The 72089-nt window shown below is 31.2% G+C and overlaps 4 protein-coding genes and 1 long non-coding RNA gene across 8 annotated transcripts; 2 read left to right on the top strand and 3 right to left on the bottom strand.

Annotated features, from left to right (window-relative positions):
* Positions 1-8098: 8098 nt before the first annotated feature.
* LOC112754246 (uncharacterized) lies at positions 8099-9505 on the bottom strand. Its single transcript, XR_003178446.3, has 3 exons — positions 8769-9505; positions 8336-8481; positions 8099-8216 (listed from the first exon to the last, which is right to left on the bottom strand). It is a non-coding gene; the product is annotated as an uncharacterized lncRNA (long non-coding RNA).
* A 3906-nt stretch (positions 9506-13411) lies between these two features.
* Positions 13412-18467, top strand: LOC112756108 (uncharacterized). Its single transcript, XM_025804545.3, has 4 exons — positions 13412-13784; positions 14073-14124; positions 14413-14633; positions 15187-18467. Exons 2-4 carry the CDS (start codon positions 14107-14109, stop codon positions 15395-15397), a joined length of 450 nt encoding a protein of 149 aa, XP_025660330.1. The 5' UTR covers positions 13412-13784; positions 14073-14106; the 3' UTR covers positions 15398-18467.
* Positions 18468-49584: 31117 nt separating this feature from the next.
* LOC112756107 (probable ribosome biogenesis protein RLP24) lies at positions 49585-51644 on the top strand. The gene is made up of 5 exons (XM_025804544.3): positions 49585-49784; positions 50103-50211; positions 50705-50818; positions 50918-51054; positions 51147-51644. The coding sequence occupies exons 2-5, from the start codon at positions 50131-50133 to the stop codon at positions 51322-51324; spliced, it is 510 nt and encodes a 169-aa protein (XP_025660329.1). The 5' UTR covers positions 49585-49784; positions 50103-50130; the 3' UTR covers positions 51325-51644.
* Positions 51645-52304: 660 nt separating this feature from the next.
* On the bottom strand, positions 52305-59339 carry LOC112756106 (long chain base biosynthesis protein 1-like). Of its 4 annotated transcripts, none has more exons than XR_011862942.1 (13): positions 59104-59263; positions 58710-58954; positions 57678-57772; positions 57332-57420; positions 55678-55771; positions 55509-55581; positions 55306-55438; positions 54803-54977; positions 53823-53963; positions 53440-53715; positions 53217-53383; positions 52943-53070; positions 52305-52728 (listed from the first exon to the last, which is right to left on the bottom strand). XR_011862942.1 is itself a non-coding variant. In XM_025804542.3 (13 exons), the coding sequence occupies exons 2-13, from the start codon at positions 58813-58815 to the stop codon at positions 52552-52554; spliced, it is 1449 nt and encodes a 482-aa protein (XP_025660327.1). In that variant the 5' UTR covers positions 58816-58954; positions 59104-59339; the 3' UTR covers positions 52305-52551. The 4 variants fall into 4 exon arrangements, 2 of the variants coding, with proteins under 2 accessions (XP_025660327.1, XP_025660328.1); XR_011862943.1 differs by having other exon boundaries at positions 58710-58951; positions 59104-59229; XM_025804542.3 differs by having other exon boundaries at positions 53217-53358; positions 53620-53715; positions 59104-59339.
* A 7946-nt stretch (positions 59340-67285) lies between these two features.
* LOC140173789 (uncharacterized) lies at positions 67286-68164 on the bottom strand. The gene has a single exon (XM_072198375.1). It carries the CDS (start codon positions 68162-68164, stop codon positions 67286-67288), a length of 879 nt encoding a protein of 292 aa, XP_072054476.1.
* Between the last annotated feature and the right edge of the window lie 3925 nt (positions 68165-72089).

The raw sequence follows: 72089 nt of genomic DNA, 5'->3' as shown, positions 1-72089 counted from the left end.
CAAGAGATCATTTCTTTGGCATATCGACAATCCTTCCATCTTTGATTGTTTTAAAAACGCCGATTGCCGATGTGTCGAAGTTAGGAGCCACGATTTTCACTTGAGCCTTAAGGGCCTCCTCAGTCATCAAGATCGCGCCTTTCCCCTGCTTCACGATCTCTTAGTGCTTCCTTTTAAACTCTTCAGCCTGGGCCTGAGCAGTCTTAGCCGACGAGACGACCTCATCACGTTCTTTCTCTAAAGCAACCACCCAGCCCTGCGCAGCATTGAGCTGACTCTCCAAAGTCATCTCGCGCTCGGTTAGCCAGAAAACGGTGGCAACAGAGATTTTCAGCTTTTCCTCGTCGGATGCAGCCTTCTCCTCAGCAGCTTTGAGTTTCTCCTCCGCCTGGGACAACTGCTCCCGAAGTGTTTCAACTTCAACCTTAAACCCATTATTGGCCTTAACAGCGGATTCCAGCTTCCTCCGCAATGACTGCATTCCCGATAGTTCAAACTCGTCCTTCCTTGCTATAGCAGCGCCACGAAGAAGAGAACAGTACATCCACCTAGCCTGCCCAGGGAGGTCGGAGCCGTCGAAATAGCCCTCCGTGCCGGGAAGCAACTGGGAATCTATAAAGTTCCCGGCATCGAAGTTCCTTTCTATCACGGTAAGGACTCCCTCTAGGCTGGAAGACGACCTTTTCCTCTTCGGGTTACTCACGATTTTCACGTCATCCTCCTCGAACTGTGGACTAGAGCTCGAGTCCCCGCCAGCACCGACGGCCTCTTCTCGGAGGGGAGAGATGCGAGCGCCACCAGAACCTTCGACCTGCGCCTTGGCAGCGTTTGGGGGAGGCATGGCTTGGTTCTCGTTATGTTTGGGCGAAGCCTCCTGGTTCTCGTCAGCCCGCTCCTCATCGCTGTCGCTGGCAAGGAAAGTGTTGAATAGGTTCTCAAGGCCAGTCATCTCGGTAGACATCCCCACTACAACAAAAGTAACGAAATCGGTTAGTCGTTAGATCAGCATGACAAAATCAAGGCAACAAGTAATGTAAGTACAAGATAAAGCTACTCACAAATATAATTTCTAGCGGCCTCCCGGTCACCCATAAGGAGATGGGGATTCACATAGTTTTTCTCAAGAACGGCCAACAACACGTCGGCAATCTTTTTGTCCACGTCGGACATCCTTTTATACGTCACCTTAATAAAGGTGTTGGACCCCGTCCCAAAACTCCAATACATCGGGATGAGGTGTTGCCCTTTCAACGACAACCAGAAGGGATAACGACCTTTGACTGGACGCACCTTGAAATACTTGTCCTTAAACCCATGATAAGAGTCCTCGAACAAGCCAAAAATCCTCCGACCCTGGGCAGATCGAAGGACATGAATTCCTTCCTTGCTTTCCCCTCTTTGGAAGGATTCGTAAGGTAAAACAGAAAGAGAAAAAGGTCGACGGACACCGGAAGCTCCAAATACTCACACACCATCTCGAAACAGCGGATGGAAGCCCAACTGTTCGGATGCAACTGCGACGGCGCCACGGAAATCCGACCAAGTAGCGCCATTTGAAAGGAAGAGAAAGGGAGGCGGACCCCCAATTGGGTGAACATCGCCTTGTAGAACCAAATTCAATCGGGAACTCGGGGGGGGGGAATGGAGGTTGAGTTCGTATAACCGTTCGTGGGGGGCGGGAACGAAGACATCGTAGTTAGCCTCCTCGTCAGTCCCACCGCATAAGTATTCAGCTTGATGGAACTCTGTGAGCTCCGCCTCACCCATCTTATTTGGGGAGTCCTTCACATCGAAGGTCACCCAAGCATACCGGTCGTAACCCACGTTTGAGGTGGAGGCTCGCGAGACGATACGAGGCATACCTACAATGGGGGCACCACTCGGTTAGTCTACGAGGTCGGGAGTTCGAAAAAGGCCTAGAAACTACATTTAGCCTACTCAATAATTGAAATCAAGCATGGTTGAGGCAAATTCTAAGTAAAAGCCTAAAAAACCAATGCCCTGGAATGGTAACCCCCCTAGTGCACATACCTAACACTAATGCTATCCAGCATGCAAATCTGAGCAAAAGAACAGTATCCCTATAGGAGCGTTGATAATAAGGAAAATTGAACATAAAACAGAGAGCGAAGGATTAATGCTTACCTGGATTAGTTGTGATGGCTGAAAGGAAAGCAAGAAAGGGTTGATGCAGAAGGATGCAGGGATAGCAGCAGGAAATCCAAGAGAGAAAAAGATGGGAGTAGAAAGCAAGGAAATGAAATGAAAACGAAAACTGTTTATGGAGTTAAGAAATGGACGTAGGAAGCGCGAAAGGTGAAGGGTAAAGGAGTCTTTACTCGCGGGGTTTGAAACAACCCATTATGAGCATTAAATGCTCGACGCAAAGAATGAGGCGACGAAAGGTTATCCCTAGCAACGAACAGACACGCGCGCAGGAGGCACGTTCTCTCCACGAGCGGCCGACCTGGCGACGACACGCGACAGGACATAACGCGCCACCAATGGCGCCCACGACCATTGCTGTCGCGCTGGGGGCACTGTTACGGCCTGACCCAAATATCGCGCGGGCCGACCCGACCCACGGACCACCCGACCCGAACGGTTGGGTGCGGCACTCATCCCCCGACCCGGACACGCGTCCTTGATAGCTCTCTACTACAGCTGTCTTGGGAAGCTTCGAGGAAGGTGGGTCTGCCCTTGTGAGACCCACTTCTGAGACAATATATAAGGGGAGGGTCCTACCCCTCCCCCAAGGTACGTCACTAGCACATTTACACCTTTTCACCTGTACACTTAACTGACTTGGGCGTCGGAGTGTCTTTGTAAGTGACACCCCCCTCTCCACCCGAAGAGCTCGTGATATCGGATACTCCACAAACAACGCGCCAGGCCCTAAGAGCGACCGAAGCTCACAATCAGCATCCACGATCCGTCCCCGAACCGTCCGGTCTCCCGAAGAGCCGAACAATATTGTAAAAATTAATTTTCTAATTCCTAATTAACGACCTTAAACAACTACTACAAAAAGCATGTTAACATTACTAGCATGACTAAATTATGCATGGATGACACTAGCAATATACACGACTTCATCTAACCGATACAGATGATTCAGATCGTCCTCTATGTGTACAGATTTGAATTACCTGCGGATTTTTCTCCAAGATTTGGAGGGGGTGGTGAGGTGGGAATGTTGGTTTCTAAATCGAATGAATTGAATTCGAATTGTATATATAGGCACACATAGATAAATCGACCCTATTTGATTCGATTTACTAAAGACAATGAATGCTAGTAAATCGAAACTATTACATTCGATTTACTATTGGCTCTAAATCGATACCGTTTGATTCGATTTACTATGGGTAAAATTTAAATATATATCAGTTCATTGTAAATCAAATTCGACCAATTCAATTCACTATGAAGGAGGTTAAATCGAGTCTTTTTCATTTGATTTAGTAATAGATGTGATTATCAAGTAATTCGAATTTTATAGATTAGATTTACTACTAAAACCCCTAATTCGAATTTATTGAATTCGATTTACATAGAAATGTAAATGGAGACGACTACATAACATTTTTAGATTTAGGGAATTAAGGTAATTTTAAAATTGTTTTGATTTATAGAAGTGATTTACCCATAAATATACATAAATTTAATTCGAATCATGTTACATATTTAAAACAAAATTACTAACAAATTAGTTATTTATATAGAATATACATTAAAATATAAAATAAATATTAAAATCAATTAAACAAGACATATATATACATACAAATATAAAATAATTTATATGATTACTGATTTTTAGTGAGCACCTAATATTTTTATCCATATATATATATATATATATATATATATATATATATATATATGATTCTAGATGCTTCATTTGTCATTATTATCTGTCCGATGAGTTGTTTATGCACACACTCATCACTCACACCCTAAAAGTGCTTCAATTTAAGTGTGGCCTAACTTCATTTCTTCTTTCTATCCACTTTGTTGCCCTTTAAAACTTTGAATGTTGCTCACCAAATTTTAGTTAGGATCATACAACATGATGAGTATCCACTCACAAAAATTCTCAATCTCAAGAACTTTGTACAGTCTCTTATTGTTAATGTGCCTTCTTTCTATTATCCACACATCAGCACTACACAACACAAAAAACAAAGGCCACAGAAACAAAAGTGTTGCCAAATCAGTTCCAATTGTAGCAGCAACATCTCCAATTTCTCCACCTCTAGTGTTTGCAGATCAAAGGCTTCAATTAGTGTATCCTTTTTCTTAATTTATTCTTTTTTATTTAAAAGAAAAGTATACTTTTTATTCTTAAAGTTTGGTAAAAATTTTAAAAATATCCTTAAATTTTATTTTGTTTTAATTTTGTCCCAAAAGTTTTCGATTTGAATCAAATATACTTTCAACGGCTAAATTTTCAAAAAATTTAAGACTAATCTAACAATAATACATAAAAATTATGCTTGATTTACTTATACACGTTAAGTCTCTTACACACAACTTTTTTCTTCTTCTTCTTTTTTTTTTTTTAAACATCACAGTCTATTATGTCTATATCTATTACTAATTCATTAATTTGATTCAATATGAGTTCATTTATTATATAAGAATTCAATTGTAATCACTAATTGTTCCATTTATTAAAAATGAAATTAAAAGACATACTGGACTTAAAATTAAAGGTTTACATACTGATCATGGAAGAGAGTACTTAATGGCATTGTACATGGCTTCTCTTGCTCTTATACACACCAGTAAAATGGAAGGACAGAGAGAAAACATAAGCATGTCACTGAAATGGGACTCGCCAAGCTTTCCACTGCATCCTTACCATTATTACACTGGGATGATGCATTTTTAGCTGCAGCATATACTATAAACAGATTACCTTCCAAAGTTGTTAATCACATGTCACCTTATCAATTACTACATAAACAAAAACCAAATTACAATTTTTTAAAAACATTTGGGTGTGCTTGTTATCCTTGCCTTAAGCCGTATAATTCTACAAAGCTTGCATATAAATATTCTATAATGTTTCTTGGTTATGCTCCACATCATAAAGGGTATAATATATAAATGCTTAACTTCTAATGATAAAATTTTGATTTCAAGGCATGTTTTGTTTGATGAAACTAAATTTCCTTATCATGAATTATTCAAAGCAGATTCTCCATCTCCAACTTACAATCAATTTTCTCATACTGTTTTAACTTTTCCTAATTTTACTACTATATCATCTCATAATACAAGTCAAAATTCTACACCTACTGCTACCTCAACAAATGAGATAAGGGATCCTAACACTTAACCTACCTCATTTACACATAATTTGCCTTTTTCTATAATAGGAACAAAAAGGTGCAAGCTATGATAGGAACAAAACTTGATGGAGTAACATTGGTCAATGAGATTCATCAAAGCTCAAATGAAATTCCCATTATATCCGTAACATCAAGTTCAGAAATAAGACAAATTCCATTGCCAAGCTTCATACAAATAGTTTATGACATTACCTTGAACTTACAATGTATTGCAGTCATCATATGTGAATTCAATTGGAGAAAAGTGACAGCATTTTATGAACATGACAATGGATTCACCTCTTATGATTCAGATATATTAACAAAACTCTTATAATCTCTTAGCCATGTTAATTCTGATTGAAAACTATGTAGCTTTTCCTTCAATGGACCCCCCTTTAGATCCAAAAACAGCTATAGAACATGAATTTAAGAAGCTAAAGAGCAAGAGCTATAACAGGGTTTTCTTGATTCTACAATCGTCATTAGAGTTTGCAACTATTCTATTCGAGAAAGCGAATCAGATGGGATTGATGGAAAAAGGGTGAGTGTGGATCATCACAGATGACATTGCTAGCCATCTTGATTCAATGGATTATTCATCTGTTACCTTCAATATGCAAGGTGTTATTGGAATATCCTGAAGAAGAAACAGAAAATCCCTATCCAAGTCTCTCTGCTCTTAGAGCTTATGATGCCATTTGTATCATTGCACATGCTATAAGAAAATCACAATCACAAGGAAACTTTTCTATGGAAGAGTTCTCAAAGAATGTTGTAGCTACAAATCATGAGGGTCTAAGTGGTAAAATAAGCTTCAAAGATGGAAAATTGTTGGAACCATCAACGTTTAAGATTGTCAATGTTATTGGAAGAAGTTACAATGAGTTAGCATATTGGTCACCGGAATCCGGTTTCTCAGAGAACCTTGTCAACCAAATTAGTCCTTCTTCTACTTCTGATTTGGCCTCTGGTAGAGTTCTTGTGAATGTGAGTTATGATCAGAGGCTGAATCAAATACATATCACTGGTTTCTCAATACATATCTTTGAAGCAGTTATCAAGCATTTACCTTATCAGCTTCCTTATGATTTGGTGCCATTTTATGGATCCTACGATGACATAGTGGTACAAGTGAACAATAAGGTACAATCTTCACTAGTTCACTCCATAGTAATATAGGAAGAAAAATTTTATAGAATGACAAATTTTGTCTGATTTGTTTATCCAATTGTTGAGTTGTTTCTGGGTTCAAGACATATGGAATAACCCACCAATTTAATTATCAAGTTAGGCTGGATATATTGCATCCTTTGGTGCAACATTTTCATTTATAATGTTTTAAAAAGTATAATTGAAACATATTTAAAATATTAAAAATAAACTTAAAATAAATTAAATATGAATAATATTTTTAAAATTTTTAAAAAAATTTAGGAATAAAAATTATACTTTATCTTATAAAATTTTCATTCAAGTCCTGTTTTAAATGTCTCAAAATTAAATTTCTATCCAATTCAACAAGTTCCTTTTATTTTAAAAATTTTACAATCAAGTCCTTATATCATATACTTGTTGGTGAACACTATGGTAGCGTTTGTTTTGAGGTACTGAGACAGAGACTGAGAGACTGAGACTCAGTATCATGTTTGTTAGTTTAGAGACTGATACTAAAATTTCTGTCTCTGTCCCTAAAATTTCAATACCTCCAAAAAGTAGGGACACAGGGGACTAAAATTTTTAGAGATGGAGACTGAAACTTTAATAACATTTTATACGTAAAATATCCTCATTTCAATTAATTAATTCCAATTTTACCCTTTGTACAAATTAAATTAGAGTTTCATTCTTGTTTCAATTTCTGTTTCCCATTTTGCACCAAACATCTCTGTCTCTTAGTCTCTGTCTCTCAATGGATGGCCCCGCATGAGTACATGTAACTTCCTTAAATTTCTTTTAAAAAATAAGAGAAAAGGACAAATAGGTTCTGACCTTTTGTCCCACGGACATTTTCGTCCCTAACCATTGAAAAATACTTTTAAGACTCTGACCTTCACAAAATTTGGACGGATCAGTCCCTTCGTCCAAATGCCTCCGTCAGGGACTGATCCGTCCAAATTTTGTGAAGGTCAGGAATTTAAAAGTATTTTTCAATGGTCAGAAACAAAAATGTCCGCAAAATAAAAGGTTAGGAACCTATTTGTCCGTTACTCAAAAAATAATTAACCTAATTCATATCTTCTCACAAACATTTATAATACCAAAAAACACAATCTTTAGCATTATATTGTAACTCATATCCAAGCATGGTTTCCAAAATAGTGAAATACAACTAAAGGCCCTATTCATGATGATAATAAGCTAAGGTAGGAAAGTAGGAAACTAATGATTAATTAGGTCTTTAAATTCACTTAACATATCAAAGCTAATAAAGTAATTTAAACTTCAAAATCAGATAACAAAACCAAACAAGATGCTAAATAGTAGGTGGATATTATTTGGCCTGAAGTTGCACCCTTCTCTTATATTCAGCAGGATCCTGCATTTCAAAGCAACATTGTTAAACATTCTCTTTTTAAAAGTGGAATTTAATTTTAGGGAAAAATTTTAGGTTCATCGAGTTGAACCGAATGCATCATCGTACACTAAAGTAACCTAATGATAAACATTTGACCAGGCTCAAATCTATTCGATTAAATTACTTTAGTACACAATGCACTAAACTCAACTCGTCGCAACATAACATTGATGCAGAAGAAGAACCTTGACGAAAAGTTGGTTAGGTTTGAAATGTGCAGCATCAGCAGTATTAGATTGGTTGAGCAGATCCTGAATTCCCAAAAGGATTTGCGTCATTGTAATGGATGGTTTCCGACCCTTAAATTAAAAATGCATATTAAATGTTTAAGAATAAGGAAAAAGAAGCATAATCCAAACTAAGTCTATGTTATAACACTTAACATTAACATAATGTGCACATATTCTTGTAGACTTACATCACTAAGGTTGATAAGCACACTTCTCCACTAGAAAAGACATGAGGATGGCAAAACCCTTTTGGAAATTTGCATATCGGAGGTCTAATTGGGTAATTCTCACAAAATTGAAGAGTGATGGAATAGTCTCCTCCCTCCCAATCTGTCTGAATTTTGACAACAATATCAAAATTGGCAACACCAGCTAGTGTAATAAGGCTTTATTGTTATTGTTGTTGTTTTGTATTACAAGTATTTCTTGAGAGATAATTCCGTAACAAGATAGCTAAGTAACAATATTGCACAATTAGAAAACATTAATATTTCACCAAAAACAATAAGCATAAGAGATCATTTCAATACACAAAGGTAATCTCACAAGAATCGAATCAAACATCAAACATTAATAAAACATGAAACATGAACAAGATTAAGGCCAGTAACTAACACTTACTTCTTCCTTGCCAGGAATAAAGCATTTCCAGCACATCAAATTCACAGGCCCATCTGGTTTTGTTTTTGGCATTGCATGAATCCCCGTCAAAGGAAGAAATGATTAGAATCAGAAATAGTAGTAACATGAAATTATTCTACATTATGGATGATTCTTCCTCCACGATTTTCGCTCTTCCGCGAGTCGACCGTGGGCAGTTCCACCACCTGGCATTGAAATTATTCTACAAGACTACAAGATTGATTCTGGCTGGATTCAATTCCTACGCTCAAATTTGATCATCTTATTGATATATATAAATATGACACACACAAAAAATAAATAAATAAATAATAAAATCCTTTATAATTTACTTGACACCATTTTAATTCAAGTAATGCTAAATAGCACATTAATCCGAATGCAACTAAAAAAAATAACATTGGATACCAAATTAAAAAATAAAAAAAAAAGTCTTTTTATTTTCTAAAAAAACAGGGAGATCACCCCTTTTTACCACCTTTTTTAAGATTAAAAAACCAAACACTAATTACCAATTACCTCTTCTGTGAATATTGGAGTTACTACTCAGTCCCAACAAAATTATCCAAATCAAACTCAACTTGCAAGCTAAAATCATCAAGAAAAGGTCAACTAAGGGTTTTGAAACTTAGAAACACCATCTTTTGGAAAATAAAATAGTAAAATTTACCTTGTTTGGACTCTGATTTTTCTTTTCTCAAACAAAAATAAATACAAACTAAATCAAAAAGCGGCTAAAAAATTTTAATATGGAACAAAAAAGAGGTGAATTTTTGCTAAAAATTGAGCTTTTTCATGTATATACAGGTGGATGGATGTTGAAGATACAGCAGGCGCACAGGCAGGTTACTGACTTAGCATGCACGCAACGTGATGGACACGTGTCCCAATCTGGAGCAACACGCACCCTGCGTGTTGTCCACGTTGCGAACATTAAGCCAGCACACACCCTGCATGTCGACCATGTGTCAAATGCTGGTTGGATGGCATTGCAACACGTAATTTGTGAGGTGAGTCCTCTGCCTATAAAAATCGAAGCTCATTACCATTTTACTGCATTACGAGAGAGGTGTTTTTCTGCTCTGTTGGTGTGATGGAGGGCACCACAAATATAGTGGTTTACCACAATAGTGAGGTTATACGAAATACATATGAAGGGAGGTGAGATTTGTGTGAGTACATTTTTGTTTGTGAATCTGTGCATTATAACGTTCGCAGTATGGGCTCTGTCACAGCATAGAGAATGATATTTTAAAAAGGATAAGCAACATTCTCTACGGGAATCCGATTGTCATATTTAGTGGCCTGATACAGTTTGAGATTAAGTTTACAGGACAAAAAATTCCTATTAGCATGACACAGGATAACCGAAATACCAAGAATGATTAATTTTATTTATTTTTATTTCATTTATTCATTTTAACAAATACCAAAAAAATAAATTAATAACTTGTTGCAACAGAAAATAAAATAAATAATAATTACACAAAATTCAATGTTATTATTCATATTATATTATTTATTAATTTCAATAATTACATCATTTTAATAACTACAAGATAAAATGAAGTAAAATGAATATTAAAACACAATATAAATATAATTATGTATAATTCGAAAGCAAAGTATATTTTTTATATTTAGATTATTAATTTAATAGATACCAACTAGAATAAATAATAGTGTCCTAACAAAAAATAAAATAAATAATAATTACATAAAATTCAAATTCTTATGTATTCATATTTATATTATTTATCTATTTTAATAATTAAAACTAAAATAACATAATAACATTATATCAGAAAAATAAAAAATAATATTATATATAACAAAAATATAACATATTATACTATAATAATTAACAGAAATATAAAATATTGTATTAAAATAAAAAATAAAAAAATAATATTAAAAATTTATACATGCTAACAATAGAAAAACAAAAAAACAATATTTGAAAAATCACAAATTATTACTAATTATATTACTCATTTATATTGACAGAAATCATAGTACAACTAAATATTATAAATAATCAAATAAACAGTAATAAATTACTATTAATATTAACCAAATAAATACTAACAGATTAACAGAAAATAATAAATTTATATAATTAAGATGTCCCAAATAATTGATAACATAATCTTCCGCAGATGTATAATTACATACCATTTTAGACTTACTAATCTCACTCTCAACTAAAACTAACTTACTCTCAATTACACCACAAAATCTACCTCTCTACACATTTATAACTCTAATCCTTGCCTCATCCTCTCCAAACTCTCCAAAATCCAAGACACTCCAGCAATGAAATGAACTTCAACGAAGCCACTACACTCTCCAAACCTTTGCACCAACCTCCCCTTTTATACCCACCAACCTCCCCTTTTAAATCGTTGCACCAAGTTCAAAACGTTAATGAAGCCTCTTTCTATTGTATGCGCTGTCTCCTGCATGCAGACATTCACGAAAACCACTCAATAGGCACTCTGCGTGCTGTCACGTGGTACTTCCGTGTCTGGAGACATTGATCACGACACATCGGGAATCATCGAAAAACATGTATCAGCACCCTGCGTGTTGTTATGTAGTTCTCACATGATAAATTTCTGTTGCGAATCTCTATTAAAGTTGTCTCAAAAATCGATGCTAAATTTCTGCAAAAGTACCACTCTTCTTGCGTGTTGGACGAAGAAATGATACATGACAATTTTCTGTTGAAAATTTTTGATAAAACTGTTTCGAATTTTTAGAAAAATAACACAGAACGTGAGTGTTGTGTTAATATTTTTGGGATATTTATTTTCTAAGTAATTCAAACATCAATATTCAACAAAAATATCACTTTTTTTTTTCATATTTAAAATAATTTCTGTCAAGAAGCACGGTAGCTAAATAAGAAAAGTTCTATGGTGCTTATCGCAAAAACAAGCATGACAATATACTGACCTTATGTGTCAGTCACGGAAGATTGAAGGCAATTTCTTTTTAAATAAAAAAAATAAATTAAAGGAAAACTTTCTAAGTAAGTCAATGAGACATACATCACCTCAATTTTGTTAGAATTGATGCATCTATGGCATCATTATAGAATAAAAAATAGGATAAATTATTAGTTATATTTGAGTAAAAACTAAAACTAAAATAATTTTACTCATAAAAATATAAATTAATTTTATATTTATTAAAATATTTAATTATTATATTAATTTTATAATTTTATTAAATTTGTAATTATGTTATTATAATTTTTTAATTAAATTTTTATATTATTTTTAATTTTATAATTAAATTTTTATTATTGTAAAAATATTAAAATTAAGGAAATAATTTTTTACAAGTTAAAAATACTTACAATTAAAAATCTAATTAAATTTTTAAATACATATTTTTTAAAAAAATATTCTATTATTTTTTATATTTTTAACACGAAAAGAAATAATTATAAAGAAAATAACTAATATTACATAAATTAATAAATCTCGCCTAAATAACCTATTTTAATAAATAAAATATTTAATTTATTTATTTAAAAAAGTGTTTCCAGAATTCGTATTATTATGATACACTATTATTTTAATTAAAAAAGTAAAATTTATTAAAAGTTATATTAATATAATAAAATTATTAAAATAATATAATAAATAATTATTTTTTTACTAAAAAATCCTGTATATAGACGTGATAGACATATTTTAAAATTTGAGATTTTTTTTGTTATAATTTAATATTTTTTTTCGTTTAAAAAATGGGTTAAATTGAAAATTTTATGATGGATCTGATGTATAGTTTGTTTAGAATATTTTTCTTTAATTTAAAAAAAATTTTCAATCTTATTTTTGTGATAAGTATTAAACCAACCTTCATCAGCTCAACATAATAATAACATAAAAGATATTCAAGTCTAAATTTAATATTTTTTTCTATTTTTCTTGCTCATGCTTTTTTTTCCTTTGTTCTAAAATATGTGACTCACCTTTTCATTTAATAGTTGTCATATGGATTTAGTGAACTGTGCATTTTTTTATATATATATATACATCATTTATAATCATTAATCAACAATGAGAATACAATACACATTTCTGCATTCTTTTTGTTCTTGTTAGTAAGCACTAGGGTGTTCATGGTCGGGTGAAATTGGATTTGTTCTGATCTAAACTCGACCATAAATATACACGGAGTCTATTTTTTAGATCCTAATCTGATTCTAAACTCGATGAAACTTAAATTTTTTGGGCCACAACTATACTGAGTCTAAACCGTGTGAAAATAGGATCTTTAAAGTTTTAATAATAATTTATAAAAAAACTTATTTATGATACATTTATTTATAAAAAAAAAACTTGTTACTGAAAAGTTGATATCCATATTTCAACTAGAATTTGTCCATAAATTTTAATTTGATGTTTTTTTTATCTATTTTCTAATTCAATAAGTTTGATTAAAAATAAAACAATAAGTTTATAATTAATATAACATAATATTAAAATTAATTTAAAACATATATATATTTTTCTAGTTTTTTAAAGGTGCACATGAGTTGGGTGAAGCCGAATTTATATCGACCCGAATCCGATACAAAATAATGATCGAATTTTGTTGTGAGATTCTTACCCGATCTTAAACCAGTAAAATCACACTAAATTAGTTTCTGAGTGTTCCAATCAGGCAGAAACATTTGCACCTCTAGTAAGCACGTAGAACTTCCCGCTAAATAAACGTAAGCCACGCAGCTATATTGTCTTCAATCTTGTTCATTCCTCTCGCTTTTTTTGGTGAGAGCACGTAGCTATATTGGTGTGTTTTCAGACGTAGAGAGCTACAGAGGAAAGTGCAGGAAACTCAAATATCTGTTGAAGAGAGGAGGAGACGATGAGGAATTTGGAGAGGAGAGAAACAAAGTATATGCGGCTTCAGAGATGTAAAGTTGGAGTTGATGATTTTGAGCAATTAACAGTAATTGGTAAAGGTGCTTTTGGTGAGGTACATAATAAATATTTTAGATAGTTATATTATAAACTTTAGATTCCTTCATATATAGTATCTAATAATTTGTTAGGATGACTTAATTTTGTTTTGTTAACAGTTAAAGATTTTTGCAGTCATCCAATCATGCTTTACCATTTAATAGAAGTGTTTGACTCTAATTGTTTTAAAAGGAGATGAAATAATGAATATGATTTGTCAATAGTACAAATGCATCAAATTTAATCTCTTATTATAAATCTAGTTCCTTTGTGTTATGTTCTTAACTTTCTTTGAAAAATGTAGGTGAGGCTCCGTGAAGAAGTTGAAGAAGTCAGAAATGCTTAGCCGCGGACAGGTATTGCAGTGAAGTAAAATTCATAAATCATCAATTTTTTTTCATGATTTCCTCTGGCAGAGTTTGAGAGGTCATGCCAATAATGCTACTTTTATCCAAATCCAAACTTATGCAAGATATCAGTGTTGGTACTTGGAATATATTATTCATTTGAGGTTGTGCTTTGTGTGTTGGATGTCCTTTCTTTTTAAAAAAAAAATTTCAGTGCAAATAGATAAAATATTGTCATTACTTGTTACAGTTCATTGGACCTTTGGAATCAATTTATACGTTTCCATTCAAATTTAGGTTGAACATGTTCGATCAGAGAGGAACTTACTGGCAGAGGTTGACAGTAGATGCATAGTAAAACTCCATTACTTGTTCCAAGATGCAGATTTCTTATATCTCATCATGGAATATTTACCTGGTGGTGACATTATGACATTGTTGATGGATGTTGCTCGTTTCTGCATTGCTGAAAGAATTCTCACTATTCACTCAATGCATCAGTACAACTACGTCCACAGGTATGGCTATTGTGAAATTGTCCAAAGTTTAGGATAATCTATTTTGGAAACAAAATTTGTGCTTAGCCTTGGTGCACAAGCACATCATTTTGCGTTTGGTAAATTAAAAAGTCTAAGTGCTTGTGCTTGCGGCTTTTAAAAGTTAGGGGTGCTTTTGAAAGTACTTAAGACCCGTTTGGGAAACTCTAGAAGTAGATTTTTTTAACTTTTGACTTATGAAAAGTAGTAGTATTAATGTCTGGTGCAATTTTCAAAACCAAATTGTAACTTTTTAAGAAGCTATTTTGGAACTTATAGAGAAGTTTAAAAAAATGACTTCTCTCATAATACTTCTACTTTTCATTACATTTCTATAAAATAAGCACTTTTAGAGTTAAAAATCAAAACACAAAATAACTTATTTATAAATTACTTTTAACAGAGTCATTCATTGTTTAAGTTATTTTATCAAAAGGAGCTTAATTAAGTTGGTTACCCAAACTGGACGCGGGAGCTTTTTAAATTTAGCTTGTGCTTATTAAATTTTATTTATTCTAATGTATTCTTCTTGTAGGGACATAAAACCAAATAACCTGATATTGGATAAAAATGGCCATTTGAAGCTTTTGGACTTTGGATTATGTAACCCTCTTGATGATAAGTATTCAAGTATATTGGAAAATGAAGATTTTACCAGTCAAGAATCAACTAGTGAAACTGATGGATACTCTGGGTCCCCTTGGTTGATGCCTAAAGGAACAATAAATACAGCAGTGGAAACGTAATCGGCGAACACTCGTATGCCTTCCCCCCAAGGCCCCAACACACACATTTTAAGTTCCCTAGTTTGTATTGTTAGACCACCGGTTCACCGGTTTTCCGGTCGAACCGGTCATCCGGTTCTGATAACAATCTCCAAATATAAGCTGGTGCGTTCTCCATTTTCATACCTCTCGCAACTTTTGGTGAGAACACGGATCAAGCAACTTCTCTCTTCCGAGCCTACAAACTTTCTCTCGAAAGTTGTTTTCACCTTCATTTCAATTCAATATGTCTCCCTGCCACTTATGTCCGCATTGTCCGAAGAGATGTCGGCATTGTGTGAAGGCCCATTTCAATTCTAAACTGCTTGAGAGTTTAATGAACCAAGACCTTGGTGCTTGTCTTAAACCATAGAGGGACTTATCTAATTTACATACCTGATCTTTAGAACCTTGATGAAAACCTGGGGCGTATCTCATGTAAACAATTTCACTTAGATCCCCATTAAGAAACGCATTATTAAAATCAAACTGTCTGATTTTCCATTTACAAGTTAAGTCAATAGATAAAACAACTCTAATTGTAGTAGGTTTAATAATTGGAGCAAAGACTTGATGAAAGTCAATGCCTTCTATTTGGTGATTTCCTTTAGCTACAAGCCTAGCTTTGTACTTAAGGATATCACCATTTGGATGTCTTTTAATCACAAAAATCCACCTGCAACCTATAACCTTTGCATTTGGATTTGGTGTGACAATTGTCCATGTGTTGGTTTTGTATAAGGCTTGTAGCTCTTCTTGCATAGCCTTTAGCCAATGAGGAGATTTGAGTGCAGCAGCAACTGTGGTTGGTGTATTGTTGACAAGATCAGTGACAATTGAGTGTAGCACTTTTGGTTTTGTAATCCCGGACTTAGATTTAGTCTGCATTGGATGTACATTAGTAATCTGAGTTGTAACAGGTTAATTGCCAATAGGAATATCAGTGTTTGAAATAGGAATGCAATCATTATGTTAGTAGGCATGGGGGGTGCATTAGAGTCAGAATCTGCAACGACAGTAGTTTGGTTAGTAGAAAAAGGCAAATTATGTGTAAATGAGGTAGGTGAAGTGTTAGCATCCCTTATCTCATTTGTTGAGGTAGCAGTAGGTGTAGAATTTTGACTTGTATCATGAGATGATATAGTAGTGGAACGAGGAAAAGTTAAAACAGTATGAGGAAATTGATTGTAAGTTGGAGATGGAGAATCTGCTTTGAATAATTCATGATAAGAAAACTTAGTTTCATCAAACAAAACATGCCTTGAAATCAAAATTTTATCATTAGAAGTTAAGCATTTATACCCTTTATGATGTGGAGCATAACCAAGAAACACTGACATAGAAGATTTATATGCAGACTTTGTAGAATTATACGGCTTAAGGCAAGGATAACAAGCACACCCAAATTTTTTAAAAAATTGTAATCTGGTTTTTGTTTATGTAGTAATTGATAAGGTGACATGTGATTAACAACTTTGGAAAGTAATCTGTTTATAGTATATGCTGCAGCTAAAAATGCATCATCCCAGTGTAATAATATGGTAAGGATGCAGTGGCAAGCATGGCAAGTCCCATTTCAGTGACATGCCTAATGTTTTTACGCTGCCCTTCCATTTCGGTGTGTATAAGGGCAGGAGAAGCGATGTACAATGCCATTGTTAACCAGAAAATTACTAAACAAAACAAAAAGGATGAAAATTGTGGAGGAATGTTAAGGGAAGAGATTAGTAATGTGTGTGATAAGTTAACTAGAATTAGTTTGAATCTGTTTGAATTAGTTATAATTCTGTTAAGAAGAATTTAGATTTCTATCAATTAGTTACGCTGATGCATTTTTGGTTTTTCTAAAGCTAGATCAGACCCCTCCCTCTTTATAAAACACAGTGGTAAGCTTCTTCTCTATATTCTTGTGTATGTTGATGACATACTAATTACTGGGATGATGCTATTGAATCTACAATCATTGACTTGAATAAAATCTTTTCACTCACAGATTTAGGGGAGTTTAGTTATTTTCTTGGCATTGAAGCCACTAAACTCCCATCTGGTGCCTTCCACCTATCTCATCAAACTATGTTACTGAATTACTAAGAAAAGCAGGAATGGATAATTCAAAAGGAGTACCAACTCCTATGGTTACCAATTTGAAGCTTACAAGTCAGGGAAGTGATAAATTTGATAACGCTTCCCTCTATAGATCTGTTGTAGGTTCATTGCAATATGCAACCTTAACAAGACCTGAAATTTCATATTCTGTGAATAAAGTAAGTCAGTATACGCAGAAACCTTTACTTTCACATTGGAATTGTGTGAAACGGATCATGAGATACCTGGCTGGCAGTATCGATCAAGGTTTAACATTTCACCCTTGTTCTGACTTAGAGATTTTTGCTTTTTCAGATTCTGACTGGGGCTCTGACATTGATGATAGACGATCCACTTGTGGCTACTGCGTTTACCTTGGAGCAAATCTGGTATCTTGGTCGAGTCGCAAACAAGCTTCTGTGAGCAGGTCAAGCACGGAGTCAGAGTATCAAGGCCTTGCTGCTGCAGATTCACAGATTATTTGGATTCAAAATCTACTCACTGAGCTTCATGTGAACACTACCATCACTCCAACATTGTATTGCGACAACATCAGTGCAGTATTGTTGGCAGCAAACCCAATTCTACACGGCCGCACTAAACATTTTGAGCTCGATCTCCACTTCGTGCGGAAAAGAGTGAACCAGAAGAAACTATATGTTGTCCATATCAATTCCAAGGACCAAGTAGCAGGCATTTTAACTAAGCCCCTTTCTTCATCTATATTCCTCCATTTTCGGGTCAATCTCAAAAGTTACTCCTCGTATAACTATGAGTTTGAGGGGGAGTGATACAGTATATAGCAGTTGTGATAAAGAATCTGATCAGAAAAATGTAGTTATTAGTACTAAGAGTCGTGTAATTGCCATAGGACTGAGATGATATACTACTAATTCATACATACATGCATTTATTTATTTACAATGTGTATTAACACTTCCAATATAACAATACTTCATTTTCAGCACACGCCTTAAGGAACACGAGAAAGTAAACACCCCAAGAATCTTGCATCACTTCATAAAAAACTTTTAATCTTGGAATCAGTCTTCGTTTTGCAGAGATAAATGTTGGAAAATGCCATGTGGCATGAGATTTGAGCAGAAAGGTTCCACATCATTTCTTAACCTGAAAATTTCCATGCTAAGCTAGCTTGCATATATACTTAAGAATTCTAGTTGCTGAAATAAATCCATGCATGAAATCAGGTAAAAGATGATTAATATAGAATGAAAAATTCTTAAACAGGAACATCAAATTTATTTTCAAATGCAGACATAACTGCTTTGTCTTATGTTGATGTTTTTAATTTAGTTATGAAGATTGAGAGCTTTAAGTAGTCCAATAGATATAAATTTTCATCGGGTAACTTTGATTTTTCCTAAGGTTATGTTTATAAAATACATAGCGATGGGTTTGGAAAATTCCAAATTATTATGATGATCAAACATTATTAAAATAATTAAATAGCAAAATTATTAAGTTGGTGATTTCATTATATTGTTTAATAATTTTGTTATTATGCAGATTTTTGTTGGGTCAAAAATCACATCAAGCCCAATGTAATATTCAGCCTGGTACAAATATTCTATATGACATGAAGCTGAAATATTTATTTGATTAGCAAGATAATTGGGCCAGCAAGATAATGACAATTGAACCAGGATATTTTTTTGTGTGATTCTTTCTCTTTTCTACCCATTTTTGTTTCTGTTGCATAGGAGATAAAATCGAAAAATATCTCCTGACTAGTTACGAGACAAAAAAAACCTCTTAACTAGTTAAGAGATAAAAAGAAGAAAAATCTTTTGAAGTTATATCTACGGACAAAAAGTGACACTCAGCAAAAAGGGCTAAGATTCAACCCCCTTCTCTTAGCCACTGATTACCATCACAAAGATATGGAGTGTCACATAATTTCATATCAAGGAATGTTAGAAGAGTTGGAAACTGATATAATTAAATCAAACAAAGGTAGAATGATTGCTCTAGAGAACAATCCCAAATTTACAAGATTAATGATATGTTTCCCAATGTTAAAGTTCTTTATAACAATTTCATAGTATGCTTTTCTATAGTGCAATCTCTTAGCTTAGCTACTTATTAAGACTGAACAACAACACCAGAGATCTTAATTAGGATTCACTCATTAAATAATATATTTCGAAATAAGTTAATATCTAATGATTTTACAAACTTACATTGTTCTTCTCTGTCTCTGCAGGTGTGCTATGATCTTGGGCACCAGATTCTTGTTCAAGTTCTCTGTAATAACTCATACTCTAATTAGAGGTATAGACAATAGTAATATAGTCCTCCTAAGATTTGGCCATCAATTTAGTTCATCAATGTTTATAATAAACATCTAGTTCTCTTTCTCCAACTTATAACCAAACATGATTTTGATAGTAAATTGATGGTTATTTTATCAAAGAAGGACTAACTCAATCCAAAAGTGGAGAACTTATACGCCGTGTAACTTGTACAGCACGGCCTTTTATGTGTTCAGTTTATGTTCATTCGCCTGGCTTGGGTGTTCTAAACATGGATTTGGTTCCGCTAAATGCATGGTGTGCTTTAGAGATAAATTATATTATTTAATCATGGATGAGAAAATCAACAGTTTTCTGATTTAATAAGATTAAAAAAAACTAGATTTATAACCACTCATATAATCTAAAACTGTTGATTTTCTTATCAATGGTTAGCTGCACTTTATTCTCTAAGGAGCCAAATCCTGTGAAATAACTTTATTTCAGGAGTCACTTTTAGATATTCCCTTATAATTTGCCCAATTTTTGGTGAATAACTACCATCACTCTCCCACTTGATTACTTTCTTGCAACAGCACTAGTTAACCCTTAAAAGGTCAGGAGTAAACACCAACCTGCGTATGCTTGATGAATCCTCCCCCTAAGAAGTGCTTGAGATAGTTCAACTGCAAATATCTGAATGTCAGCTTGCTAATACGTAAAAAGAATTTTCAAAGAAAAGTAAAGATGAATGCAAGTAAAAACCTGTATCATTTGGTCAAAATTCAAAAGATAAATTTATTCATGAATAATCGCAGTTTTTACAGTTTACACGACTTTTGAGTTCTGATTACTCAGTTAAATAAAAAAATATATTTGCGGATTACACAGACTTTGACTATAATATTATACAGTTGAATAAAAAAAAATTCTTCAGCTTTGCGTACTTCTTAGCGGCCAGAATGTTTCTCGACCTCCGTCTCCATAGGATGTGCTTCTTTAGGTTCTGCTTTGGCCTGTTGATGTTTTTTTCGTGCTTCGTTAAGTTTCTCTTTCTCAAAGCAAATTCAATATAACTGCTCTTCGACTTGAAGTTTTTCTTGCTTCAAGTCCAAATTCCATTGTCGTGCGCTCCACACAAGGACTGATAAACTCTTTCATCGTTATAGACACATTCTCTGTCCAAGAGTTTTAAAATCCTAGTTGCAGAGAAAACATTAGTAACTCTCTTCTTGACTTGTATTTTTAGTTATTAAATTCTTTCTCTAACACAGATTTTAAATTAAGTTGTAAAAAGATGTTTAATTATAAATTTATGGTGAAATTAAATTTTATGATAATTAACTAATTAGTTTTCATTTTACTAATAAATTATTTTCATAAAAATTATTGTTAATTTTTTAAAATTATTCTATAAATAAATTATTTTTTTAAGATAATAAAATGACTTGTCTATAAATTATAATTTTACTATAATACAAACTTTTGTGTTTTTACTGAAAAATTAGAATTTATTTTCAATAAAATAAAAGTATGTAATCAAATTCTTATGTCTATGTAATTATTTAAAAGGTATTTTTTTTATTTGATTAATAAATACTTAATTATAATAGGTATTACAATATAATAATATATAATTTAATAATAATAATGTAAAAAGTTCATTCAAATTATTAAATATATATCATTTGAATATATATCATTTGATATGTAACATAAACGTTTTGATCCGCTTCACCAGTTTTATATTGATCCATAAATAATAATTTGGTCTCCTTAAATAATTGAACATAATATTATTAATTTTGTTTAAACCAATATTTTTTTAGATTGTTCAGAATAAAATCGACCCAAAAATAAAGAGAAAAAGAACAACTAATGAAACTATCTATTTTGACATTGTTATAGACAAAATCCAATCAAATAAAAAGGATCCAATCATACAATTAAACTACCATTATATCATGACAATAAACTAAAATACCACCAACTAAAGAGACATACAATAAATATGAAAGAGATCATGCTAAAATTTTAACTATGCTCATGCTATTAACCAATCCACATTATATCATAATTTAGGGGTGAGCATAGTTGTCAGAATCAAATCGGTGATCGAACCGGTCAGATCACTGAATTACGGGGTCATTGGTTCAAACGGTAGATCACTGGTTGAACTGATTGATTTGATCCTATGTAAATAAAAAATAAAACATAGTAAAAAATTTAAAATTAAAATTTAAAATACATATTTTTACTATTTAAAAATATCTAGCTATTCTAAAACAATATGAAATAGGAACAATAAGTATTTTTTTAATTTTACTCTATCATAAATATTTTATTTTGTTTTTATATTAAAATAATTATTATTTTCGAATTTTAATAATTTATTAATTAGTTTATATCTATTATACTATTATATACTACAAGTATTTATTGAAAAATAATATTAATAGATATTATATAATTATAAAAAAATAAGTGAATTTATAATTATTGTTAAACAAAAATATAATTAATTTAAGAATGAATGAGTTTATAACTAAAATAAAAATAAATTAAATAGAAGTAAATTATTTGCTAAAAGATATTTTTATATATATATTAATTTGCATATAGATTAATAGTAAGTTTAATAGCCTGGTGGTTGTAAGTATCATTTTGAAACTCCACTTTGGGATAGCAGTGAAACTCAAGCGGATGCACAACCATAGAGTGAGAAAATTGCTGCTAATATTAGAGTTACTAGGTGAAAAACTCAAAATCATTAAAAGGTTTAATTTTTTTAATTTAATTAATATATGGTTGGGTCTACGGGTTGATTCGGGTTCTACATTTCTAAAACCGTTTCTCGTGGTTCAGATTCAAATGGGTAATCAAGTACCAGGTTTAATTTTTTTAATTTAATTAATATATGGTTGGGTCTACGGGTTGATTCGGGTTCTACATTTCTAAAATCGTTTCCCGTGGTTCAAATTCAAATGGGTAATCAAGTACCCGCTCCCCCTACTCACTTCTACCATAATTACATTTTTGTTTTACATCGCGTAAAATCGCCTGCCATTCCAAAAGGTGTGTATATGATAAATTATTTTCGCATTTATCATGTCTTCTTTAGAATGGTAAAGATTTCTGTTGTCTTTTTTTTGTCTTTCTACTAACCAACTATGTTAGTCACCATCCCCACTAAATCATTGACACCAAATTTCAAAGTTAATGCCTAATATTGTCCACTTATTCTATTTACTAATATAATTATTCCTTAAAAAAATAAAAAAAATAAATAATATTAAAAGAATATGCGTACATTTATTTAAATACATTCATATTATTTTTAAATTAAAAGAATATATTTATTTAAAATTCTAAAATTTTAAATCAATTTGCTTGTATTAATTTCAAAATAATTTAAAATTTAAATTAAAAAATTTTAAAATAATAAAAATATATTTATTTAAAATATTAAAATTTTAAATAAATATACTTAAATTAATTTAAAATTTTATTTAAAATAATACGAATATATTAATTTAAATTAAAAAATTAAAATAATAAAAGTACATTTATTTAAAAAAATTTAATTTAAAAATAATACAAGTGTATTTATTTTTTAGTTAGGAATAACAGTTTCAAATAGTTAATTTTTTTTAAATCAAATAAATATAATTAATTATATGAGTACAATAATACAAATATATAATTTTATAAAATTAAATTTAATTATTAATTTAAATTATATTTATTTAAATTTTAAATTATAAATTAATACAAATTTTATAATTTAAAATTCTAATTATTTAAATAAAATTAAATTGATTGAAAAATAAAAATATACTAATACAATTCAAATTATATTAGAACGTAAGTAAGTTTGTTGAGTCCAAAAATAAATTTTACGTAAATAAATAAGTTGAGTCAATGTGATAGGTGAATTTTGTGCAAACTTTATGAAAGTACAATAAAAAATTAAATCCTAAAAAATAACATGATTTTAATTTGTTTTGAGAATTAAAATTTTTTTATATTTTATAATAGAAAAATAAAACGTGATTAACATTGAGTTGGTCCAATATATTAAATAATTTTGTTTCTTTTTAATGATTTTTAATTATAATCCAAGTTTAAAAAAATTTATAATAAATAATTAACTATGATTTCTCAATTTAAATTAATTAATTTGTTTATATTAGAAAATACAGTAAAAAAATCTGACATCATGATTATATCATATGTCCTATATACCTAAGAGAATCAAATAAAATTGATTCGTCTTTATTTTATTTAAATAAAAAAAAAAAAAACCACTATCCCTTAATGTATCTATATCTTCTATGTCTAAATCGATATCTCTAACAGACTCAATGCATGAGGACTCCAAAGATTTTTACTGCATTCATCCAAACAAATAGAGATCAATATAAGCTATTTATTATTCAAAGCTTTAGCTAGAAAAAAATATATTACAGTCGTTTCACTTAAAAAAAAAAAGGTTATGAGGTAACCTATAAATGTCATTGTAAAAGATGTATTGGTGGTTATATTGTATTGTCCCAACATTATAAAAAATTATTGATTTTTTGTTTTATCATTTTTCCAATACGCTAAGTATGCTTGTTTATAAAGATATATGCTTTTCATTACTTTAAATAATTTTTCTTTTGATATCCATGCTATGCATGGGCTAATACATTTGTACATTTTTTATTAATAAAATAATATATTTTTTATTATTAAAGATAATAAGCAAAAAGTCTTGAAAATAGTCGCATTAATAAAAATTTAATAAAAACTCATTTGTATGGATTTTTCTTGATGTTATGACCATCAAAATTGTTATCTTACTTGTTATACTACTACATTTAACTTCTTTTGCATTGTCTAGCATGTAATCACTTAATTTTTATGACTAATTGTATTCATATACTCTAATTTTATGTTTTAGTTATGTATTTTTAATTGCAAAAAATAAATCTTTGTCATGTTTGTCAGTATTGATATACTTTAACTTTTGTTTATTCTAGAGAAATACTATAATTATGGATGAAAAAGATAAAGGCCCAGAAAAAAGTAGAAATTTAAATTAAAATATTTAAAAAAGTTCGAAGGTAAATATTGAGAAGAGTTAAAAAATGATGCAAAATTACAGATAGTATAAGTATTAAAAAAATTATTTTGACAACTATCTTATTATTATTATTATTATTATTATTATTATTATTATTATTATTATTATTATTATTATTATTATTTTGTGTTTTCATTCGTCGTACACTTATGCTAAATAAAAAATTGTTTTAGGAGCTTTTAAGTATAGATCATTTTCCATTTGAATATAGACTATTTTACATTAAAATATACGTTCAAAGATCAAATTCTAATATTCAGCAACATATATAATCATAAATTATATATTTAACATATATCAAACTACATAAAGATTAACAAATTTTAAATGAAATAAAATAATAATTAAAAAAATAAATAACAAGGGCAGAAATAACAAATATTTAAAAAAAAAATATCATACTAACAGTAGACAAATAATATAATAATATAATAAAAATTAGACTACTAAGATTATCAAACACCAGTTTTTTAATTGTCAAATTCTTTGACTCCTCTTTAGATAGATTAGGTGTTAGATCTAGTAAAATAATTTCTTGTTTTCGAAAATCAAACACCACTAAGTATCAATGATTGTTGTCTTCTTTAACACTAACAAACATCTAATAATTTTTTAATTATCAGTAAATAAAAAATATAAAATATAAAATTAAATAAATTTTTATAAAAATTAAATTGTAAATAATTTAATCACCTTTCTAAGGTAATCTACTTTTTCCATGAAATTCTCTTGATATTTTTTTTTTCCGCATATTCTTTGACGACACCTTTTCATCTAGTATGTATTGCTATAGAGGACAAAAAAAAAATAATTTAAGAATGAACTATATTTAAAAATTATTTTTTAAAACATTTTTATATACTCACTGCAAAGATTACTAGTATGTACCAATTTATATGCAATTTTGACACTAATCTTTCATTATACGTCAATATTGAAGCTAACATATTAAGTATTTATTTAGTAAATTATAAATTTTAGTTCTACTAATTAACATTGTAGAGTGCACACGTGTTTATAAGAGGATCTTACATTTTTATCTATATGATTTCCTGGACGCGAGTCTTAAATGATGATATTTTGGCACTAAATTGACTTAATTTAGCTAATATTTCATCTCTGCTCAAATAAATGTTAACACAAATTCAAACAAAAATTTTAAGTGTGAAAAATATAGATAAATTTATATAAACCTATGAGTTTTGTTATCATTGGCTATGCCGTAAACAGATGTTGCAACTAGTGTTTCTGTGTCTTTCAATGTCATCCATGGAGGGAGTCTAAATAAAATGGATAACCACTGCATTTATAAGAATTTAAAATAAAAAATTGTGACTGAATGTTTAATAACACTATCTTGACAGAAATAACAATATATAATTCATTTGTATATATTGCTAAATGTCTAAGGTACCCACTAGAGGAACGTAAATATCAGTCGATGTTCCTTCGACAAGGATGTCAATTGATACAGACGAATACTTTTCTGTGTTTTTTTGTATGAACTTTTTTTCAGAACCATATTTTATACATAACGCCTTCGGCAAGAGCATCTCCGTGGCTACCCAGAAGATCCCGATCTGGATGTTGGCGATACGGGGAGGGATGAGCCACTCAAACAGGGACCTTGGGCAGCTGCTGCTCAAGGATCCATGGATGATCCGGGGTGCTGCGAACCAGCGAGTGGTGATGCCGTCGATGGAGGTCTGCGGGCGTCGTGCATGGAAGGGGTGACAATCCTGGGTGCAGCAGCGAGGACCAGGAGCCGAGGGAACCGGACGGAGATGGTGAGGTCTGCATCTCTTGTGGAAACTGCTTGGGGATCCTGGCACGAGTGGGTGGGAATCAGAGAGCTTCGGAACAAGACACAAGTATAGCTACAGATATACAATATGTAGCCAATGGAGAGATAAATTTGGTGGCTAATGCTGGGTCCGATACAGAGGCAGAGCGACAGTACAGGACAAATGATGCCAGAATAACAGAACAATATCAGATAAAGGAAAATGAGAAAACTTGGGCTTTAGCAGTAGAATTGGGTGCTATTTTATATGATGAAGAAGTGGATATTATGACAATTTTGCAAGCTCAGAATGAAGAACTAGCGGTGAAGAGAAAGATGACAAAACAAAAAAAAGGCATGAAGGAGTCGGCCTAAGAATCACAATAAGGTGAGTAAAAATATTTTTAAATAATTTTTAGCTGCTGAAATATTCGAGGGTTGAGGGGATATGAAAAATTGAGTATGGTAAAATCTTTGAAGAACAATTATAAGCTAAACATGTTAGGTTTGGTTGAAACTAAGAGGAAGGAGTTAACTAAATTTGATGTTGCAAGAATTTGGGGTTATAGTACTGTGGGATGGGAGTATGTGGAGTCTGTGGGGATTCTGGGGGTTTACTTTTAATTTGGGATGATGAGATGTTTAAATCCAACAATTGTTACAAAGGGGAAAGATAGTTATGCGTTGAAAGAGTGTTGACGAAAAACAATTTTAATTGTACTTTTTGTTTGGTGTATGGGGCGCATGGGAGGGAGGAAAAGCGGGTGGTGTGGGAGGAGTTGAGTTATATTGTGGGTCTGTGTCAGGTTCCTTTATGCTTTTTGGGAGATTTTAATGAGATTTTGCATGTCGAATAACGCAAAGGGGCGAGTAGTTTACCGGTGTCAGCAGAAGAGTTTAAGAATTAGGTACATAATATGCAGTTGATGGATTTACCTCTTAATGATAGGAAGTTCACGTGGTTCAGGGGTCAATCTTGTAGTCGGATTGATAGGGTCTTGGTTAATATAAAGTGGATTGAGGAGTTTCCTGATGTTCGACTGTCAGATCACTGCCCGTTGATTGTGGAAGATAATAGAGTTAGTGGGGACCCACAACCTTTTAGAAGCCTGGATTCTTGGTTTACGCATGAGGATTTTCTGAGGATGGTTAAAAATGAATGGAGAAATTTGAGAGATGCTCAGTTCACTAATAAGCTGAAGGCCTTGACGGGTCCTTTGCGAAAGTGGCATAAGGATAATTTTGGAGACATGGATAAGCGATTGATGATGTTTGAGGAGGAGATTAAGAAGTTTGATAATCTGGTTAGTGATAGCACTTATGATGGTACGACGGAGGCTAGAAGGAAGGCGTTGGTGAGTTTTTGTGATAAGTGGCATGTTAGAAAGGAGATACACTGGAAGCAGATATCGCGGTCTCAGCATGCTTAGAACATGGATAAGAATACTAGATACTTTTATAACATTGCCTCGGCTAGAAGACGGAATTACAGAATTGATGCTCTGTTGATTCATGGACGGCTAGTGTGGAATCAGGCAAGAATAAAGGTTGCAATTTAGAGGGTTTTATAAAGACCTGTATCGCCAGGAATATGCTTCGAGGATTGGGTTTCAGGATGGGTTGGTGAGACAGATTGATGGAGCTGAAGCTGTAGCTTTGGAGGTTATGCCGTCTGTGGAGAAAATTAGCGACGCAGTTTGGGACTGTGAATCTTCTAAAGCCCCGGGTAGTGATGGATACAATATGAACTTCATCAAACAATGCTAGGAGGATATTGGTTAGGAGTTCACTGCAGCGGTGATGGAGTTCTTTCAAAGTGATAAGCTACCATCCGATGCGAATGTCACGTGGGTGATGCTAGCTCCGAAATTTGTGGGTGCTAATAAAGAGACACAGAGTGCGTTTGTCAAGGGTATGAAAATACATGACGGCACCCTCATTGCCTGTGAGACGGTTCAATGGCCCAAGATGCGTAGAAAGAAGGCGGCAATTATAAAGCAAGAGTTTTAGAAAGCATATGATAGAGTTAGATGGAGTTTTGTGGATATAGTGCTTCAGAATATGGGCTTTGGACAATGGTAGAGGAATTGGATGAAGGAGTGCGTCAGTACAACCACTATGTCTGTCCTGGTTAATGGGTCACCATCTAAGCCGTTCAAAATGGAGAGGAGACTAAGACAGTGGGATCCACTTTCTCCTCTTTTGTTTGTTCTTGTGGTCGATGTGTTGCATAGGATGCGGGGGGGAAGCCGTAAGGAATGGGCGCATTGCTCCGTTGCTGGTCGGGAGAGATCATATTGAACCGTCTCATCTCCAATTCGCGGACGATACTATCTTATTTTGCCCTCCGGAGATAGAAACAGTTGCGAATTATAAGAAGCTGTTGTGTTGTTTTGAGTTGATGTATGGTCTGAGCATCAATTTTGATAAGTCGAATCTGATCTTGGTTAATTGTAAGTAGGAGTTGGTGGAGCATGTGTGTGGCCTTTTGGGGTGTAAGCAAGTTGTTTTACCTATTAGATACCTTGGGATTTCTTTAGGAGCGAATCCAAGTTTGGTGAAAACTTGGAAGTTGATTATAGATAAGGTGGAAGAGAAGCTCAGCTTATGGAAAGCAAAGGTTCTAAACAAAGCAGGCAAGCTAGTTCTCATCAAATCGGTCTTGAATAGCCTACCAATCTATTACTTTAGTCTGTACAAGATGTCGAAGGCGGTCATTGACAAGTTGATTGCACTACATAGGAGATTTATGTGGTGTGTAAGGAGGATGGTAACTATGGTATGCCTCTAATGAAGTGGGAAGTGGTTCAGGCACCAAAAAAGACTAGGGGCTTGGAGGTCGCCGGGTCGGAGATGCAGTGCTCAGGAACACAGCGCTTTTGTTTAAGTGGTGGTGGCATTTTTCAAAGGAGGACTGTCTGTTGTGGAAGAAGATTGTTTGTTCTTATAACAATCTAAATCCTAATGTAATGTTATCAAATTAAATGCTACCGGTAAAGGGGGATCCGTAGAAAGACATCTGTCAGTTGAATGTAAAAGAATAATAGGTGAAAGAAAAATTTATTAGTAGCCTGGCGATGAAAGTAGGGAATAGCAGAAGAACCCTGTTTTGGAAAGATAATTGGGTGCAAGGTGGTCCTCTGAAAGCAAGTTTTAATTTCTAAGACTCTTCTCTATTTCAAACCAATAAGGATATGTGATAGGGGACTATGACTTTTTGGAATGAGTTAGAGTAGATTTGGAATTTTCATTGGAGGAGAGAGTTGTTCCAATGGGAGTTGGAACTTGTTCATCAACTTTATGAAAGGTTAAGGCCAGTGAAATTATCAACTGATAGAGAGGATAATGTTGTGTGAAAATTTGATAATAAAAGTATGTTTTCTACTAACTCTTTTGTGCAGGTGTTGCAATCGGAGATTCTTTCGAAAGAGATTACGAGCTACAATTTCACAAGTTCAATTTGGAGAGGGTTGGTACCTCCGAAAATTGAGCTTTTTGGTTGGTTTGTTCTAATCGGCAGGGTGAATACTAAAGAGGTTGAGTAGACTAGGCGTTATTCGTCAGAGTGACAATATATGTGCCCTGTGTAAAAAGAAAGTAGAATTTGTTCATCATTTGTCATCACAAAATCATTATCAACAACCACTCGGACTTAATCCAAAAAATTAACAAATTATTCCAAAATCATTCCAATAAAAATCAACAACCCAGAATCATTATAATCAACAAAAAACAAAACAAAATAGCAACTCACAATGGTTACAATCAACAAAATAAAAGAAGAATGCAATAGCAACAAAAGTTCTGTCCGAAAATCAGACTCCAAAATCAATAGAAGAGCAATTCAAAATCTGAGGATCATTATAATCAACTCCAGTTTTATAAATATTGGCAACTCGGAATAAAATAACAAATTCACAAAATCAGTAACACAAAATATCTGAGGATCAATAACAAATTCTTTCCAAAAAATTTTAACAAAATAAGCCAAAACTAATAATTTAGAATTTATGAACACAATAACGAAAATGAAAATGAATAGAAATTGGGAACGAAAATAATTATTTTATAAACACTAACAACTGAGAAAATCGGTGTGGTTGATGAACAAAGAGAAAGTAATGAAAATGGGTCGTCAATATAAGTAGAAGGACGTAATAAAAAATTATGGATCCGTGAGAACAGTTCTGATTAGCTTGGAATCTAGATTCACGAGAAAGAAGCGGGTCCTAAGCGTAATTCACATAGTTTTTTTTTTTCAAAAAAAAGAAAACTCCAAACAGATACATTTATTCATAAATTACACTTTTTACAACTAGTTCTGATGGAAAAAATTAAAAAAAGATTTGCCGCGTTTACAATTCTGATTATGTATTATACAATTGAATCAAACAAAAGAAATAATTTAAATCAAAAAATTAAAAAAAAACCCAAAAGAGTGTCGTCATCAGCGGCTCTGCTCCATCTCTTTTCTTCACTTTTTTTAAGCTTCTTTACGCGCTCCATGTTTCTTGATTGAAAAGATGGTCTTTTTAAGAACGACAAAGGTAAATCTCTGAGTTTTCGGGAATGATGGCAGAAAGAGAAGATAGAGTGGCTGCTCTCAAATTATGTGCGAAGCAGTAAATAAAGAATTTCTATCTACCTTATATAGGAAGCACTAGTGCATAAATTATATGGTTTTTGTGTGTGTAAAATAAACATAAACTGTAGAAGGGGTTCAATAGTTTATGTTCACATTAAGTTCCACTATATATACCAGCTTAGAATGAGTGGTTTCACCCCCTTCGAAAGAAAATATTTACTACTATCCTATTGTTGGATTTCAGAGACATTTTTTATTTTTAAAAAATATTTATTAACCATTATAATGGGATGATTTTGCTTATGGATAAGAAATCAAAAGTAAAATAATATTATAAATAAAGTAAATTTAAATATTTTTATTAACATTTTAAATTTTTAAAATTTTATCTTTCTTAGTAAAACATTTTTGGTATTTTTCAGAAAGAAAATTTGTAAATATGCATTAAACATATTTTAAGATATGAAATTGTTTCTCTTCAAGAAAGAAAATATATTATAATCTAAAAATCAAAGAAGGAGTTTCAATGAGATTAGTTAACAAATTGTGTATGGACTAGAAATTGATGAAAACAAAATTAAGGAGGAAAAGACAGAAAAAAATTATATGAGGCTTAAAAGTGACCATTTGAGGAGACCATTCTTTTCTTTCTTCATAAATAATCAAACCTATTTAATTATAAAATTAATTAAAATATTTTATATATATTAAAAATTAATTATTAAATTAATTATTATGCATTTATATATTATATATTAATTTATATACTTTTATAATTAGATAATTAATTATTTTAATAATTAGTTTGTTATAAAAAATAATTAAATTTATAATAGAAAACTAATTAAATATATTTATAATATATAATATAAAACTTTATAAAATATTAAATATTTTTTTTCCGTATAATGATTACTAATTTTTAGTGTATATTCTGTATGATTGTAAAATCAAATACAGATACACTATCTTTTTATAAATGTTGATCTCTCTATAATATAAAAATATTTGTGACACTATAGTCTCAAAATTTAATAAAATTGTATATATATATAGTTTCATATGTTTGGTACCAATAGAAATAAAAACAAGAATGCCTCACACGTATCACATGGGAAGTCCTCAACCAATAGAAATAAAAAGCTAGTTAGTGATATCACTGTTGGAACTTGTTAAACAAAAAATAGCCTTATATACAAGAGACTAATAAAATTGTTATTCTAACTAACTAGAACAAAGATATAAAATGAATGATTTAACTATAATAAATAAAACGAGCACAACTATTATGTGCTTATTGAATGCGCCACATTTATATCGACCATTAGATTTGATTAGATGAAAATCAAAGGTTAATATGAAAGAAGAGCATTGATGGACTCTAATAAATATAGAATATATTAGTACATAAATAAATACTTTAATATACAATACTTTAAATGGTAACAGAATCTTTTATTTTTAAATAATTAAATATAAAACATAAATACAAAAATATGAGTATTTTTTATTCAATAAGATTAATTATTATGCAAAATTTTTTTATGATATTAAAAAATCATATTAAAATAAAATTTTAAACTATAATATAAAAATATAAAATAATTAAAATTTTATTTTATATTACTTGACAAATAATTAAATTATTATATTCAAAATTTATTAATTAACTAATTTTGTTAAAGATATTATTATATAAAATAATTTTCATCAAAATATTTCGAAAATATAATTTATTTAAAATATTATATATAATACATGAAAATATTAACCTTTTTTATTTTTTTTAAGAAAATAGAATAAAAATAATATAATTCTAAATACATGCCTATTACATTATATATTTACTTATATTAGTAAGACCTAAACTAATCAAACTTACATAATTAAAAATATAAAATATATAAATATAAAAAATAAATATTTTTTATTTATTAAAATTAACATTTAAAGTTTCATATATATAATATTTAAAATTATATATTTATAATAAGATCATTTTTATTTTTATTATTTTCAAGTATTTTTTTATTATTTTAGTTAAATTTTTTATTCTCTAACTCGACCAAATTTATATATATAGGTAAATTCTATCCAACCCTCTCTAAAACAACATTAAATTAGTCTCTATGACGTGACACATTTTAATTAGATGGTTTAATTTTAATTTGAGTTAATTTAACTTAATGAAAGCTAACGTCTTAACAAAAGTAGGACCATTTTATAATTAAATATTTTTATGATATTAAAAAATCATATTAAAATATGATTTAAATAGAAAATCTTTTATTTTTAAATAATTAAAAATAGTAACTCAATACTTTAAATACTAACAGAATCTTTTATTTTTAAATAATTAGAAATAGTAACTCAATACTTTAAATACTAACAGAATTTTTTATTTTTAAATAATTAAATATAAAACATATAAATACAAAAATATGAATCTTCTTTATTCAATAAGATTAATTATTATGAAAGAAATTTTATGATATTAAAAAATCATATTAAAATAAAATTTTAAACTGTAACATAAAAATATAAAATAATTAAAATTTTATTTCATATTACTTGATAAATAATTAGATTATTATATTTAAAATTTATTAACTAACTAATTTTATTAAAGATATTATTATATAATATAATTTTTCATCAAAATATTTTAAAAATATAATTTATTTAAAATATTATATATAATACATGAAAATATTAATTTTTTTAATTTTTTTTCAATTTTTTTAAAAAAGAAATAAATAATATAATTGTAAAAATATGTCTATCATATTACATATTTACTTATATTAGTAAGACCTAAACTAATCAAGCTTACGTAATTAAAAATATAAAACATATAAATACAAAAAAATAAAAGTATTTTGGAAATATTATGACATTTGTACACTATATATATATATATATATATATATATATATATATATATATATATATATATATATATATATATATATATATGGTAAATTCTACTTTATTCTTTATATTTTAACATGTAAATTACCCTATATGACATGTCACTTTCTAATTGGTTGTTATGTTAACTATGATTAAGCTATTTTGTAATTAAAAAATTATTTAAAAGAATAAATACATAATTTGATAAAATACTAAAAACTGAATATTTGCTCTCTGCAACCTCATTGTTTCTCTCTCTGATTACTCTTCTGTGTTGATTTCAATTTGTAGTGGATCTGTGATTAGTTGAAGATAGTGTATTTGGTCGTGCTGCTATTTTGTAGTTCACATAATTTCGTGTCACATATAAATTCTTGATTATCAGGATACATTAATCTATGATTTAGGGTTGTGATAGATAATTATTGCATATATTAAAGTGATGCTTGAATTAGATATGTATTTGATCCATCCGTCTATTAGAATTCAAATTGGACTATATCAATTAGATCAAAGCCATTCTTTGGAATGGCTATGGATTATTGGATCGTACACAAGATCCGTTGCATTAGATATTCAAAGGATACTTGCATCTTTACTCTTCGTCCTGCTTCGAGTTACAATGTATGTTCCTTCAACGCGCTTTGAGTGATGAAGGAATAGTGGAAGGGAGGAAATATACTTCAGTCAACAGAGAATATGTTTTTCAATAGAAGAGTGGAACGAATTTAAGTAATAATGATTTGGTAAAAGAATATAAATTTACTTTTTAATATTTACAAAAATTATATAATTATCCATCTTAAAAAAATATTTAATTATAAAATGATCCTACTTTAGTTAAGATGTGAACTCTCATTGAGTAAAATTAACTCAAATTAAAATTAAACATCTAATTAAAATGTGTCACGTCATAGAGGCTAATTTACATGTTATTTTAGAGAGTGTTGGGTAGAATTTACCTATATATATAAATTTGGTCGAATTAGAAAATAAAAAATTTAACTAAAACAATAAAAAATGATCTTATTATAAATATATAATTTTAAATATTATATATATGAAACTTTAAATGTTAATTTCAATAAATAAAAAATATTTTGTTTTTTATATTTATATATTTTATATTTTTAATTATGTAAGTTTGATTAGTTTAGGCCTTACTAATATAAATAAATATATAATGTAATAGGCATGTATTTAGAATTATATTATTTTCATTCCGTTTTCCTAAAAAAAATTGAAAAAAATAAAAAAGGTTAATATTTTCATGTATTATATATAATATTTTAAATAAATTATATTTTCAAAATATTTTGATAAAAAATTATTTTATATAATAATATCTTTAACAAAATTAGTTAATTAATAAATTTTAAATATAATAATCTAATTATTTGTCAAGTAATATAAAGTAAAATTTTAATTATTTTATATTTTTATGTTACAGTTTAAAATTTTATTTTAATATAATTTTTTAATATTATAAAATTTTTTTGCATAATAATTAATCTTATTGAATAAAGAATACTCATATTTTTGTATTTATGTTTTATATTTAATTATTTAAAAATAAAAGATTCTATTACCATTTAAAATATTGTATATTAAAGTATTGTCATTTAAAGTATTTATTTATGTACTAAGATATTCTGTATTTATTAGAGTTCATCAATGCTCTTCTTTCATATTAGCCTTTGATTTTCATTTAATCAAATCTAATGGTCGATATAAATGTGGCGTATCCAATAAGCACATAATGGTTGTGCTCGTTTTAGACATACCCATAAATAAATGACCTAACTATATACATTTTAGTCATGCTAATAAAATTGCTATAATGGGTAATCAATTAATCATTACAAACTCCAACCATCACATTTTCACAGTGAAAACCAAATTTTACTTTCACGCATTAACAAATAATAAGTGAGCCGTGGGGAAGACAAATATAGAAACAACGGAGCACCTGATTTTTGGCAATTTTGATTCAATTAATTTAAGCTAAATTAACTTGAAATTAGTTTATAAATAAAATAATTTCTGTAGAAAAAATATTAGTAGACAAAATATGGACCACAACAAAAATAAAATAAAATAGTGACATTTCTGAAAATAAGAATAAGACAAAGTTAAAGGGATTTATCCCATAGCATATGGTGAAACTTGGTGTAAGCATAAATCGATGAATTTTTTCTATAGTTTATACTTTATACTTATTTCACACACATACACAGAAACTGTGAAATCCTACAACGATTTTTAGCTAAATTTATTCCCAATAAACTAGAGGACTCGATTTACGTGTATTTTGAAATCGTGGAATTTCTTTCACAGTTTGCATGATTTTGTAAAAAGTTATATTTTTGTATTTAAACTGCAAAAATTGTATTTGGATAATTTTAGAGTTCAAATATTTTATTTTAATAATTTATCCTAATTATAATTTTAATATGAAAACTAAACATGATGTAATATGTAATAGTAACGAGAAAATTGAAAAGTATATATATAATCTTTTTGTTTGGAATTTGAAAATTGGGATGAACTAATTAATATATCCTTATGAATGAGTCAACTATAAATAATTAAATACAATAAAAGAATTGTGCGATTTAGTTTAAGATTTACATAAACATTCTAATATTGTCTTTGTAAACTGTAAAGTATAAGTTTTAGAAGAAAAGTAAAAGTATAGAATAAACCAAGTAAAAAAAGAAAAGCAATTAAGGTATAAAAAATAAAAAACATGTGATATGTAATAATATATTCTGATTATTGGAAAGCTAAACTAAAATATAGTGATATAGAATGTGTTATCATATAAATTAGATGGTACAGGAAACATGCTTTCATCATTTAACATAACAAAAAATAATCTATTGATGAAGAGTGTAATCTATAAAAAAGTTAGAAGAATAATGGTCGTCCCTAATTATTTTTACATGATTTTTTTAATTTTAATATATTACATAGGTATTAGATATTTAGATGATATAATTAGCATCACTATTAGAAGATACGAGATTTAGGATTAAATATATCTTGGATACTGGACATAAAAAAAAATATGCACGAATTAAACTTTTTAAAAATTTTGTGTAAAAATTAAAAAATTTGAACTATTTTTTTAATAAATTGTGCATAATTCAAAAATTTTCATGCTCTCATTCTTTTTATTTCATATTTTCATAATTTTTTTATTAATAAAAAATATTATTTTTTGAGAAAAGAAGTAAAAAGAAAACCAACAAAAACTATTGTTAGTAAAAGCAAAAAGATAAATGATAGAATAGACGAGGCCTTCGAAAAACAAAAAAATATAAACAAAATACGAATTTGCAAATTATCAGGTGAATCACTAATGATCAATAACACACCATAATCCAAATTTGTAAATACAAATACAAGCATCAATGGATTCCTAATTTCGTGTAGCAGACAACTTAGTTTGACGAAGTTCAACATAGTCAGCATAATCATGATTTTTGCAGCCATACAAGAACTCATTGTCAGTATTTCCTAACAACAATGCTAATTCTCCGAGTTAATACTCAAAATGGTACTTGAAATTTCACCCCAACTCAATTTAGCCTTTAAGATTTCAATTAATTTTAATTGTACCCTAGAATTTTAACTTGCGCCTCAATTTGACTTTTTTGATCTGGCAATTTTAGTTGACATCTGGCACTATCAAAACGACGTCGTTTAACTCTTGGCGCCCAAATTGTTTAGAAACGACGTAGTGTAACATGAGAAAGAGGTTAACTACCTCAAAATAAAACCCCCAATTGACTCTTCTTCTTCCTCCTCCTCTCTTCATATACGTACTCTCAGAGAAGAACCATGAGTGTCGCTGTAACTAAAACTTTAAGTTTTTCTTACTTGTTTCGCCCCCATTGTGAAGATTAATTGTTTGAAAATTATCATTTCTTCAGAAACTAGTTAGTAACAAAATCGTTGATCTCAACATACGATGCTCTGTTTTTTGCAAAATGTTGCAGGAGATTTGTTTTTCATTTTTTTTTTGCTCTATTTCATGAGGTTTTGTTTTTTATTTTTTTCGCTCTATTACCCTAATGGAGGAGAAGCAGACACACCCAAAATTGTTGCTATTACTTTTGGTGCATATCATAATCTTGCTCTTACACATTCTATAACAGTATAACTCTTCACACCTACAGCCTACTCAATTTCCGTTTATTTATTATTTTTCTCTTTTTGAAGTTAATTAATTTTGATATAATAAGAGTAGTGTAAACTTGTTTGCAGCGTCGTCTAATCAAATTTGTTGTCTTATATGACTAATTAAAATGAATGTATTAAAGTTTGAAACTTTTGCTATTAGATTAGGTTTTTGGTAAAATTTTCTGCTGATAGTGTATGCAGATTACATCTTTTAACTTTTCGATTCATGTTTCAAAAATATTTTTTTTTTTGGGAAGAAAAAAATCAATAAAAAACTATGGTTTTGTGTACTTGAACATAGGTGACAAAGGTGTTGAGTGACAACGGGGAAGTAAGTTGGGAATGGAGTGAAAATGAGAAGATTTTGATTTTCACTACTTGGTACTTGTGGGTGGAACTCAAAAATAAAGGGTATATAGCCTTTTCAACCATGTATGGCTTTCATTGCACCAAGCAAGAGTAAAACGTTTATAATATTTGACTGATTCAGTAGATTTGTTTTGTGAAGTCCTTCAGTCTGCTTATACTGAAGACTTGTTTGGTCATATGATATTTAAAGCTTTGTATGCATTCTAATATATTTTATTATTGCAAAATTTTTAGCTTAACCGGTATAAATAAATAAATGAAAGATTCACTACAATGTAGTATCTGGCTTTTTTAACCATATATTTAATTAATTTGATCAAAAGAGGAACAATTGAACCCTTTTACTTTATAAGCTTATATAAGGGAATAAGGAATATATGATAAATTGTTATGTCAGCTAAGATATTAGAATGATTTTTATTTTTTAATGATATGTTGTCAGACTCTTGCTGTATTATTGGCTGCATTTTAAAACTACATGTTAGGCTACTTTTTGAGCAGTAATAGTTGCTAACATTAACTATATGAAATTAATATGGAGAAAAATATTTGAGATTATATAACAAATTTTATGCATCTTCTTAATTGCATTGTATTGGGAATAAGACACCATTCCCCCTTGAGAAAACACCTTTGACAGAGAAATAAAATAGACACAATCACAACACAAAAATTTAACGTGGAAACTCCAATTACCGGAGAAAAAACCACGGTCGTTGTCAAATGACAACCAGAGAATATCACTATGTGAAAATTGTTACAACACATAGACTTCTTTCTCTCTAACACCGGCACCCCAGTACACTCACACTCTCTCAAAGCAAATATCTAACTACACCTCATAACACTCTCTAATCAAAGAGTACAGAGGAAAAGAAAAATCAGATACAAACTTTAAGTGTTTCCGACTGGTGCAAAAAACATGGAGAACTTAGCCTCATATTTATAGCCTAGGCCACCCACTCCATTTGCTATCCTAAGCAATGTGGGACTAATTCAACCAAATCCTAACAATCTCCACCTTGATTGAAATAGTCACACATCTTCAGCTTCCATTGTCAACACCGACAATTCTTTGCTGCCATTGTCTATACCGACAATCATAGTTCAGAGAACTATCATACTCCACCATGAAAGTATACTCACTTGGAATTAGACCACTCCAAGCATTTCGCCTTGGTACAGATCGAAACCTTGCTGAAAATTCATGGTGCAACTTCCAAATTGGCTTTTCCTGGAAGTTCTTCAGCCATCGACCTAACTCCGCCACACACCTTGCATCTCAACGCCAACCAATGCCCGTGTGCAATTGTGGACCCGATTGCCACAACTTATCCTTATCCATGGCAGTGCGGTAATACCACGAGAATATTTCTTGTCTTCTAGAGAACATCATCTTATACCAGAGATCTTCTCCTTCAACGCCTTGTGCAAACCTGATTGTATCAACACATCCTTGACTTGTATTTGCCACAAGCCAAAATTGATTCTTCCATCAAATTTCTCTATTTCAAGCTTCACAGCACTTGAATATCCTGACATTGTTGCAACCGTATACTTGAATAGTATAACTCAACTATAGACCGTGCACTAGGAAGGGTTCCCAGGAAAGAGAGGTGGGTCACAATGGACACACTTAAATAACAGGTCTTTCCTTAGCCAGAACCTTTCCAAACTGCACTCTCACAGTGTCACACTGCCTTCCAACAACAACAACAACAACCAAAGATCAACCTCAAGTCACAGGACAAAATTCTTTTCTGATGTGGAAGGTCAGACTAGGCTGCAACCACAGAGCATACTAAGAATAAATCTCACCGAATCGAAGCTCTGATACCACTTGTTGGGAATAAGACACCATTCCCCCTTGAGAAAACACCTTTGACAGAAATAAAATAGACACAATCACAACACAAGAATTTAACGTGGAAACTCCAATTACCGGAGAAAAAACCACGGCCGTTGTCAAATGACAACCAGAGAATATCACTATGTGAAAATTGTTTCAACACATAGACTTCTTTCTCTCTAACACCGGCACCCCCAGTACACCCACACTCTCTCAAAGCAAATATCTAACTACACCTCACAACACTCTCTAATCAAAGAGTACAGAGGAAAAGAAAAATCAGATACAAGCTTTAAGTGTTTCCGACTGGTGCAAAAAACATGGAGAACTTAGCCTCATATTTATAGCCTAGGCCACCCACTCCATTTGCTATCCTAAGTAATGTGTGACTAATTCAACCAAATCCTAACACATTGCAAGTGTAATGGTGTGAATAAATATGTTCAATTTTTGTCTTTTTATGTCCTTTGGGTCTCAGAGTAAACATTGATAAGTGCTAACAAGGGAAGAAGAATTCAGTCTCTCTCCCTTCAAAAATGGATCAATTATTATACCTTGCTTTTGCAAGAGTGAATATCATGTGGATGTCTTTGAAATTTTGTGCTGATATAGATATGTAGCACCATGAGTACTAGGTATCTGGTGTAATCTTACGCAGGTTCATCTTATTGGAATTTGTTTTTTGCCGCAATAACTTCCTTCTGTGTGTTGACAGATGACGGATCCGTTTAGGTCTCACCCTTCCATAAACCGTGTGTTTCATACCAACCTAAGTTTTCAGATCCGGTTCAAGTTGCATGTGGAGCTGCACATACTGTTATTGTTGCGCGGGATGGATATAAGGTGTGGTCTTGAGGTAGGGGGCGATGTGGAGTTCTTGGAATCGGTAATGAATTGGATTGTTATACCCCCACCAAGGTGCGGTGGCCTCCAGCAACAGAAGATTCAGAGGAAGAGGAATCAAAGAGCTCCCAGACCATCGAAGAATATGATGCAACCCACAACTGTACCAATGGGAACCTTTCCACCTCTATCACGGTATGCATTTTTAACCCAGCCACCATGCGAACTAGCTCTACTAGAGTTACCTGTGCCTTGGCTGCTGCTCCCAACATCCTTCTCAACTCTTGCGATTCGGAGAAATTGTGGCTGTTAGGTTTTATTTGAATTTTTTAGGGGTTAAATTAATGCCTTAAATATTTCGCCACGTCATCTAACTGTTATGGTGTCAAGTATCAACCAAAATTGTCAGATTAGTTTTTCGGTGGCGAAAAACGACAAAAAGACTAAATTGAAGCACGGAACAAAATTTTAAGATACAATTAGATTTAATTAAAATCTTGAGGGTTAAATTGAATTAGAAATCAAATTTCAAAGATCATTTAAAAAAAATAAATTAATAAAAAAAGTTAACAACTTTGAGATGGAAAAAGAGAGCTCACCAGACAGAGAAAGAGACGAAGGAACATGAGGCAACCGTGAACGGTGACCAGCGCTGGTGGAGCAAGCAAACCCGATCCAATGGAATGAGATCGGAATCGAGATCGTGAACGGTAGTTAAGATGGAAGATTGTGGTGATAGTGGGACAATTCTGACACATTATAATTAAGATACAAGTCGTTGATGGATGGTCCAATGAAGAAGAAGAAAACTTAGCTAGCAGGGAAAAAAGAAGAAACAAGAACCACACTCTATCTAAATCGTTGGAACAGTTCTAAGCACCTTCCCTTATGGCTACTGCCTACGGGAACCTTTATTTTTTTATTTTATTCTCTTTGTTTGCTCGATTATTTTTACTACTATAAGAAATTAAGAATTAAGAGGTTATTTTGTCATAAAGTTGTTAGAAATAATATAAAATAAGTACTTATAAATTATAACATATTGTACAAACAGATTTCTATAAAAATAATGCACAAACATGTTTTTAGCTTTAGTTAAGCAGCAGCTAAACTACTCGAATTATAATTTGAAGAACATATTTTTCTGTACTGTAAGTAAATCTAAATATCTTTATCATTATAAGTGATAAAATTGTGAAAGAATAAGAAAATAAAAGATGAAGAAATTTTATTTATTGTTGATTGATTGAATTGTAAACTATAAAGGTAAAACTAAGTATATATAGAGTATTGGCCTATGAAAGATAAAATTAGATAAAGATAAGATATAGATAAAGATAGAGATAACTATAAGATAAGATAAAGACTAAATTATAATTTAATTTGTGTATTCTGTTGGGCTGAATTTGTGGGCCACAAGACTTCTTTATTATTATCATGGGCTAATATAGAAGAGTAGTTTAATACGCTCCCGCAAGCTGGTGGATGGAAGATGTCAATAATCCACAGCTTGGATAAGTTCCAATGAAATTGTTGAGGAAGACGCCTCTGACGTAGTGACGCGGAGGAAGATGCGTGCGGCGGAGCTTGAGCTGCCGACGGCAAAAATATAAAAGGAGATGCTGTACTTGAGCAGCGAATCTTCAAAAATGCGCGCAGCGGAGCTTGAGCTGCCGGCGGCAAAAATATAAAAGGAGATGCTATACTTGAGCAGCGATCTTCAAAAAATGCGCGCAGCGGAGCTTGAGCTGCCGGCGGCAAAAATATAAAAGGAGATGCTGTACTTGAGCAGCAATCTTCAAAAAATGCGTACGTATGACGCAATAACTTCAAATGGCGCATAGAGCGCGATAAAAAAAAGAGGGCGCGTGGAGCGCAATAAGAGTGCAGATGAAACTGCTAAAACATATGCAGATTAAACTGCTGAAACAAATGCAGATATGACTGCTGAAACAGAATGTAGACGAAATTGTCGGAAGAAAGGAGGCGCAGACGGAATTGCTGATAAAGAACCGGGGTAACCAAAACTGGGGTAGGATTTTCACTTGGATGCCTTTAACAAAGATTGGTTGGATCTTGAACTTTATTGGAAGATTGATTATTCATTGTGAGAGGAGGTTGAAAAAGATGTAGGGTGATTTCTCACCGAAAGATGATAGCTTATGTATCCTCTTTAAGGAGGATACCAAGGCTCTGATACCATGATAAAATTGTGAAAGAATAAGAAAATAAAAGATGAAGAAATTTTATTTATTGTTGATTGATTGAATTGTAAACTATAAAGGTAAAATTAAGTATATATAGAGTATTGGCCTATGAAAGATAAAATTAGATAAAGATAAGATATAGATAAAGATAGAGATAACTATAAGATGAGATAAAGACTAAATTATAATTTAATTTGTGTATTCTGTTGGGCTGAATTTGTGGGCCACAAGACTTCTTTATTATTATCATGGGCTAATATAGAAGAGTAGTTTAATAATAAGTAAAATATTGTAATATCCAGAAAGAAAATAGTTAATCCTCCTCCTCTACTAATTTCTATCTGTTCAACGCTTCGCTTCCCTTCCTTTCACTTCTAAGAATACTCAAACTCTCTGAAACTCGCATTGTGTATCAACTCTCTTATGCAACTCTCACTGACTCACTCACTATGCTGCATTTTTAGGAGGAACTGGTCAAAGTGTCAAACACGGGAAAGCATGCAGAACACGTGGCACAGCAGGGACTAGTGCCACCTGTCACATACGAACGACTAAGTTGTCATCATCCTCTTCATGTAGCTCTACTGCTTCCGCAACGGTGTCGTTTCTCCACTGACAATTAAAACCACCAATCTCTCTCGATCAAGTCATCAGCACGAATCACATTCTGATCTAAACGACGACGTTTTAGTGGTAAAACTATAGAAATTGTTTCAGAGTTCTTAGTGCTATTAAACCCTACTGGAATATACTCATATTGCTACAATTTATTATTATTATTACTATTGAGGATGCATAAGTTAATTGATAGATTACTGAGTGTTACACATAGAAATTAACAGGGTTAAATTATTGAATGTGTAGCATTATGGTAATATAGATTGAGATTTATGTGGTCAACCAATAATTTGAGAAGATTTGATGATCAATTCAAAGATTCAAAGTTGTTGTAACAAAGAGGTAGACTTGAGCTTTTAAGATTAGCATTTGGCTCAGGTGCTTACTGTAGAATGGGTTGGTCCGTGCAATTACCATTAAAAATTTAATTACCATGATAAACCATGTGCCTTCAGATCTTCTTACGATTAGTGCTGCATTTTCTTCTGCTTGCTTCTGTTCTGTATGTACGTCTAAGAGTTTGTTGCTGATAAATTTCATTTATTTTTTCTATGTATATGAAATATTAAAACCAACATTTTTGGCAACTCGTGTTTGGATTTCTTAGAGTTGAAGTGATTATGTATACTATTGCTGGTGAATATGGATTGAGATGGATGCAGGTGATCGATCAATAAATTTGAGAATTTCTTGAAAGTCTATGCAAAGCTGGGAATATATAATAAAGAGTGAATACTCGGTCATTTAACTTTACCATTTAATAAATTCCATTTAAGATACAAGCATTTCAACCGAAACTTTACAAACCGTGTCATTACAAACCATGTTATTCCAAACCGAAATGCTTTTACAATTGAATAAAAAAAAATTTGCACGGCTTATTCACAAGTTTGAATTGAATAAAATAAAAAAGAGAAAGATTTGCCGCGTTGACATCTGATTCTAAATTCTACAATTGGATCAAGAAAAAAAATAATCAAAAAATTAAAAAAAAAAACCTTAAAACAATGCCTTGTGCTTCAGGACTCCATCTCTTTATCTTCTTTCGGCTCGACGGCGGTGCCTTCAGGGCTCGGAATTGCCATCTTCATCTTCTTTCCGCGCGGCTTCTTTGCGGGCTTTCCGCGCCGCTTTACGTTCATCGGCCTCGGGTTTAGCTTCTGTTTCTACTTCGCGTTCTTGGCGTGCCTCTTTCTCAATCTTTCGAGCCTTTTTACGCTCCTTGTTGGTTTCATCTTCTGTTTCTGCTTTGCACTCTTGGCGTTCCTTGTTTGTTTCAGACTTTGATTATACAGACTTTGATTATACAAAGATGTGCTTGTGCCCACGACTACTGATTACGCAATTGAATCAAAAAATTAGAGAAACCATGGAATCTCTATTGTCCAGACCAGGGGTTAGCGGCTCCATCTTACTTCTCTGCGGTCCAGACCATGGAAGAGAAATGTGGCTGATAAACTCTTAAACTCTTTCATCGTTTAACCGTAATATCTCTTGAATATCTTAGAGAGTAAATGGATGGAAGGTAGCCAGCTAACTTATTTAGGAAGAAAAAGATGAAAAGAATGCTAGGAACCTTTCATTTAAAGATAGCATTTTTATTAAAAAAAAAAGACAAATTACCTAAATAAATTGAAATATAACTAAAATTATTGGAGTACAATTTTTTGCAACGTGATGCGTGAATAAACTATTTTATAATTTTATGTAAATAGATTTAGAGTGTAGCAATTTTTGAAGGAGAATAAATATACATACATTGCTACTGTTAGAAGGTGTAGTGATTTATGCGAAAATAAACACTTATGGAAAGAGTTGCGAATTATACATAGCTAAACTCTGTATATAGAGAAAGCAGGGAAGAGCAGATGTGAAGTAGTTGAGAGTCATTCTTTAGAATAAAGAGTGATGATAATTTTCTATTTTTACGGCAGTTACATATTTAACTTAATCATAAATAATCTGAATAAGCTATAAATCAAAGAATTAACTTATTTTATTTTGTTATATCTTAATATAAAAAAATAAAAAAACATTATTTTCATTGCTATATTAAAATAAAACCATTTAAAAAGTTTATACAATTTTTTTATTAAAATAAAATCATTTATAATAGGATTTTTTTTTTATATTTTATCAATCTATTTTTATTATTAAATTTGTATTTAACATTGTGTATGGTATAAAATCTCAATTTTAATTCTATTTTTTTTCACATATGCTTTTGTTTTTATATAGTTTACTATTTTTTTTATAATACAACAAAACATACACAATAGACCCCAACAAAACACACATGACACATATTTCACATTTGTTTTCTATTTTTACCTACTATATCATACACAATAAAACACTAAATACTAATTATACAACAATTTTTCACCTACTATACCTTACACAATAAAATAATTTTATTTTATATTAATTTTTTTACACTACTAATTTATGTAAAACAAATCCTTAATCATCATTTAAATAAAATAATTAAATTTAAAATACAATTTTATTATTCTCTCTTTAATATAATACAATAATTATACTTTTAATATAAATTAATTTTATTTTATTATATCTAAAATATAATAAAATTAATTTATATTTTATCATAACAGACCGTTTCTAAGATATAATAAAATTAATTTATATTTTATTATAGCAGATTATTTCCTTCCCATAGCAATAATGTGTATTTTCATTGTTGAAACTAAACAATCACAAGACAAAAACAATAAGAATAATAGAGACATCACTAATATCTGAACTTCGTTGAGTGATGGATGGACTTTGTTCCATTTTCGTACTTTCTTACTTTGTTTTGGGGCCAGTCGTAAATGTCCAAATTGTATTTGAACCAAGCCTGCATGAGTGATCAATAAACCCAATTGGTATTTGAAAAAAAAATTATAATCCGTCTATTTTAACATTGATAAATTTTAAAATTTAGATAGATATAATTTAAATTATAAAACTTTTAAATTTTAACACTTGGATGGGATATAATTTGGTATTTAAAAAAATTAATAATAAAAAATTTTTAAAATATAAAATTTTAGATAGAACATAAATCAATTCTATCAAAATTACAATGGTTTGAATTTGATTAGATTAAAAAATAAATTTAAATTATTATAGTATATATGCAATTTAAAAAGTTAAATCAATACGATCCAAATAGTAAAATAGTTATGAACGTATCTTGTTTGCAAATATATAATTAAAGTTAGAAATTGATTTAGTGAGCAAACAAGATAACAATAAATGTAAAAAAAAATATTTTATTTATCTAAAAAGTTCCCAATTTAAATATATGAATAACATTATGTATAAAGCAATCATACCTTGATATATGTAAGCAATCATACCTTTATTTATCAAGTATATGTGTATGTTGGAAATCATATAATAAATGAATTCAAATAAAACATCTATTCTACTTCAAGGGTTTGATATTTAGTTATACACCTTGATGTATATGGAACACGTTCCTTCTTCATTTTAATCCTACTGGAAAATGTTAAAAATTACCACATGATTAGAAGAAAATAGAAAAAATTGTAACAACTCACTAAGCCAAATTAAAAGCAGCTATATCCTATTCTTATATGAATCGGAAAACATGCATGAACTGCAACAATTCAGTTTTACAAATAACAAGCGGGATTGAAGGTACAAGAAAATAAAAACTAAACGAAACAAACAAAGAAAGAAAAAATTAATGCTTTGAGTTATTATGATGCTATTTGTAGTCCTCATTTAGCAATGGAACTTTGAAAGGACTTGAAACAAAATTATTCTTTGAAAATAGATTCTCGTACTTATATATTGGAAAGAGAATTAGGGTTTGTTTGGAAAATTTTTTAAAAATCCTTTTTTTTTTTAGTGGTTTTTTTAAAGATTTTTTAAAATATTTTATAAAAAAAATTAACGTAATTTTTTTTTTAAATTTCTTGTTTATCAATTATCAATTATATATTTATATATTTATATTTGAATATAACAGTGACTTTTGGCTTATCTCGTGGTTTAGGCTTAGTTTGGTAAAACTTTTATTTTTTAAAAGTAGCTGTTCATACCCTGGCCTAATACTAGGGCCCAGGTCCAAACGAAAGGCCCAACCCACAAGGTTGAGCCTGACATTAAACTAACCTTTCCTTGAGAAGTCGGTTATAAATGGACGGTTATCCACCTTAAAAGGTGGAACTACTCTAACGGTGGTTATTGGTTCACCACTATAAATACACTAGCACCCCTCAGGTATCTCTAAGTCCCAATACTCTCTAGACCTGCTCACACCCTTGCTGACTTAGGCATCGGAGTGTCTTTGCAGGTACTACCCCCATTCACTCATGTTCACAAGTAGGACGGAGGCCTCAAAGGTGCGCACCCATTCGAAGGCTTCCCTCCTCAGACGATTGGGCCAACCTAACGAATCCAACCCATTAATCTCCGGTTACCCATCGTAACAATAGCTTATAAAAGTTAACTTTTAAAAGATGGTGTTTTAAAAGTAGTAGCATTTATGTTTGGTAAATCAAATAAAAAATAGCTTTTAATAAACATAAGTAACATCAATTGTATTTGGTAAAATAGCTTTTAAAATTTAAAAATACTATAATAGACATAAATACAAGCATTAAATTTGAAAATTAGTTAACATATGAAGTTATATTAGACTTTTAAATTTTGAAAAGCACAAGCCAATTTTGAAAAGCTCTATCCTAGGTATTTTCAAAAGTACCCTGATATTTTAAAAGCTACAAGCATAAGCACATGATCTTTTTAATTTACCAAACACAAAATAAGGAGGTTGAACTTTTAAAAAGCACAAACATCTCTTCAAAAAGTTTTACCAAACCAAGCCTTAGTTTGCCTTAGTTTGGTAAAATTAAAAAAAAAAATCTTAAAAAATTTAAAAAAGAGTTTTTAAAATAAGTTTATGTTTACTGAAATTAATTTTAAATATGTATAAATGAGCTGGTTATATTATTAATTTATTATTATTATTAAAGTATTATTAGATAATAAATGTTTTTCAATTAATATTAGTTAATTTTTTAAAATTTATTTTTGTATTAAATTATAAATTATCAATTATAAAATTTGAATTATAATTTATAAATTTAAATATTAAAATTGACTAATATTGATTAAAAGTTAATTTTTAATCATTTTTTTAAATTCTGATTATTATTATTTTAAATTTTGAATATAATTTTTTAAATTAAATTTAAATTTTTTAAATTTTAAATTTTTACTTGAAAGATTAAAATATAATCTTTTATTTTTGAATATTTTTTATTTTATATTTTTTTTGTACTATCCATAAAATAAATAATAAAAAATCACATTTTATCTTCTCAATTAAAATTCAAAATTCAAAAACTCCAAATTTTTTTAAATTTATCCAAAATAAAATAAAATAAAATAAAAAAAATACTCCTATACGTAGACTCTGTAGTTTAAAGCTGAATTTAGCGAAACCCTCAAAACCTCAGCAGCCGTGGCGGCGACACTGCCACTCCGCCGTCTCTCTCTCTCCATCTGAGGTTTTCTCTCTCTTATGCTTCTTAGCTAAACTCCCTTTTCATTAACTTAACTATTTAATAGCTAAATGATTTCATGGCGAGAAATTTTCGCTTTAATTTGTAAATCTTGCTGCTAGGTTTTCCTTACCGTTTATTTCCTCGTTAATTGTTGTAGTCCAAAGACACTGTTCATATATATTATTTTTCTTTGAAATTATTTGCCTGATGAGTTTTTTTTTTAATTGTTTTTTTGGTCTTACTGGAAATCTAGATAGCAGTATTATAGTTGATACTGATGATTTATGATCCTTAATTTTTATGCTGTTTTTGCCTTTTTAGGAAGTGTTGCTTTTAGTTTAGAGGCACAATGAGATTGGAAAAGTGCTGGTTTTGTTCTTCAACCGTGTACCCTGGACATGGAATCCAGTTTGTTCGTAATGATGCAAAGGTGAACCTCTGTTCTTCCCTATGGAACTCTCATTTATCTTATCAGTAATGAACTAATCATATAACATCTGAAAATTATTAAGTGAACTTTCAATTTCTAGTTATCTTTATATTGCTCCATATGTATAGATGCTACTGGAGAACTAGTATTATGTGGATATCTATGTATTGATCTTGTTGGATAAGTTGATGGCAAATGCTTGATATGAAAGTAAGGCCTTTATTAACTATGTTCTATAAGCTTCATAATTCCACCTTAGCTTAGATTTACAAGTACTTGTCATGATATTTGAATTCGTTCTTCGATCACCTGTGAACTCCATTGAGTATTGTTAATTCATTTTCATAAAGTAACTGGTAGGCTAAGTACATATATATTCAAAACTCATGAAATGCTCAAGAGTGACAGGAAGCTATGTATGGTTGGTTATAGGCTTATAGCCCCGCGTTACATGCTATATATGGTGCAGATTTATGACAAACTTCTCTTGCAGATTTTCCGATTTTGTAGATCTAAATGCCACAAGAACTTCAAAATGAAGAGGAATCCTCGGAAAGTAAAATGGACCAAGGCGTATAGGCGGGTGCATGGAAAGGATATGACTCAGGTAAATGAAACTTTATATTTCCTTTCTTTTGGCCTATGTGTCTGTGTCGCTCATAATTGTGGTTTGAAAGAGCCTCATGACTATCATATATTGCGTTAGGATTCAACCTTTGAGTTTGAGAGAAAGCGAAACAGGCCAGAGAGATATGACAGGAATCTTGCGGAGAACGTCCTCAAGGCCATTCCAAAGATTGAAAAGATCAGAGTCACCAGGGAGGAGAGGCACCATAAGAATAGGTAATTCATCACTTCCACTTTTACATGATGAGGAAGCCTTACAATGCCCTCCCATTTTGTTATTTGCTGACATTTTGTCAAATTTTTAATAGAATGAAGGGCAAGAAAAGAAAGATACAGAAGGAGGCAACAAGGGAGTTGGAGCAGGGCATCAGTTTGGTCAAAGCTCCTTTGGCCCTTCAGAAGGACCCATCTCTTACATTACCACAAAAGATCAAAGTCTCTGTTTCCCAACAGCAATCAGAGGACAACAATGCGATGGAGGAGTGATGTCAATGCTGCACTCTGTGTGTGTGTGTGTGTATGTGTGTGTTTTTCATTTGTTTGATGTTTGTGGCTGGATTTGGATTAATAGAGGTTTTAAGGCCGAAATTGTAAGTTGATTAATTTGTTGTCAATCAGTAATGCGAATGGTATGAATTTTGAAACAACAGTTTTGAGCATGGAGGATATGTTGGTGACATGTTTGGATGGAGTCTTTGGAAGATGATTCTCTGAGACAGTCAAGAAGAAACAACTTAATATGTTGCCTAACATGAATTCTCCTTGTATGCCGAGTATATCTGTGTTCAAAGAATTTGTACTGCCTACTTCCTGCTTTGTGTGTTCAACAATGTTTAATTGTTTATGTAGTTTAAGGTCTTGGCTTGATATTATGTAGGTATGATTTAGATTTTAGACCAGGAACTAACCCGATTTTATTATGCCCTGAAAAAGATGAAATTTCTGTGGGTTTAGGATCATGGTCTAAAAAATTGGCTCGGTCCAAATTTAGGGTTGGATTTGGATTAAGACCAGTCCGATTTTATCCGGCAATACATGCAAAATTAGAGGACTTTATTTTTTTATTAAAGTGGTAAATAAAATTTTATTTAAATTAAAAAAGCTAGCATTTGACTTCCATTTATTACACAACCATATTTTTCGGACTTTCCAGATTGAATTGTAACCTTTTCTTTTGGGTTATTTACATACACTCCTTCAAACACTACACACTTGCATAGACTATCGAGCTCAATCTAGATAGTTGCAAATTCTTCGAGTATAAAAACAAAACGTTAAACCAATTAGAAACCCTAACCTTAAATTTAACAGCCAAGTGATGAATAATGTAAAGTGTAACATTGGTTCTTGGTGGCATCTAGCATGCAAAGCAATACACTTGAGAGCGCGCAAAAAAATCAAATAAGATACAGTTAAGGAATTGTAGTTAATAGGCATCTTCACCAACTCACTAGAAAAATAGAAAATAAATAAAAAACAAAACCCTTATTCTATTCTACATGTAAAACTCAGTAAGCAACCAACACACAAAAGTAGCATCAAATGTTACAAGAATTATCAACTACACAACTTTCTTTATCTTCCCTGGATTTCAAAATTGATTAACTAAACATGAAACCAAAACAGAAAAAAAAAAAAATCTGAAATTTTGATACAGTTATGGTACATACAAAACAAGCAGAAGATAGGTGTATGTATATATGTATATAGCTTTCAATTATGACCACCTAGGACTTGTGCTGAAACCCTTTTCAATGATTCAGATGCCCTCCGAAGATCGTATTCTGAATGCCCTGCAGAAACAAACAATCTTATTCCCACAGGTAAACGGCACTTGTCCAATGTTGATCTGTGAGAGACCACCACAAATACAGAATCTTCCTCCAAAACCTACAAATACAAAAACATTCATAAGCACAAACAAAAACAAGCACAATACTATGATGCAACAACATAAACTTAATGCATTATGTACCAAGAGATCTATGCCATTCTATTATCTTGAGACGTCATACACTAAGTTAACTTTGGTAAAATATATATTTTAAGTCATTTCGTCACAACAAGAAGGAACCAACAATTGTCAAGGAAAAAAAGTACTTACCCGCTGAGCAATTTTTTCAAGTAGACATAGGTCATCTTTCTGCGAACCTGTTGACTTCTCTAATTTCAAATAAACAATTGGTGACTCCTTATTACTTGTAATTTTCAAACCTGGTACTTTTGACAATTCTGCAGTATCCAATGTATCTCAAAATCAGAGTACTTAACCAAACAATTAAATGCAATCCTTGAATGATTGGGCGAGAAATAAGAGCAATTAAACTGTAGACACTAACATTACAATTCAAGAAACTAGCAATGAGACCAAAGCTCACCTTTCCATAGCACAGATAAGTTGTTCTTAAGCTTTGATAACAGCTCGGGATTTTCCTCCAGAATGTCAATAGCTGTAATTGCAGCACTTGCAAGATATGGAGGCAAAGAAGCAGAAAAGACATAGCCAGAGCTACTCAATCGCTGGCAAGATTACAAACATGCAAGTCTTAGTATTTGGAAAATGGATAAGAATTATTTCCAGCATCAAGAAGAAAATGCAACTGTTTCGGTTCACTATTGTATTGAAGAAAAAAGAGAGATATAAAATGTGGTGAACAAAAAAATTAAGAAAAAATAAATTCTTGATTTCCACATCAACAAATTCTTATTTTTCTTTCCTTAGTAAATTTAGAAATCCAACACATAACTTGCAGATGGATAATCACATATGAAATGCCATACTTGGTGATCTATAACTCTTGTACTTCCAGTGCAGAATCCTCCCTCTGCAGCCAATGCATGACCCATATCAGCCGTTACAATATCTAACTTCTCAATCTGCAGCAAGTTTAACCCATGAAGCACACATCACAAATACTAACACTACCCAGAATACATGCGCGCGCGTGCACACACACACAAACACAGAAATTTTCAGTACATACCGGTACTCCAGAGTATTCAGTTAGACCTCTTCCAGATTTTCCAAGCACACCAAATGAGTTGCTCTCATCCAGCAAAACACGGAACTTGTATTTTTCCTTCAGTTTAATGATCTCATCTAAGGGTGCAATTTGACCAGAATTCTGAAATTTTACAGGTAAAAAAGATGTTAATATCTGTTGATCAAAACATTTTATTTTCCTGTAGGCACAGGACAATATAGTTAGATGCTATTATGACACACAAAATAATAACTAATCTAATTCAAAATTATTAATAAACCACGACAAACACAATAAGTGAGCTTTGACATTGCAACAAACACCAATCTTCCAGGCAATACCACTGATATTTTTAAACTATAATCCCAGTTGGTATCTTATAAGGACAAACTGAATAACCAAAAAGATCAATCTTTAAGGAGAAAACCACATAAAGGAGGGATGCAACACTTGCAAGAGATCATTTTGTTAAATATATAAAATGTATCATAAGCTGTCACCAAGCAGTTTAAGATTTTGACATGGTATTAGACCCTTTGTCACCAAATGATCAAGGTACATCCTTGCTAACCCCTTTCTTCAAAGCAAAGTTGAATTTTAGCACAATAGTATGCATCAAGCTTCATGATTATTTCAGGCATATATATCCGTACCTCCTTGTTGCCTTTTTTTTTAATAATCCTTTCAAATCCATCAATCCCAAATGTTACAAGTTCATAGGCTATATAACCAACCAAAGGATTGCAGCTCTTTAAGGCACAAAATTTATATTTGATCTGTTGTAAATATCTTGAATTTTGCAGTTCTTGAATATTGTCCTATCTCAGCAACAATAGTATTTCATATAGCACAGTTTACCAGCATTGCAAGAAGAGACATGCAATTCATGTAGCCACCTGCTTTTAATGCTAAACATTAAAGGAATTAAAACAATGTGAACATGTAAAGCTAATACATCTTGCATAATATACAAGATTTACCTGGTAGACGGCTTCAACAACAATATAACGCCTCAGTTTGTCAACCCGCTTATTTTTGGAAGTGATGTTCTCTAGAGTTTCTCTTAAAGATTTCATGTCATTATGCTTAAAATACACCACTGTGCTTCTAGAAAGATAAAGGCCATTCTGTATTGCCCAGTGAACTCCTTCATCACTGCAAAAGATAAAAACTTATTTGTGAAACATGAGGGTTTATATACATGCAGCCTGCAGTGATCAGCTTGTACCAAGTGGAACAAGATGACACAATCATATAAGCATTATTTTGCTACGAATAAATATCAAGATGATACTAGTAACTCAGTTCTTTCTTTAGACCACGCTAATAAAGGTGGTAAAAAAATCAAACAAAACTACCAAATATCTATATATCCAATGTCTACTTATCAAAGACCACTAAAAACGTCGTGAGGCTAAAATTGAGGAAATACTGAACAAGATTAACATAGTTAACATTCAAAGACGAGTTCATGCACACTTACGCTACAATTATATCTCCTTTTTTGGAGAAAGCAGGAATAGCGCTGAACATGGTGGAAAAACCAAAAGGGTAGAGAATTGAATCAGGGGTTCCCAAAAACTTTGCTATCCTTGCTTCAAAATCAAGGTGGACATCTGGGGCAAGGAAACATATCATATGAGTAAAAGCATTTTCTCAATAATGAACTTTAAGATAGAAGCTTACCAATTGTTCCATAAAATCCTCGAGGACCACAAGAACCAACACCATATTTATCTAAAGCAGAAGAACATGAATCCTACATGAAGAATTCAAATATAAATTCATTAAATCACTGAATTAACCCAGGGCAAAAAAGAAGAATTTATAGCTGATATGGGGATCATTTCCTTACAAGTAACTTTTTGTGGCCTATCAACCCAAGATAGTTTGCTGAAGAAAAATTGACAACTTCTTTTCCATTAATTACAGTATGAGGCCCAGCAGCACTGCATAAAAGTACTATTATGTTACATAACATATTGAACACTTTATTGCTCAATAACCAGTAGTTTAGCTTACATAACACATTGACCCCACTGTAAGATTACTTCCACAACATATACTTCGAACCAAAAAAATGATATTTTAATTGTAGTTTGTAAATTACATTAATCCCTTTGTTCATATTTAGATGAACCATCATCTTGAACTTAAATTCCTAATTGCTGGAATTCAAAAATTAGGAAGATATGTCTGAACACCAAGTCAAAAGGTGACAATCCTATATAGCAAGGCTCACCCTCAAGGATAAATATTATGTTATAGTCCAAGAAATGCAACCATAACAATGCAGTTTTTCAGTAGGAACTCCATCTAAGAAAACAAGAAACTCTTACGATCCGGTTACAACTTTACAAGGTGTAGGACTTGAGTCCCACAATGAAAATATGGGATAACAGTGGATGGTTTATAAGCCCAGTTTGGGTAAACAACTTAAATAAGCTCTTTAAGTATAAGGACTTTTGTTAATAGCAACTTATAAATAAGTTATTTTGTGTTTGAATTTTTAGTTATAGAAGTACTTATTTTAAAGTTGTAGCGTTTGGATAAATAATTCAAAGAATACAATTTTTTTTTTCACAAAAAATGGATATTAAAACAACTATGATAACAAATACTTTTCAATATTGAATGTTGATTTTCTATAACCTAATCACTAAGATTACAATTGTTTAGGCAATTAATTCTTTATTTGCTCTCTTATTAGTTCCATTTTTTAGGTAGAAACTGGTTCTTCTACTTCATCTTCACCCATAACGGTGTTATTGTATGTGGTAAATAGTAATAAAATTTTAATTCACAATAATCTTGATGGCAATGCCAAATAAATTATTGTGTAGTTAGTGTTTGCTGTTTTATTGTGTATGATATGATAGATAGAAATAAAAAAAAAACGTGAAATGTGTGTCAATGTATATTTTGTTGCTGTTTTTTTTTTTACTTCTATTAGAATTCCCTCCTCTTTTATTGGGGTCAAAAACTTGCTATAACTAACTATAAAAATAATAGTAGCTATATAAAAATAAAATCACATGGAAAAAAAAAATTAAAACGGTGGTGGAGGGTCAATATTTTCAGCAGATAAATCATTACGTGAAAATGATGGTGCAAGGCCAATGCTTCTAGCAGATGGAACCTTGGGTGAAAATGGTGGTGGGGAGGCAGTATTTCCAGTATTTTTTTACAGAGCCAAGAATGAAAGTATTTTTTTGTTTTGAGGTCATTTTTTTTCCTACGAAAATGATAGAATGACTTATCGAAGAGAAGAAGTCATATATTTCTACTTCTTCAAAAAGTTATAATAGTGTCAAACACACGCGTAGTGTGACCTTTTCATAATTCAAAAGTCAGAAAAAGTAGCTTCTGCTATTTCCCAAAAGGGCTCATAGAGTAGGCAACTTTTGTAGTGTGATTTTCTAAAGGTTCTTATCGTGAGATAAATTATAACATATTAGAAACATATAAAGAATAAACGAGGATGCCTCCAGACAAGAAAATGCAATCACCTCTCAAGCACTGGTGGTGCATACGGCTCTTCATTAAGAGAAGGAATAAGTGGCTCAGGAACCCATTCATCACATAACTCATCAATTTCCTGCAGATATTGAGCAATTTTTCAAAGAGAGTCAAAATACCAAAACATGATTATTCTCAGATTTACTTGCCCTAGAACAAACAGCAGAACAATAAGCTAGGGATTCAACTTAAAAACTCATTATTATTAATGCAAAGAATAATTTGAGTGTGGCTTTCAAAAACAACAATAAACTTAATATTTCATAGTATCAGAAAAAAGAAATTTAACAAAAAAAATTAAAATAAAAATACACCACAGAGTACTGTTGAACAAACCTTGTTTGTTAAGGGTCGTTTAGGAGGCTTGTAACTTTTTTGGGAAAGCAAGAAAAGGATGACCACAAGGAGAAAAACCTCGATAAACAAGTGCCCTTCAAACACAAGGCAATAATGAAGGAAAAAATCAAATTAATCAATCTCATTGGTAATGAAATATATTGTGCAAAGACAAAGAGAAGAAGGAAAATAAGCTTCTAACCCACTTCTCAAAAAAAATAAAATAAAAAAAAATAAAAAGGAGAGAGAGAGAGACTTCTAATCTAGGTTTTGATTATTTTCAATGCCAGCTTCAAAGATTTTCATACAATCAACAAAACATAAATCTTTACATTAGCAGAAATAGTAGACTCTTCAAAAATTATACACAGTGATACAGTATTACACGTTATGACATATAACACTACTGTGATCTATAATCCATGTAGCTAACCTCAGTTAGTAGGACAAATATTACATATTTTGAATAGTATCATATAACTGGAATTGGATAACTACATAAAGTATTTTTTGTCTAAATCACCCATGTCTTCAAGTTCATTAACTCCTGACTAACACAGTTTGAACAAGGTCGACTTACTATGAAGCTCTCATAGTGCCCTTTGTTTTTCAACCACAAGACTTAAAGCTCAAAGAGTCAAAGGGAAACAATTTTCCAAACCATTTGACCCAGTCGAGCAAAAGTAACTTTGTAAAGCTCTTGAAGCTAACAATATAAATTTTCTTAGAAGCTAATCCAATGAACCTACGCAACATCATAAAATACATTTACATAGTAAATTGTAAAAGTAATTGGATTTAATTTGTATGCAACATCAGTATAGAACTATTTTACACCGATATCCAACCATGTATTGCCACTTTAGCAACATTAACTACTTTTCACGGCCACAACCTGAATTCCTAGATGCTTAAAACTAAACAGAACTTTGCACACTGAATTTTTTTCAACATACAAAAGTAATTTTCCTTGCACAAAAACAAAAATGACCGCAGCCATAATTGAATGCATGATTATGAAAAATCACTTACCACCGATTTGGAATCCAAACACCTGAGCTCGTGCAGAAGGCATATCTAAAGCACCAGTCACCCAGTCCAACGTGGTGTTCACGAAATTCATAACAGCTTCAGCCATCACACTAATCTCTATTTCAAAATCTCTCTCTTAAATCAAAGCAAACCAAAAATAAACCCTTCAAAAATCCTCACTCACTCAATCACATGCATCTCCCGCTATTCGAATTTCTTCGCACTCAAACAACAACAAAAAGCTACTGCATCATAAATCAAACAAAAAAGGGGAAAAAAACAAAAAATTAAACTAGCAAAATCGAACTTGAATATTGCAACTTAGTTCAAAAAAATATACAAGGAAAGTAGAATTGAGTTGATTTACAGATTGATCCAAAACGACACGTCGTACCTGTCGTATTTGCGAGCTCTTCGCTGAGATTCAGATTTTTTTTTTCAGATATAAACATGAAAGAGAAGAGTGAGAAGACGATGCTACAAAGAAATGAAGAAGGAAAAAAAAAAAGAAAAAAAAAAGAGGGAATTGTTTTGGATATTTTTTTAATGAATCCGACGGCTAATATGATGCCACGTCATCGAAAGTGTACATATGTCATAAGGCGGCGATTTTGATTAGTCTTTCTTTTTTTCCGCCAAAAAATGTACTTTTCTTCATTTTATAAAGTTTCAAATAAAGTTAAGTTTTTCTTGGGTTTACTATGTTGACTTGGGGTTTACTTAAAATATGAAGCGGTAAATGGAGCACATATAAATTAAAAAAAAAAAAAAAAACTTGTAGGATTTGAATTTCTAATCTTTTATAGCTCATACATTTTTTTTTAACTCCAAAGAAAAATTAAATTAGATTATCACTAAAAAATTTTCATCTCCAACTTACAATTATTTTTTAATTTTTTTTTACTAAAAATAGAGAGACTCGAACTCGCGACTTCTTAGATAATTATAAGAAGACTATGTCATTTGAGTTATAACTCATTGGCCAAATATTTTCTCTATTATCGTACATTTTTAACACATTTTTTAATTTTTTTTATAAGAATTAATCACTCCTTAAAAAAGTGTCCACTATAAATCAACCTTTTGGGCTTCCATTCTTTGTCTTTTGTCGGGTTATTTGATTGAAAATTTTAACCATTAATTTGGATTTAACAAAAAAGGCCCATATAAATCAACCTTTTGGGCTTCCAATAAAAAATTACCTGACCACACCCACATGTAAAACTCTTAGAGTTCTCTGACAAAAACTTCTTTGACCCAAAAAAAAAAATATTTGTTAACTCCTAACCTAAAACCTTGTTAGTTGGATATATGTTCCAAACATATGATAAATTATTAAAAGTTAGTGAAACTAATTCAACCCGAAAATCTAACTCCACGGACAAAAAATAATCAATCATTTATGTAAAACTTCTAATAAACTTGGTGATTATTTACTAATTAGGTATCCGCTAGTTTTATAGTAATTTAATAATTAAGAGCCTAGCATTGACCAAATCATATGGCACTTTTTATTATTGTCCTAAAAACTCCATCATCTTAGGTACTTATCTTTTCTATCTTTCTATCTATGCCTCAGACACATGTTGACTCATGCTAATGATGAAAAGCTTTGCAATGATGCACATGTTGTGTTCCAACTCCATGCCCTAAGAACCCAAAGCAATAGCTAGGGATAACAAAAAGATAACTAATAATTTCGGGTTATACATTCTGATTTTTATCCAAAACAAGATATCATTAGAGAAGGATATCAAATCAAATCACACAATTAGATGGATTTTTTTTTTTTCTTTTTCTCCACAATGTGTGGACAAGGAGGTGTTTAATTTGGCCACATATCAATGATGTTCATGTTATGGGAATAATCACATCTTCTCTTTATTAAAACCACATATAACTTAGTTTCTTGTTTTGATCCCTAACCAAAAAAGAAAAAAAAAGAAGCTAGTTTATTTAATCTACATTAACGGATGATGTGACTCATTATATAGGATAAACCTATTTAAACATCAAGTTTTTAATTTTTAATATTTCTTAGTTTTGGTTCATATTATCTAAGTATTTATTTAAAGAGAAAAAATATATTGCCGAACCATTTATGTCTACTAAACATTTACAGCATATAAACTATATGTTTGATAGAGAATGACTGCTCAAGGGGATAACACTCAAACTGATTCTAATTAGTTTTTTTATTATCAATTAATTAATGATTACAATAAAACAAAGACTAATATACTGTTATTTTCATGTAAAATTGATAATTAAAAATTATTAAATAATTTAATAATATAAATTTAATTAAATTATTATTATTTTTTTTTTTACTAAAAATAGGAGACTCGAACCCGTAACCTCTTAATTGAATATGGGGAGACTATGCCAGTTGAACTATTACTCATTGACAATTAAATTATTATTTAACCGTTATTAACTATTGACTTTATATAAAGATAATACGTGAGTTTTTAATACATAGATGAAGAGGTGAAAAATTATATATTATATAAAGATAATAGGGTGAAAAGAGACAAAAAGATGTGAAATTGGTCGAGAACAAAAAAATATTAAAAGAACGAATTTAAATGAATTGAATATTTGAATGTGACTATATAAAAATAATATATTATATGCATCAAAATTAGGGGTGTTCATGGATTGGATCCGATCCGCAGATTATTTATCCAAATCCAATCTAAAAACGGCGGATATCGATCCGATCCGCAAGATTATCGGATCGGATTGCGGATTTCATGTAGGTATCCGCAAATTCGTAAAAATAAATAAGTAAATATTCTTTTTATATTTTATTTCAACTAATAATTATCATATATGTTGTATTATTTTATTTTTATTATTTAAAAAAATATGTTTAATAATATTTTAAGAGTAAACATGCTTAAAAGAGTAGAAAAATAGTATTTTATTGATATTTTTTAAATTATTTATATATTTTGCGGATATATCCGAGTTTCAATCCGATCCGATCCGATCCGTATTCACCCCTAATAAAAATTAAATTATTATTATTATTGGTATAAAATAAACACTTATTTTATAATGTTGGAAATTGAAATAAGATCCTTCAAGCCAAAAGTGATGTTAATTAGTAATGGAAAGGAGGTGGTGAACATGCATGTGAATTAAAGGTCCACATGGGTAGGGGGAAGATAATAAAAAGCATAGGATAAAAAGGAAAAAAAAAATATGGTAGGGTACGAGAGGTTGGTTGAGAATAAAGAAAGCAATGGTTCAGAGTTAGTACACCCTCGTCACTTGAAGAAGCATAAAGGAAAAGCTACTCTATTTAATTTCCATATCTTATAAATTATTCAAAAATGGCAAATGTAGCGTAAGTTTTAATTCCCTCAACTGTGTGATTGTGCCAATCTCATTGCTCTCTAATCAGTAATCACAGTGTTATCATCTAGGATTATTGTTAATTAATTAGGTCCAATAATGCAGTCAAAGACTGATTAACATGGCTAAACCAATGAAAAAATTATTGAAGTACAATAATTATTGATTAATAATGACTTTTGTTGATAGAGGATTTTGTTAGTTGCATGCAAATTGTGAATGTCACTTAATTAGGTGCTTCATCATTAATTAGGTTATTACATACAACAGTGAGAATTAAAAAATATATATATGGAACTGATTTTTTAAGTAGTCAATATTAACTAGTTTTTTCATTGTAATTTTTTTTTTATTTTAAAAAATGTAAGATTTAGGGTTAGAAATTAGTATACAGAATTTTAAATTTAAAATTTAGAATTAAGAAAATTGGTTGTCCTGTTTGAACTCGATAACTAATTATAAAGAAAAATACTTAGTTTTTTTAATTGAATTAATAAAATTTTTTATGATAAATTTTTAAACTAATATAATATTGTTGTTAAAGAAATTTTTTTCAAAATAAAAAAAGAAAATTGTTTAAGATATATGAATTTATTCATCTTCTAATGATTTCTATTTTTCTTGCCATTATCAAATCACATTTAATTTAACTAAAACAAAGAGAAACCTGATTATCCATAAGTATTTATATAGATAATTAATAATTTACACATTAATTAAGAAGATAATTTTGGTGTGTCACGTGTCAAACCTATCATGCTCAAGTATGAATAAGAAAAATCAATTTCACTACTAAGAATGAGAGTGTCATTTCGTTTGTTGTTTGGTGAGGTTGATGCATGTTGGGAATTGGGATATAAAATTAAAAGTTAAAAAATCAATAAATTTGTTGGATATATAAAAAAAAAATTTAAAAAAAAAAAGTTTCAATCACATACCTATTAGAAAACACTGTTAATAATAAAAGCTCAATTGATGTTACTGGTTTGATGTTCACCTTATATATGAACTCTATAAACAGTTCTTAATTAATGTGGGGTCCACTTTTTGGTTGCTCTGTTTGCATCTAAATGACAAAAATCCAATGAATGAAGGGTTAGGTTGAAAAAAGAAAGAAACTTAGAAAGGTTTTTGGATTGAGAGTGTAACCACCCAATTCTACAGTTATTTGTTCTTCCTTCTAAATAAATTAAGTAGCCAATAGTAGAAGTATAATACAGGATTAAATAATAATATCATAACCAACTTATAATGATAAAATTGTTACCATTTTACTCTTTTCATTGGTTATTATTACATTATTAAAAAATCATTTTTAACAGTCTCTTATTTTATTTTTAGTGATAATAAAATTAGTTGTTAATATATTTATTGGTAGCTAGATATTAATCGTCTTATACTTTGTTGCTAAAAAAATTTAGCGACAAATACATAATTGCTGGTGTTACGGTGGGTAATCGGAGATTAGTGGGCTGGACTCGCTAAGTTGGCCCAATCGTCTGAAGAGGGAAGTCTCCGACTTGCTTAGGGTTAGGGATCATCCGTTCGACTTCCGTGTATGAAAGAACGGGGGTTGATACCTGCAAAGACACTCCGATGCTTAAGTCAGTAGGAGCCTAAGCAGATTTAGAGAGTATTGGAAATTAGAGATACCTGAGGGGTGTCAGTATATTTATAGTGGTGAACCAATAACCACGGTTGGAGTAATTCCACTTTTTAAAGAGGATAACCGTCCATTTATTTTAGGAAAGTTGAGATATGACTCCTGGAAGTAGGTTGAGAGATTTTAGGGGCAGTTACTTATTTGAATAAGTGTTATTTGCCAGTTAATCTTCGATCCCGACTTCCTCAGGGTGAAGTTTGTGTTGAATCCGACCTCCTTATAAGAGGTCGGTTACGAGTGGAGAGCAATTTATAGATTGGACCCTTTTTATTCTATTGGATATGGGCCTTTTAATGTTGGGACAGGACATAAACAGTTGGTAAATAATTTTTGAACTGTTGTAAAAAATATATATAATTATTATTATTATTATTATATATATATATTATGTTTTTGCAAGTTTGCTTTCCTTGCAGTCGATCACCACATGAAGAATATAACAAAGAAAATATATATACAAAGAAATGAACAAAAAGCATAGCCAAGCAGAGGGGAGGTCCTTTTCTATTTAGGACTGAACAATAAAAGTAATAAAAAAGCTCAAAATCATTACTTTGCAGGAAATATGGCATGGTTTTTTCTCAAAGTAATCTCAGTTTATAATTGTAATGCGATTCATGGTCTGCTAAATGATGATAATTACGGCATTATTTAAGAACTTTTATAAGATATCTTGGATTATTTGCGTACACATCAATCTTATAATAATTTTCAACAAACGTTAGCTTTTGAAAGTTTGAACTTTCAAGATTCAGCTTTATTGTAAAGAGTATAACAAATAATAGTAAAAAGAGTATTTTGATATATATTTAGAATTGATGCATATAAAAATTTAGATCAATATTAGATTTCTATACCTCTTTTCCATTAAAGAAAAAAATCGGCCAATAAAAATCGGAAAAAAAAATCAATTATCGTAAAATTTTCAAATTTTAAAGCCAAAAATATCTCATTTAATTTTTCTAATCATTTCCTAAGCGATAATCTTAAAATTTGATCTCTAAAACTTTTTTAAGGAGGTATATATAGTATGTGTTAATTTTTGTAACTTTTAAAATTTTTAAGTTTTTTATCTTTTGAATTTTTAAAATTATTTTTCATCTGCTTTTAAATTTTGTTGGATATATTTATTGTTATTTATCTTAGGAAGAATTATATTTTACGACTAACGAACTATAACTCAAATGACATAATCTCTTCATCTTCACTTAAAAATTTTAGATTCGAGCCTCATTCTTAACTTAAAAAAAAAAGTTTCAGTTAATCATGAGTAACATATTTATTTTGTACACTAACTTAGGAAGATTCTTTTATTATTAGATAATACGCAAAACATGTCCAATATATATAAATTTCATATCTTACTCAATAACAAGCAATATATTAAGAAGAAGACATCAATAAGATGCATGTGTAATGTGTTCAATTATTGTCATGGTGACAGAGTACGATGAGCAGAGAGTTAGAGCTAGTTTTTGGCTTTTTCCAGAGGTGAAGTTTAATGCCAATTCAATTATTATCAATGTCTTATAAATATGCCATATGTATCTTATGATGTGAGTACAGATATTAGGACAATTTATTTAATAAATTGTTTAAAAAAAATATTATCCAATTGTTCTAATTGTAAAAAAAAAATTCAATTCTTATCTAATTAATAAGAAAAGGATAAATAGATCTCTAAGACTCTAACCTTTTGCTTCGCGTACATTTTTTTTCCTGACCATTGAAAAATATTTTTAATTCTCTGACATTCACAAAACTTGGACAGATCAATCCCTAACGAAGTCATTTGGACGGATCAGTTCCTGATGGAAGCATTTGGACGAAGGGACTGATCCGTCCAAGTTTTGTGAAGGTCAGGACTTAAAAGTATTTTTCAATGGTCAGGGACAAAAATATCCGCGGACAAAGATCAGGAACTTATTTATTATTTTCTCATTTATTTTTATGTAATTTGTTTGAGTCTTTCATTTTTTTTTTTTACATATTTAAACATAATTTTTCTTAATTTGGTCTAGGCTGCTATTACTAATTATATTCACATACATGTGTAATTTATGAGATACTCTAACGATTTGAACATTTGAACATAGTTTTTATAATCAGGACAATTGAGTAATATTTGTCTCAACATAGTTTATTTAAGTAAATTGTCTTAAATATTATGAAGTTTGTATAGGAATTATAGCTGCATATTTAAATACTACGCTGACTAAAATCTATCAAATTGAATTTTAAATTTAATTTTGTTTATTACATATTTAAATTTTATTTGCTATAAATTTAAATTGAATTTGAAATTCAAACACTTATTTTGTAAATAATTTAAATACTTGTATTTTGTCTCCTAAATTTAGTTTATATAAAATTTAACGTTAATAAATGCATATATGCAGTACTTCTGAAATAATATATATATATGCTTTGAAGAGAAAAATTTATTTAAAATAGTTTGCGATAACAATCCATGGAGAAGATGTGACGATGGAGAAAAAAGAATATTTTAAGAGTAAAAAGAGAAAGAACTAATTTTCTCACAATCTAGCATACATGTTTTCATGTATGAAGTTTTACATGAAATGTGTTTAAAACATTTGAAAAATATGCACCTATCAATAATTAAAGTTTCTTATTTTTTATTTAAATATTGTAATGATTTTCACGTTATATAATCATTAGTTTTTACTTTTATTGAACATATAAATAAAATAATTAATTTTTTTAATCTAACATATACACGATTTCTTAAGAATGACAACATACATACATATATATATATATATATATATATATAGAGGACAATTTACTGTTTTAAATAAATTGGCTATCAATATTACTATAATACACATTTTGTAAAGTGGATACCGAAATACATTTTTTTTATAAATTATGTAAATCGCGATAGGGATATTGCGGTTTACAAAATACACATAATCCGCTACAAGAGTGTCGCGAATTACATTGGTAAAAAAATATCACATAATCCGTTACAGGGGTATTGCGGTTTATATTTTAGTGTGGACTTAGTTCATTTTTCATGGAGGATGAGTTTTTTTATGAAAGTTTAACTTGCAATTTTTATGTATGGCGCAACATAGTTTCCTACTTTGATTTAATTGAAATTAATATGTTGCACTCATAGAATTACCAACAAAATTAGAACACGTTAACTCGAGAGAATCATAACTACATAGAGAATCGCTAACAATAATGTCACCGTAAAACGAACAGCAAGTACAACTAAAACAAAATAAGATCACAAACAAGGAAAGAAAAATGTAAGCTAATCATGACGACCTAATGACACCTATGCCTCAGCACTGGAGGCAGATCCTCGCTGAGGGCAAGTCCTGCGAGTGTCTCCTATCTGTCTGCATAGCCACATCGCTTCGACCGACTAGTCAGGGGCGGAGCTAGATGAAAGATTAGAGGGGGCCAAAAATATTTATACAATAAAATAACACTAAAATAAAATTTTAAGGGGGGCTAAACTGAAATTTACATATAATTTACATGCAAAAAATTAAAATTAGGGATGCCCCTTTTGCTACAATGTAGCTCCGCCCCTGCGACTAGTATCGGCCTCATCCATGGTGTTACGGATTCTTGTTGACCTCGGTCGCCCTTCTCTGGCACGTCTCATGTTAGGATCAGGGACGATAGTAGGACCGGCGTACGGTGGCCACAGACCCTCTGGAATAGAGGGCAAAAACCCCATCCGATATACACTGAACACCTTACTCATGGTATAAAACTCGTGGACGTACGTAGCCCAGTCTAACTGGGACTGAGCACAGCATTCAATCGCATGGCAGCAAGGATAATGGAGAGCTTGAAAGTACCCGCAGTCACAAGTACGATCTCTAAGGGAAACCCGATACGTTCCAAGCGAGAAGTTACCGGTAGGAGTCGTCTCAGCCACAGTATACTTAGACTGATGTTTGTCAAATAGAGTAACCGTGAAGCACCTCACATCTTTTAGGTTGTGCTCTATCGCCTTGACCAGTGTCTGGCAAAACCGTTGGCCTGATCCAAATTGCGCTTTTGCTGTCTGCCCTCGGACGACAAAAAGCTCTGCTAACCTCCCATATGTGGATTTGACAAGTGCAGTAACCGGCAGATTGCGTGTCCCCTTCAGTATAGAGTTAACACACTCGGATATGTTCGTCATCATGTGGCCGAACCGTCTGCCTCCATCCTGGTGTTGGGTCCACTTATCATACTTCAGTCGGTTGGCCCAATCAAACATGGCCGGATTCTCAATCCTCATAATATCAAACCAGTAGTCAAACTCGGCCTTAGTCTTGGCATACGCCACATTCACGAGCATTCGCCTTGCATCCTGACCCTTGAAAGTGAGAGCAAAATTAGCTGCAAACCTGTCGAATGCAACACGCTTGATATGCATGAGGCGATTTCCAACCATTGTCTGGTGCCTCCAATGCAGCCTTAATGCCGATGTGTCTGTCAGAAATCACCAGAATCCCTTCCTGTGGGGTCACATGTTGACGCAAGTGGGATAAGAAAAAAGCCCACGACTCGGCATTCTCCCCCTCAACAAGTGCAAACGCAACTGGCAATATATTCGAGTTTCCATCTTGCGCAATAGCCAGAAGCAAAGTCCCGCCATACTTCCCATACAGATGGGTTCCGTCAATGCTGATTAGTGGCTTGCAATGTTTAAAAGCCTCAACGCATGGAGAAAACGTCCAGAAAAGTAGATGAAAGTACTTTGTAGACTCATCAACCTCACCACCTACACGCACTGGAGAAGTCTTCAACAAAGCTATGGTTTCGTCTATCGTTGCTTGCGTCCCAAGGATCCACCGGGGCAACTCCACATATGACTATTCCCAATTCCCGTAAATCTGGACGACTGCCTTCTACTTTGCCTTCCACACCTTTCTGTAACTAGGCCTGAATCCATAGGTTGACTCAGTAGCTTCTTACAACACCTTTATGGTAACCGCTGCATCCGCCCTAACCAACGGATAGATCCTCGCACAAATTATGTTGTAATCGAGCTGTCGGTGGTCGCTCGAAATCGATGTGGCCAGACAAATGTGGGTTCTGTTGTACCTTCTAACCTCCCAGTTACCCTTGCATTGCCAAAGTTCCACGCGGATCATCCAGGTGCAGCCATTTCCAAACTCCTTGCATCTCCCAACATACTTCAGATGATCAGATTTCATAACCTGATACTGAACTCCACGACGAATGCTATAATCCTTAACACTCATCACAGCTTCCTCCTTATTCTGGAAAGATTGACCAATCTGAAATTTCCCAGAAGCATTACCCGCGTGTAATCCTTGGTATCTGAAGATGTGTGCATCATCCGGTTGTTGACTCACTGCTTCCAGGTTAAGCGTCGAGAAATGCGGCGGTTGTTGGTGGGACCCAGAACTGGATGGCCCCTGAGGTGCAGGTGGGGGCACTGTAGTCTCCTCCTCACTATCCCCTTATATGTGATCGGGCTCATCGTCCGAATCATAGTCCCGCATCGCGTCCTCAACGTGATCCGGCTCACCACCACCAACAAGACTAGTAATCAAACCAGGTGACCTATCTGCCGGTGCTAGAACAAGTGAAAGTGCAGGTAGGAGACAACCAGGTGCAACGACAGGCATCGAAGTAGAAGCACCCCCTACCGTCGTCGACTGAGGATTTGGCATTGAAGCCCCGGAACTTTTTAGACGGTCTTCCAACTTGGCAAACAACTCGTGTATTCTCACCTCCGGAAAATTCCGCCGACAATGAAACAAGACCCCCATGTCTTCATCCGACCCTATGACAAATGTTTCATACTGCACACCACTTGACACAACTGCCATCGGAATCTTGTAAAGCACCTTATTCACCAACTTGGCCCCACACAACCCTGCCTTCTGCAATATGTTCCTCTTCAGATCCGACAAAGTATCAGTCAAACGGATAAAAATGCTCAGTGGTTCTTTATCTGTGAACTTAACACCATGCCTATTACTTTTTTTTATTTTACCATAGTATTGGACTAGAACCAACAAGCTCTCCTCACTATCCATTTGTGAAAGTGTGAAAATGACTCTCCTCAAATGACCCACTCACTATCTTGCTTGGTATTTATAGGCAAAGTTGACAAAGCATAAATCGCGACACCCCTATAGCAGTTTATGCACGTCTGCAAAACACACATAAACCACGATATCCCTGTAGCAGATTATGTGATGTTTTTTTACCAACGTAATTCGCGACACCTCTGTAACAGATTATGTGCATTTTGTAAACCGCGATACTCCTGTTGCGGTTTACATAGTTTATGAAAAAATATATTTCAATATCCACTTTATAAAATGTGTATTCTGATAATATTGCTGGCCAATTTATTTAAAACAGTAAATTGCCATATATATATATAACAAACTTTCCTTTGAACAGCCAGCTACAAATAATTTTCCCATGAAAATTAAAGTAAGTATAAATGAACCAAACTAATGATATTTTATGGGTTATGGTTGGATCAGTACTATGAGAATATAATTAATTGTAAATTTCTAATTAAAAGCACATATAACTCTACACTGAAAGCACATGTGGTTGATTGTAACCGATGATAATGAATTATTTGTTCGTGCATATATATGGGCTCATCTGTATTCACTAAAAGTTAATAAATGGTTTATTTTGTTAATAAAGTATTTTATTAAATTTTAGTTTATCTTTTTTTATTTTCAATAGAAAAAGACAATTATGTGAGAAATATGTAAAAATAATTGAGAAAAAAGATAAAAAATTAAATTTGAAAAAAAATTTAAAAACTAAATTCATAATTTGTATAATTAAATTTAAAGGAAAATAATCACACTCTATCTCAATACTAATGATAAATGTAAGTGAGCCTAAAATCACATAAAAAGGTTTTCACTTTAGATCGGGTGAAGTTTCAAATAATAATGTAAGTCTGGTTACAAAATCTTCAATCCAAAAGGAATAAAAGTTTTGGTACATGATATATATTGTGTCGGTTAAGGAACCGTTGGAACTTTTATGATGTTGACTTGTATTGTTGATAACTTGCTTGTACAAGGAATCAAGCTATGAAGCTAAGAATTGTTAACGAGATATGAGCTGGTTACATATGAACGTGAGGTGACTAGGGTTGACACTTTACACTTGAGAACCTTCTCTTTAAATAATATTGGACAATGGACAATGTTCCACCTAGTAATAATTATAAAAACATTTTAATTTATGTTCTTTTCATTGAGGCTCGAATTAATGTAGTATATGCTTCTATCAAATATAAAAATGGTTTATTCGTCTGTTTGAATAAGTGTTAGAAGTTTGAATTTCGTTTTGTGTATGTAGTAACTTATGAAGCACGGACATTTTGTTGAGTTGTCGTGTCCGCCTGTCGGATACATTTTGGATACGATATTCACCGACACTCGTCCGACTCGCGTGTCTGCTGTGTCCGACCGTGTCTTAATAAAAAATAAAACGGATACATTTCGGATACGATATTCACCGACACTCGTCCGACTCGCGTGTCTGCTGTGTCCGACCGTGTCTTAATAAAAAATAAAAAATTCTTCTCTGGACACATCTAGACACACCTAAATACCATCACGTGTCAGCGTGTCCTGTCTTATTCTTAACATATATTTTTAAAATAAATTTAGATATAGTATATATTATTATTTATTAAAACAAAAAATATTTTAAATACTTGATATAATTAAAATAAGACATTAAAAATAATTAAAAATTTTAATTTATATTTTAATATCAATAAAATATCAAAATATCATGACGATTTATCTAAAAAATACTTTATATTTTATATGTATGTGTGTCCCCGTGTCATGTAAGATTTTAAAATTCGCGTGTCGGCGTGTCCCGTGTCGTGTCGTATCCCGTGTCCGTGTCAGTGTCTATGCATCATAGGCAGTAACCTACCAGCAATAAACTTTTAAATAGAGTTTAGATTAATGACAAATTAGTCATTAACTTGTCGGGTTAAAAAATATCGTAAATAACAAAAAAAATTTATTTACCGTGAAAAGATTATTTTACTTGTTTCGTGGAATTCCCTCTTTTTGTAATTTTTAATTTGTTAATTTATTTCATTTATCTATATAATATACAATTTAATTAATTATTGCTGGAAAATTAAATAATAAAAAATAAAATGAAACTCAAATAAAGAAGCTAAGGGATATAAAACCGTTCACTCAAATAAATTTGACCCTAAAAAACTGCTCAAATCAAGCCAATAAATAAAGACATTAATTGATTCCACATTATCTGTTTGTTTTTCAATTGAGCTAGTACCTTACTCTAAGATGACAAATTATTATTATCTGAAAGTA

This window comes from Arachis hypogaea, chromosome 6 (genome assembly GCF_003086295.3).
Source record: "Arachis hypogaea cultivar Tifrunner chromosome 6, arahy.Tifrunner.gnm2.J5K5, whole genome shotgun sequence".
In the NCBI taxonomy this organism is placed as follows: Eukaryota; Viridiplantae; Streptophyta; class Magnoliopsida; order Fabales; family Fabaceae; genus Arachis; species Arachis hypogaea.
Note: the sequence above shows the minus strand (reverse complement) of the source record. Positions and strands in the feature narration are given on the sequence as shown.

Coding starts and splice junctions, on each gene's coding strand:
- LOC112756106 (XM_025804542.3), bottom strand. CDS start 58,815: ATGGCTGAAGCTGTTATGAATTTCGTGAACACCACGTTGGACTGGGTG. Junction 53,964..54,802: donor TTGTTGAAGCCGTCTACCAG/GTAAATCTTGTA, acceptor GTAAAATTTCAG/AATTCTGGTCAAATTGCACC. Junction 53,071..53,216: donor CTTATCTGTGCTATGGAAAG/GTGAGCTTTGGT, acceptor TGGATACTGCAG/AATTGTCAAAAGTACCAGGT.
- LOC140173789 (XM_072198375.1), bottom strand. CDS start 68,164: ATGGTTGGAAATCGCCTCATGCATATCAAGCGTGTTGCATTCGACAGG.
- LOC112756107 (XM_025804544.3), top strand. CDS start 50,131: ATGAGATTGGAAAAGTGCTGGTTTTGTTCTTCAACCGTGTACCCTGGA. Junction 50,212..50,704: donor TTGTTCGTAATGATGCAAAG/GTGAACCTCTGT, acceptor CTTCTCTTGCAG/ATTTTCCGATTTTGTAGATC. Junction 51,055..51,146: donor GAGAGGCACCATAAGAATAG/GTAATTCATCAC, acceptor AATTTTTAATAG/AATGAAGGGCAAGAAAAGAA.
- LOC112756108 (XM_025804545.3), top strand. Junction 14,634..15,186: donor CAGTACAACTACGTCCACAG/GTATGGCTATTG, acceptor TTCTTCTTGTAG/GGACATAAAACCAAATAACC.